The sequence below is a fragment of the Cyprinus carpio genome, chromosome A23, assembly GCF_018340385.1.
Source record: "Cyprinus carpio isolate SPL01 chromosome A23, ASM1834038v1, whole genome shotgun sequence".
NCBI lineage: Eukaryota > Metazoa > Chordata > Actinopteri > Cypriniformes > Cyprinidae > Cyprinus > Cyprinus carpio.
In genome coordinates, this window is record NC_056594.1 from 22,969,036 (window position 1) to 23,041,124 (window position 72,089).

The window sequence follows — 72,089 nt, forward strand, 5'->3', positions numbered from 1 at the left end:
TAGGAGAAGGATCTGCTGCCCGCAGTTGACTTTGATATTCTAGGTATTATCAAATTGCCAGAGTTTTGAGAATGCAGCGGACGTGGAGGACTATAATGTAACAAGAGCTCGTTCAAATACTGAGGTGTTAAACCATTCAGGGCTTTATAAGTAATAAGCAAGATTTTAAAATCTATATGATGTTTGATAGGGAGCCAGTGCAGTGTTGACAGGACAGGGCTAATATGGTCATACTTCCTGGTTCTAGTAAGAACTCTAGCTGCTGCATTTTGGACTAACTGGAGTTTGTTTACTAAGCGTGAAGAACAACCACCCAAAAGATCATTACAATAGTCTAACCTTGAGGTCATAAACGCATGGATTAACATTTCTGCATTTGACATTGAGAGCATAGGCCGTAATTTAGATATATTTTTGAGATGGAAAAATGCAGTTTTACAAATGCTAGAAACATGGCTTTCTAAGGAAAGGTTGCTATCAAATAGCACACCTAGGTTCCTAACTGATGACGAAGAATTGACAGAGCAGCCATCAAATCTTAGACAGCGTTCTAGGTCATTACATGCAGAGCTTTTAGGTCCTATAATTAACACCTCTGTTTTTTCAGAATTTAGCAGTAAGAAATTACTCTTCATCCAGTTTTTTTATATCAACTATGCATTCCGTTAGGTTTTTTTTAAATTGGTATGTTTCGCCGGGCCGCGAAGAAATATAGAGCTGAGTATCATCAGCATAACAGTTAAAGCTAACACCGTGTTTCCTGATGATATTTCCCAAGGGTAACATGTAAAGCGTAAAAGGAACGGCCCTAGTACTGAGCCTTGAGGTACTCCATACTGCACTTGTGAACGATATGATACCTCTTCATTCACTGCTACGAATTGATGGCGGTCATATAAGTACGATTTAAACCATGCTAATGCACTTCCATTAATGCCAACAAAGTGTTCTAGCCTATGCAAAAGAATAGTGTGGTCAATGGTGTCGAACACAGCACTAAGATCCAATAGCACTAATAGAGAGATACAACCACGATCAGATGATAAGAGCAGGTCATTTGTAACTCTAAGGAGAGCAGTCTCAGTACTATGATGCGGTCTAAATCCTGACTGGAAATCCTCACAGATGCCATTTTTGTCTAAGAAGGAATATAATTGTGAGGATACTACCTTTTCTAGTATCTTGGACAGAAAAGGGAGATTCGAGATCGTTCTATAATTAACTAGTCCTTTGGGGTCAAGTTGTGGTTTTTTGATGAGAGGCTTAATAACAGCCAGTTTGAAGGTTTTGGGGACATATCCTAATAACAATGAGGAATTAATAATAGTCAGAAGAGGATCTAAGTCTTCTGGAAGCACCTCTTTTAGGAGCTTAGATGGAATAGGGTCTAACATACATGTTGTTGGTTTAGATGATTTAACAACTTTATACAATTCTTCCTCTCCTATAGTAGAGAATAAGTGGAACTGTTCCTCAGGGGATCTATAGTGCACTGTCTGATGTGATACTGTAGCTGATGGCTGCATGGTTACAATTATATCTCTAATAGTATCGACTTTAGAAGTAAAGTAGTTCATAAAGTCATTACTGCTGTCATGTTGGGAAATGTCAAGACTTGTTGATGCTTTATTTTTCGTTAATTTAGCCACTGTATTGAATAAATACCTGGGGTTATGTTTGTTTTCTTCTAAAAGAGACGAAAAGTAATCAGATTTAGCAGTTTTTTATGCTTTTCTGTAAGATAGGTTACTTTCCCTCCAAGCAATACGAAATACCTCTGGTTTTGTTTTCCTCCAGCTGCGCTCCATTTTTCGGGGTGCTCTCTTTAGGGTGCGAGTGTGCTCATTATACCACGGTGTCAGACTGTTTTTCCTTAACCTTCCTTAAGCGTAAAGGAGCAACTGTATTTAAAATGCTAGAAAAGAGAGAGTCCATAGTTTCTGTTACATCATCAAGTTGTTCTGAGTTTTTGGATATGCTAAGGAATTGGGATACATCAGGAAGATTACTTACAAAGCAGTCTTTTGTAGTAGAAGTGAAGGTTCTACCATACTTGTAACAAGAAGTAGAATTTACAGTTTTAGCTATATGAAGTTTGCACAAAACTAAATAATGATCTGAGATATCATCGCTTGGCTGCATAATTTCAACACCATCAACATCAATTCCATGTGACAGTATTAAGTCTAGAGTATGATTTCGACAATGAGAAGGTCCTGAGACGTGTTGTCTAACCCCAATAGAGTTCAGAATGTCTATAAATGCTGATCCCAATGCATCTTTTTCATTATCAACATGGATATTAAAATCACCAACAATTAAAACTTTGACTGCAGCCAGCACTAACTCAGATGTAAAATCAGCAAACTCTTTAATAAAGTATGTATGGTGCCCTGGTGGCCTGTATACAGTAGCAAGTACAAACATCACAGGGGATTTATCATTAACATTTGTTTCTCTGGATAATGTTATATTAAGCACCAATACTTCAAACGAGTTATACTTGAAGCCTGCCCTCTGAGAAATCCTGAAAACATTGTTATAAATTGAAGCAACACCTCCCCCTTTACCCTTTGGACATGGCTCATGTTTATAACAGTAATCTTGGGGTGTAGACTCATTTAAAATAATGTAATCATCAGGATTTAGCCAGGTTTCTGTTAAACAGAGTGCATCTAGATTATGATCAGTGATCATATTATTTACAAAGAGTGCTTTCGTAGAAAGTGACCTGATATTAAATAAGTCAAGCTTTATCATTTGTTTATCTATATTACATCTGTTTTTATTTGTTGAACCTCAATTAAATTGTTGCTCTTAAATTGGTTTGGACGTTTTTTGTATTTTCTAGCCCGGGGAACAGACACAGTCTCTATAGTGTGATATCTAGGTGAAAGAGTATCTATGTGCTGAGAATTAACTGACTTTTGTGACTGGAGGCGGCTAGCAGACCGTCGGTTTAGCCAGTCTGTCTGCTTCCGGACCTGGGCCCCAGTTAGTCAAGTAGAAACTCTAAGACTATGTGTCATATTTCTAGAGAGAAGAGCGGCACCACCCCAGGAGGGATGAAGACCATCTCTTTTCAACAGGTCAGGTCTGCCCCAAAAGCTTGTCCAATTGTCTATGAAACCTATGTTATTCTGCGGGCACCACTTAGACCATTGGTTCCCAACCTGGGGTCCGCGCCCCCCTTAGGGGGGCGTCAGAGTTCACAGGGGGGGCGCGGGGGCGGATATGCTTTGAGGTGAATAAAGATGCATAAAATGTTCCACTAATAATTTTATATAGAATTATTTTTTCAAAGTTTTTAAAAAAATCATATGCTTACAATGCCAAGATAAGGCAGTCAAAAATTATCTCTTATATAAAATAATTATTAAAATTTTGCGCGCATACCGTCACTTGCTCAATGTGCTTGTTGTCATAGTAACGGCAAAAACAAAAGGAAAATGCCAGAAAAACGTAAATGCGGTGATTCTTCATCAGAGGTGAAGAAAAAGTTAAGACACTATGACAAAACCTACATAAATTTTGGTTTTATTGAAGGCCAAGACAAGTCTCGGCCAGAATGTGTCTTTTGTGGTGAAAAACTGGCAAACAACAGCATGAAACCAAGCAAGATGAAAAGACACCAGGAAACAAAGCATCCAGAGACAATCGGCAAAGATAAGGAATTCTTAGAGAGAAAAAAAGAAATGGCTCTGTCAAAAAGATGGACAGATATCAGAAAAGTATTCGAAAGAGCAGGTAGTGATTTACAGAAGGCTACTAAAGTCTCCTTTGAGTGTTCGCTGTTGATTGCCAAGGCAAAAAAGCCGCATAATATTGGAGAGGAGTTAATCAAACCCGCCTGCATTAAAACAGTGGAGGGACTATGTGGCCCGCAAGCAGCTGAAAAGGTTAAATCTGTCCCACTATCTAACAACACTGTTAAAGACAGAATTGATAAAATGGCAGAAAACTGCAAAAAACAGTTGCACGAAAAGCTTAGAGAAGTCCAATTTGCTATACAGCTGGATGAAACGACCACAGTAGCGGGAGAGTCTGTGCTTATCGTATATGTACAGTATGTGGACGGAGATGAGTTGTTGAAACGGGACATACTTATGTCTGCCAATTTACCCACAACAACTACAGGTCAGGATATTTTTATGGCTGTTGATTCATACCTCACATCGTACAATCTGCCCTACACAAATATCGTCTCTTGCTGCACGGATGGAGCTGCCGCGATGATGGGTAGTATGAAATAAGGGATTTAACAGCCGTTTGATGGAAAAGGCTCCAGACTGTGTAATTTTCCACTGTATGATACATCGCCAGGCACTCGCCAGTAAAAAACTGTCCAGAGACCTTGGTGACACACTGGCAACAGTTGTAAAAGTCGTAAACTTCATTAAAGCTCGCCCTACCAACCAGAGATTATTTGCTCAACTGTGTGAGGATGAAGCGCACCAAACTCTACTGCTACACACGGAGGTGCGCTGGCTTTCGCGTGGCAAAGTGCTTTCACGCTTTCTAGAACTGCAGGATAAAATCCTGGAATTTCTGCGAAATCAAAACACACTGTTGGAGCAGCTGACTGATGGGTTCTGGATCAAAACCGCATACTTTGCTGACATATTCACTCTTTATAATGAGACCAACAAGAGACTGCAGGGGTCTGAGTCAAACATCTTGGAGTGCAAAGAAGCAATCGATGCTTTTATGCGCAAGCTGGAGTACAGGGCTGGAAAAATGTCACAGGGGCATTTACAACACTTTCCACTGCTGCTTCAACATTCTGGGGGTACCGTGAGTGCATCTTTGCGCGCCGAGTTTTGCCGTCATATGACTGCGCTACAGGAGGAATTAAAGTCCCGCTTTGCGGATGTTGACGCATTATCCAAGGAGTCGTGGGTTATGGATCCCTTCACATCCAGGCTTGAAGATGTGGAATACCTTGGCTGTGAAGATGAGCTCGCTGAACTACAAACTGATTCACTGTCAAAAAAGTACTTCCAGGAGAATGGATTCAAAAGGCTTTGGATAGCCAGGGGACCTGTTGTCGCACCTAAACTCGCAAACTATGCCATTACCTTTCAGTACCACCTACCTCTATGAGACAGCCTTCAGTGCCCTTGTGGCTATAAAAACAAAGTCACGCAACAGACTGGAAGTCCACAGCGAGACTGGCACACAGAACACAAGTCTGTCCTGATGAGTGAAAGGATTTAACACAAGCCACTGGAATCATCTGACTAAGACATTTATAAATGTTTATTAACTTCAAAACAAATGAATTACTCTTCTTAAAAATAGTGCTTTAGCATACCTGCATGTTTGTGCTTATGAACACAGACAAGCTAACAAATTTGCCAATAAATCATATACTGATCATTTACTAATGGTTTGTTCGTCATTTGTTCATGATTAACAATTGTTTATTTGAGATAATTATACAAAACAATTTGGACAGAAATACTTCAATGATTTATAAGTGATAAATAATGTATCAACTAATAACTTATAAACCATCTACTAATGATCAGTTTGATTTATTTCATGATTAAATTTTTTTTTAGATAACTTACAACACATTTGTAAATCGTTAGTATACCACTCATTAATCATTTATGAACATATAATCATGTTTTGTAAATGATTCGTTCATCATTAACTAATAATTTATAAGTGACTTATTTGTGAATTGTTAGTATATTACTAATTTATTAACTTATTACTTATTAATCATTTATGAATGTATAGTCATGTTTTGTAAATGATTAGTTCATCATTAACTAATAATTTATAAATGACTTATAACAGAACGTTATTATAAAGTGTTACCGTTATTTTTAGTGATCTCCGACTGGCGAAGTCGAACATCATTAGAGGAGGGGTGAATAACATTTTTTTTGTATTTGTGTTTTGAATTAGCCAGCACTTTTAAATTTGCTTAGATGTCAGGCGCTCTGGCTCCCGGTAAACATTGGACTATGGTGGCTGGTGTCTCTATTTTCACGTTCTGTACAATAGAATCACCAATAACTAGAGCACTTTCATCAGGTTTCTCAGTGGGTGCATCACTAAATGGGGAGAACCTGTTTAATATTTTGATCGGAACAGAAGAGTGGTGTTTAGACCCACGACTATGCCGCCTCACAGTCACCCAGTTGCCCTGCTGCAAAGGCCCTGTTACCGGAACCAAACAATGTACAGGACTCCCTAAGCTAGACACATCCAAAGCCGTATCTACAGCCCTCACAATTTTACTGTTCTCAATTAAAGTTTGGATGCGTGTCTCTAATTCTGAAATCTTCTCTGTCAGCCAAACTATTTCCCTGCATTTATCACATGTGAATCCCTCGTCACCGACAGAGATAGATAAACTATACATGTGGCAAGCAGTGCAAAATAACAATAGCAGGAGAAGCCATTACTCACCGTGCTTGATGAAAGATTCTTACCACAGTTGTTTGATGAACTTGTGAAAAACCGTAGAGAGAGAGTAGCGAGAGAGAGGAGAGGAGGAAAGAAAACAGTGATAGGCACGAATGGAAGCGCTAATGATAAGCTAACGAGTGCTAATGCGATGCAGGTGCACTGCACTCGCGGATTTAAAATAAAAGTGAACGATCAAATTAATCAGATTAGATTGATAGATAATATCAGAAATATGGTGGGAATTAAGTTTTATTTTATCACTTTAAACAACAGAGAGTGATAGTAATATAGAGATTCTACAGAAAAACTAAGCTACACGGATCTACGATCACAAAACAGCAGCAAGGCAAGCAGGAAGCAGGAATAACACTGTCCTGCAATTTGGTCTGCCACTCCTCTCCATAACAACTCCCTCTTTTCGAGATTTTTGTAGTCACTGTCGCGTTTATCATAAAGCCCTTTGTGTTCAGACAACAAATGAGACCAGCAGCTCTACATTCATCTTGCCTCAATGTATCTTCTTGGTCTACTTACTTCCTCTTTGTGGTTAGGTATTAAGTGATACTCATCAAGACCATTTTGTGCTTGAGCACCACCAAGTAGTGTTTTATTGTAACTTCAGCAGCACAAGACATGTGAACAAAAGCGCCAATCTCATTAGTCAGCCAGTTTTTAACGTGGCGCGTCAAACCAAAAAAATGAGCCTGAGGCATTTTTTATAAAATGACAATTTTACGCCTTGCGTTTTGCGCATCGGTGTGCACACTTACATTTTCGCCCTTTGTTTAGTCATGAGGCGTTAAACGTCCGCGATAATCGCATGCGATATCCGTCCCAGTGTGAACAGACCTTTAGGATACAGAGAAACACACATAATGATGCATGTAGGGCAAATAACGCCAATACCTTTATTAATCCACACTGAAAAAAGAGCGTTAAGGTTAAGTGAATCAAATCAGTTAAGTCTAAACACAACTTCATGACCTGATTCAAAAGTAAATTTAAGGATTGTTCTAGGGGAAAATCGAGGTGGAGCTTGGGATCGTACCATACAATGATGTCAGCATCACTGATATATCATCAAAAACATAACACAAGTGTGTGTGTTTTTAAATAGTGCCTGTTGTATGTAAATGTATGTTTGTAAATATTTTCTTTTCTTTCTTTCATTTTTTTTATATGGACCTTTGGGTCTGAAATAAAGAAAATAATAATAAAACAACATCATCCAACCTCTGATAAAAATACATTATCCAGCATAGAGAATGTGAAGATATGTCATGCCGCGTTGCTTGCTGGGGCGCTACCGCCATTCTGGGAGGATCCCCCTCTGCTACAAATGCTGAAATTAATACGGATACCCGTTTATCTTTTGTTTTGTTTTTGCCTTTAAGTTAAATATTCACATTCTTTATTAAATCGTTTGCAGGGTAGAGAAGCCATTTTATCATTGTGCGTGATAATTAGATTTCACTTAGGTTTTGTAGAATTTAATTTACATAAATCCGATATTTTCTATTAAACTAATCTGACTAATCTGACCACTGGTTTTAAATGTAAAAAATCGCGAGTGTAGCACGCGTAGTTTCCATTCGCGTTTCTATTCGCGTCTACTACCGTTTTCTTTTTTCTCTCGCACTTTTTTTGAGGAGTTCATCAAACAACAGTGGTAAGTCAGAATCATTCTTCAATCACAGTGAGTAATGAATCACAGTGAGTAATGCCACATGTATAGTTTATCTATCTCTGTCGGTGATGAGGGATTCACATGTGATAAATGCAGGGAAATAGTTAGGCTGACAGAGAAGGTTTCAGAATTAGAGACACGCATCCAAACTTTAAGTGAGGACAGTAAGAATGTGAGGGCTGTAGATACGGCTTTTGATGCGACTAGCTCGGGGTACATTCTTCGGTTCCGGTTACAATGGCGATTGGGTGACTGTGAGGCGACATAGGGTCAAAACACTGCTCTTCCATTCCGATCAAAACATTAAACAGGTTCTCCCCACTCAGTGATGCACCCACTGAGAAACCTGATCAAAGTGCTCTAGTTATTGGCGATTCGATTGTACAGAACGTGAAATAGAGACACCAGCCACCATAATCCAGTGTTTATTGGGAGCCAGGGTGCCTGATATCTTGGCAAATTTAAAGGGGTCATATGACGTTGCTAAAGTGAACATTATTTAGTGTATTTGGTGTAATGCAATGTATTTACGCAGTTTAAGGTTAAAAAAACATTATTTTGTGTATTTGGTGTAATGTAATGTGTTTATGCAGTTTAAGGTTCAAAAACACATTTTTTACATTATTGTTGCTCCTCTATGCCCCGCCTTTCTGAAACGCGTCTATTTTTACAAAGCTCATTGGGTAACACTTTATAACATTCTGTTATTATATTTTATTATGGTTATTATGGTTTATTCATCATTTGTTCATGATTAACAATTGTTTATTGAGATAATTATACAAAATAATTTTGACATAAATATTTCAATGATTTATAAGTGATAAATAATGCATCAACTAATAACTAATAACCATCTACTAACGATCAGTTTGATTTATTTCATGATTTAAACTTTTTTTAAGATAACTTACAACACATTTGTAAATCGTTAGCATACGACTCATTAATCATTTATGAACATATAGTCATGTTTTGTAAATGATTTGTTCATCATTAACCAATAACTTATAAGTGACTTATAACTGAACGGGAAACGGAGCTGCTTGTGTGCGAGCAAATAGGTAACCTAATTCTGATACATGTGATGACTATATTAACAAAATTACATCAATTCAAACAAACAAACAAACAGGGAAGGGGGAGCAACAGACATATTATCAATAATTACCAATCCGAAAGAGAGAAAAAAAACATTATACTGTAATTCCTTTATATATTCCAAAATGTCAGAAGTAAAACATTGCCATGCATCAATGGTACTAGGTTTAGCCTTGTTAATTGGTGCTGTTGTACATTCACAGGTTACTATCTTAAAGGAGGCTATGAATCCAAAATGTTTTTGCACACATGTGCACAGTAAACCAGTTTTGTATTATTGTCTTCTTTGCAGCTGTAAAACCAGCAAACAGCATTCTCTTCTTTAATGAACTTGTACCGGAGTTAGAATCGTCATTGAGAAGATATAAACCTGGATTAAACGTGTAATCAATTTGTAGTAAAAAGGACAAAACAGAATTCACATGAGTCCATAGGTTGAAAACGATTGGACATTCCCAAAACATGTGGAGAAAAGTACCTGATGATACAGTGTTACAGATATGGCAGTTAAACAGAAGGTCGATTGCAGTTTCATTTTAAACCTTATGTAAGGAGTTATGTATGGATAACTTTGAAATGTATAGGACGATCAGCCAAGTTTTTAAACATTAAGATTAGATTAGATCACACCCTCTCCCAGCTGACGAATAAGTCAAAATCTGTTAATTCACGATTCCATATGTTTAATTACAGAGCCCCTAAAGGGTCATTGTGGTGGAAAAAAATCAGAGTGAGTGAAAAAAATTTGGGGTGGGAGGAAAAAATATATATATTTTTTTTTGGCGTTCTCTCGCAAAACTTTTGCGTTCCCTCGAGAAAATTTGCGTTCTCTCGCAAAACTTTTGCGTTCTCTCGCAAAGATATTTGCGTTCCCTCGCAAAACTTTTGCGTTCTCTCGCAAAATTATTTGCGTTCCCTCGCAAAATATTTGCGTTCTCTCGCAAAATTATTTGCGTTCCCTCGAGAAACTTTGCGTTCTCTCGCAAAATTATTTGCGTTCCCTCGCAAAATTATTTGCGTTCTCTCGCAAAATTATTTGCGTTCCCTCGCAAAACTTTTGCGTTCTCTCGCAAAACCAGCTGAGGTCGGACAAACACTTCCTGTTTACTTTATAGCTTGTAGTGGTTTATACAGCTCCATAAGTTCACAATGGAGCGGTTCATAGAGTTTTGTTTTGAACTTGGAGAAATAGTCAGTGCATGCTTATTACGGCACGGTTTTGGGACATACTAAAACGGCTTAATGTAAAACACTGTGTGAGAGCCGTGGGAATGGAGCGAGGGGTGAGTGCCGAAATTTGCACCCTGCCCATTATCACCGGTAACGGTATGGTCCCGCAAAGGAGTAACTGAAGGAGGGGTTAGGACAGTGTTGGGATTAGGCAATAGGTAGGACTTCAACGAGGGATCAGAATTTGGCAGGGGTGTTTTGGCACAACACTGTTTGGAGCACCTGCGCCATTCACCGGTAACGAGTCCCACGAGTAGGGCCCGCACTGGAGTGGGCCGGGGCTCACGATACGGCACAGACATAATACAGATTATTTAAATTGATTGTGTAACATTATATCTGTATTGGTGATTCTTTATTTTAATAATGAACAGGCCGCACTTGCAATGAATATATGCGCTGAGTAGTGCGATCAAATCGCTAAAACAAAATACTCCGTCACTTAGGCTACAGTAGGGCATAATGCGATTTTGAATTCAGTTTGAAGATTCAATAATATAAAAGATTATTAGAAATGTTATAAAGCGAACACTGTTACGTTCTCATTTCGCTCTGGAACCTATACGAGAATGCAATTTTCCCTTAATATCCAGAATATTGCATATGTGAAATTTATTTTATAAAGGCCTAACAGTTCAACAAAAAAGGCAATATTAAGTGTACATTTTAAATTTTAAAAGAAGCCTACATTTTAAACACAATATTGTCCATATTGTATTTTACAACAAAATAATAGTTCCAAATGAGCCCCGGCCCACTCCAGTGCGGCACATTTTTGTTCATTATGATTTTTTCTTCAAATGCATTGCGAATATGGAAACATTTGGATTTGTGATGAAAGAGAGCTGTACGTGAGCCCAGTTTTGCTTTACATTAGGTTTTGGCTTGTTTCTAGCTATTCTGGGCTTGTCTGCTTTCCTGTGCATAATAGGCTATATTCTATTAATAAACTGTTTACCATATTTTGGTTTTAGCCTATATAGCCTACTGTCTTTGTCCAGCTTCCCTTAAGGATCCTTTCTATATCCTGACAGTTTTAAATGGGGGAGAAACGTTGTATTATGGCTATTTGCTTTACTGATAGCTATTAATAAGGTTATTAATATTACAGTTTTTATTAGCATTAATAGTATTTATTAGGCCTTACCGAATTGGGCCTCCAATGTCACTGTTATAGTAGCTACATCCACATTAAGTGTTTTAGAATGTCCCAAAAACCATGTCTTAAACTATAGGCAAAGCTGACTGTAGCCTATTTGAACTTGAGTCCAAGTTTAAAATAAAACTCTTTCTTTCTGTGAGGGATAGCCTACGCTTAAAGTGCAGTTTACCAGGTTACATTCATATTCTGGGCTATTCTGCTTGTCTGTCTACTTTAATAATATGGTGTGTAATCCGTGTACTGAATTTAGTCATCCAGTGTGTAACAAACGTTATAGTCATGGGAAGAATGAGGTGGGAACCGGCGAACATTCAAACAAAACTTTAATAATAAAATATACCTAAAAGGCCGCGACAGCCCCTACTCGTGGATGACTATCACACACAAACAGAACCAAAACACAAAATAAAGTCCGAGCCTGGTCCTCTATCGTCCAACACTGTCATCAGTCCCTCCTTCAGTTCTCCTTCGCGGGGGACTCGTTACCGGTGAATGGCGCAGGTGCTCCACCGGCCTCGCTCCGTTCTCACGGCTCTCACACAGTGTTTTACATTAAGCGTTTTAGTATGTCCCAAAACCGTGCCGTAATAAGCATGCACTGACTATTTCTCCAAGTTCAAAACAAAACTCTATGAACCGCTCCATTGTAAACTTATGGAGCTGTATATACCACTAAAAGCTGTAAAGTAAACAGGAAGTGTTTGTCCGACCTCAGCTGGTTTTGCGAGAGAACGCAAAAGTTTTGCGAGGGAACTCAAATAATTTTGCGAGAGAACACAAATGTTTTGCGAGGGAACGCAAATAATTTTGCGAGAGAACGCAAAAGTTTTGCGAGGGAACGCAAATATCTTTGCGAGAGAACGCAAAAGTTTTGCGAGGGAACGCAAAAGTTTTGCGAGGGAACGCAAAAGTTTTGCAAGGGAACGCAAAAGTTTTGCAAGAGAACGCAAAAAAATAAAAAATATATTTTTTCCTCCCACCCCAAATTTTTTCACTCACTCTGATTTTTTTCCACCACAATGACCCTTTAGGGGCTCCGTAGTTTAATAGAAAGAGACTTTGCAGTGTGATCATTACATTTACTATATATTAAAGAAGCAGATGGCTAACCAGAGGATGGTGGGGTGTGGTGCGACACAGGATGAGAGGAAATGGGGGATGCCCAGGGAACTCCATAGGCCTTGAGAGCAGAATGTAACTGAAAAAAGATTAAATATGATGATGCTGGTAAACAAAACTTAGTTCTTAATTCTTGAAGCGAGCAGAGTCCTTGATTATCATATAAGTCACCGCAAGTGTTTATGCCCAATGTAGACCAGGAGGGCTGTACAAATGGCCAATTTCCACGTAAAAAATTAAAGGATATGCCAGAAGGGTGTGTTACAAAATTTAGAAAGATCCTCCCATCAGACGTTCCACACTTTTCCAGATACCAAATTTATGTTTATCATTTTTATTTCCTGTGCCAGCAAATATCTTGGCGCTTTTGTGGTTTAACCCTTTCAGCTTCAATTACTCTCCATGAAGCTTTAGATTGAGGATCGACCCCAGTTTGAAGAGCCTTAAGTTGGAATGACCAATAATATTATTCAAAATTTGGTACAGCCAATCCTCCTGAAAGTATAGGACGCTGCAATGTGACAAGTTTAATCCTGGGTCATTTACCATTACAGATAAACTGGGAAAGTATGGAATTGATCTCCTTAAAGTAACCTGGGGGGTGGAGGGTGGGGGGGGATGAAACCGAAGTAACAAAATCATTTTGACGGTGGAGATCTCGTCTTAGAGAGACTTTAAGATTATTCCATCTTTGAATATCACTCTTGATCTTGACTAACATTTTATTGAAATTGTTTCTGGCAATTTTATGAATTGCAGGACTGCCCACATACAGTTCCACTCTAGCCTGTCAAAGGCTTTTTCTGCGTCAAGTGCTCGGAAGAGAGTCTACAAAATCAAGTACATGAAACAGTCGATGCATATTATTGGACGCCTGACGTACCTTAATAAAACCGGTTTGGTCCTCTTTGATTAAGCTATGAATTACATTCTCCATGCGAGAGGCAAAAGTTTTAGCATAAACTTTTAGATTGCATGGGATGAGTATGATGACTATCCATTATGACATCTAGGCATTGTGTAGCATTGTGTAGCCTACACAATAATATTCTTTTACATCGTAATCCTTTAATTTTTAATATTTGGCATGTTTGTGTGCAGCTGTGAGTGTACGTGCACTATGGACCCGCCTATACTAACGCGCTATTTAAATAACAAAAAAACTACTGTGCCATTGACTTTAGACTTTAGACCAGGTTTGAGTTGGTCTATGGCACAGTCTATTTTTAGTTCCTCAAAATAGCAATGTGCCAGCATGCCCCTGAGCACACAAATGGGTGCAAATGCATTTGCTATTTAAAGAGCAGGTCATATGGTATTTTAAAGTGTCCCAATATTGTATTGGAGTCCCCTACATCAGGTTTAAATGCATCTAAGGTCAGAAAACATTGTAATTTATTATTATTTATTATTATTTGCCAATGATTAGGAAATTATTCGTTCCCAGAAAGTTCGGAGCAAGCCCCTCCCTTCCTCAAGCCTACTCTGCTCTGATTGGTCAGCTGGCCAAACCTGTTGTGATTGGCACAGAGAGGAGTCATTGAGCCAGTTAGCCAGCGCTACCATTGACAAAGCACCTTTACATAAAACAATAATATAGTCAATCTGTTCTTATAATAACATAAAATACAAAAACAATTATGCAAGCGAATCGTGCCCACAGCTAAAGTTTAGCTGCTAAACTGTGAACACTAGGTGGATACGTTAACCGAGTGCTAACGTGACTACCTGATGAAACAATACAGTTTGTAAACCAAAATATGTCTACTGTAATGTTTGAAGAACGACAGACAAAAGACGCTTGGTCTTCACTTTTAATCAGAACGCAGAACAGTTGTATCCCAGGAGCACCAGCCGAAATCACTCATCTCTCCCGCATTAACCCTGTAACTGCCAGTGCAGCACAATAAACAGCAGTTTCACAATTATTATAAAGTCTGTGTGCTACACTACATTCTTTATTGTGAATTTTTAGAACTACTTCAGTAAGACAGTAATATCGTGCTTTACCTGGAAACCTAAAGCTGCACTAGGTATACATCACATATTGGCACAAAAAAAAAAAATATTTTGAGCACTCAATTGAAAATGTACACCTAACGTATCAATCGTACTACTTACAGGTCGTGGTTCAGAGAGCTTGTTAGTCCAAATTAAGAAGATTAGAAGCCAACGAAGAAAAAAGCCCAGATTAGAGAAGCAGTTCTTGATAAAATGACAAGCACACAAAAAAAAGGCTCGAATTGTATTTCTGTGGTATCCTTGAACACCGCGTCTTCTCAACATGATGTAAACGCACTAATAGCAAAAGTGTTTGTGGGCAGATCAGACTCTGTTCGTATTTCGCGGGCAGGCGGGGGATTATGCAAATGTGTTACCCAGTGACGTACACCGGTAACAGGCAAAAGAGTCGAAAATATAACGACTCGTTACGGCGATTCAGAACCGACTCTCTCTTTTTTAGAGACAATATCTTTATTTATCATGCACTTTTTTGATTAACAACTTTGCAGATTGTTTTCATTTAAGGATAGCTACGTTATAAACTGCAAAAGAGAGATTTTTCAAAAACCCATATGACCTGCTCTTTAAACAACGTGGTGCAGGATGGGAAAATGAGAACTGCGTCGGGCTGAAACTAGAAAAAACACTTGACAAAAATGACAAAAAACAAGCGCTACTCTGCACTGCTCAAGACTCGCATTTGAATCGTCATTGGCAAATTCTTTAAATATGAAAACATACTTACAGGCTGTGAGTCAGAAGCACCAGACTGTCCTTGCAAAGTTGGAATTGCCCCACTTTATAGAAACAGCATTTGTGCACAGCCTTCCCAGGATCAAGAAACACTCATGCGCTGCACATATTTGAATATTTGTGTTGAACTGTTCTGGATCAGTGTTGTAAATGCAACTTAACCTCTGATTTCTAGTTGTGTTCTCTGTTGAATGGCCAAGCAAAATAGTTTCACTTTCACAATGAAACACACAGCATCTCCGCAACATGGCGGCAGCAGCATCAATACTACAGCGCGAATCAAAGTTACGCCTTCTTTCTTTGTGTGAAAATTTGGCAGTGTTAAGCAAATCTTCCCACACAGTGATGTAGACATGTGGGGGCATATTTGAACAAGGTGTTTTAGAAGGGCGTGGACTAGTCTTAACCTTTATAAAGAATATCTCTTTGGGTTTGGGACTTTAGTCTTTGCAACTTTAGGGATCTTATCTATGCACAAACAGCTTGTAACATTCCAAAGAGAAAGAAAAACTTGAAATTGCACCATATGACCCCTTTAAAAGTGCTGGCTAATGCTAAATGTAAATTCAGTAAGATGATGTTCGACTTCGCCAGTCGGAGATCACTAAAAATAACATTAAAGAGGTGTGTGAACTTGCAAGTACGATGTCAGACACTGTAATATGCTCTGGTCCCCTCCCTGCTTACCGTGGCAATGAGATACATATCAGACTATCGTCACTCAATGGCTGGATATCTAAGTAGTGCCCGCAGAATAACATAGGTTTTATAGATAATTGGACGAGTTTTTGGGGCAGACCTGATCTGTTGAAAAGAGATGGTCTTCATCCCTCCTGGGGTGGTCCCGCTCTTCTCTCTAGAAATATGGCACATAGTCTTAGAGTTTGCACTTGACTAACTGGGACCCAGGTCAGGAAGCAGACAGACTGGCTAAACCGACCGTCTGCTAGCCGCCTCACGCCACAGAAATCAGTTAATTCTTAGCACATAGAGACTTTTTCACCTAGATATTATACTACAGAGACTGTGTCTGTTCCCCGAACTAGAAAATACAAAAAACCTCCAAACCAATGTAAGAGTAACAATTTAATTGATGTTCAACAAATATAAAATAGATGTAATACAGACAAACAAATGATAAAGCTTGGCTTATTGAATATCAGGTTCCTTTCTACGAAAGCACATTTTGTAAATCATATGATCACTGATCATAACCTGGATGTGCTATGTTTGACAGAAACCTGGCTAAAACATGATGATTACATTATTTTAAATGAGTCTACCCCCAAAATTACTTTTATAAACGTGAGCTACGTCCAAAAGGTAAAGGGGGAGGTGTTGTTACAATTTATAACAATAATTTTAGTATTTCTCAGAGGCCGGACTTCAAGTATAACTAGTTCGAAGCAATGGTGCTTCATATAACATTATCCAGAGAAACAAGTGTTAATGATAAATCCCCTGTGATGTTTGTACTGGCTACTGTATACAGGCCACTAGGGCACCATACAGACTTTATTAAAGAATTTGTTGATTTCTATCCAAGTTAGTGCTGGCTGCAGATAAAGTTTTAATTGTTGGTGATTTTAATATCCATATTGATAATAAAAAAAGATGCATTGGGATCAGCATTCAGATACAGATACAACTCTATTGGGGTTAGACAGCATGTCTCAGGACCTACTCATTGTCGAAATCATACTCTAGATTTAATACTAACACATGGAATTGATGTTGATGGTGTTGTAATTATGCAGCCAAGCGATGATATCCCGGCTCATTATCTAGTCTTGTGCAAACTTCATATGACTAAAACTATAAATTCTAATCCTTGTTACAAGTATGGTAGGACCATTACTTCTACCACAAAAGACTGCTTTGTAAGTAATCTTCCTGATTTATCTCAATTCCTCAGGAAATGATAATTGTATGACTTCCTGTTTGTTGCTGTCGTGTGCCTCTAGTCTGAGCTCCGTCACGTTATTTCTCTATCGTCTATTTTTTATTGTTGAAATCTATTTTATACACCATCATTTTCGTTTCTATAACGTGTTGAATATAATCATCTATCGTATTCCGACAACAAAAACAATCAGAGGCGCCTTGTTATCAGTAGTTTTTTTTTGGAATTCCCGAGTCCGCTAGTAGCTTATAGCCCATTAGCATCACCAGCGGTGGTTGTCACTAAACCCGCGGTGCATCGCTAAACTCTATTCACACACATTACAATTGCTTTACCTCACTGTTACTTGCTTTAATGGCGGATGTTTGTCTACCTTTGATTGCAGGTGACGACACGTTCGAGCTGCATTCGGTGCAGCTCGAGCTGGAGGCCGAGGAGAAGCAGATTCGGGTCCTGGAGCAGAGACAGGCCCAGCTGAGAGAGCAGAGAGCTGCACTGGAAACCTCCCGGGCTGACGCTCACAAGTCCAGGGTAAGTTTGCAGTGTGATAACTAAACAGTCCCACGACCCTCCAACCCCGTGTGTTTCTCTGCACAGGCCTGGTGCACCCAGGACGCGATACTGCCCAGATGTCCTTCAACGCCGAGCGCCGGGACACCACGGACCCTGGGTGCATCCGCAGCGGAGGACGCGAGCCAGGCCCCGGGCGAACGACTTCTCCCCCTCCGGTCTTCGAGATATCCACAACGGAACGCTTTCTCCTCCCCTCCGCTAGACGGAACGCGACGACGCTGTGATCGTCGGAGACTCCCATCGTCCGACACGTCAGTGCTACGTTAGCCGAAGGTAAAGTGCACACTCAATGTTTCCCTGGTGCTCGTGTTTCTCGATGTTTTGCGCGAAGATACCTTCGATCCTGAAGGCCGAACGAGAGACCCAGAGCGGTTAACGACACACCACGCAGCGGCAGACAGAGACTCTGAAGAGGGAGCTTCAGGAGCATGATCGAGTACCGGTTCGCAGCATGACGCCCGCAGGCAATGATCATCGTGTCAGGAAAACTGCCCACGTATCGACGAGGACACGAAAGGTTCAGTAGACTTTTGCTCTAAATGAATGGTTATGTCATTGGGGTAAAGAACAGAAAACTGCTCTTTGTTAATAAATTGGACTCTTTGCTGGGAGCGAACCTAGGCTTTTTTCGCCGCTGATGGCCTGCACCCCGCAGAGGGTCGGAGAGGAACGTGCTCTCGGACAACCATCTCCAGGACTATACGCTCCATTTGATAAGTAAGCCAATGCTCAATTAACTGCTATAATGGCTTCCTTGTGTTCTACCCGCTTAAATGTTAGAAGATAACTGCGCTGTCCAAATCTATTAAGGGGGGTGGGGGACCTGTGTCTGTTCCCCCGAATAGTGAGGTCAAAATGGATAAATTTAATGTAGGATCTAGAAAAAATCTTATGTGATATTAAACCTGAAAAACGTTTAAAAATAAATGAACAAAAACAATTTTTAAAGTTTGGGCTCATAAACATTAGATCACTCACACCCAAAGCAGGTATTGTAAATGAATGATCACAGATAATAGTTTTGATGTACTCTGCTTGACTGAAACCTGGCTAAAACCAAATGATTATATTGGTCTAAATGAGTCTACTCCATCAAACTACTGTTATAAACATGAGCCCCGTCAGACTGGTCGTGGGGGAGGTGTTGCAACAATATATAGTGATATTCTCAGTGTTACCCAGAAAAACAGGATACAGGTTTAAATCATTTGAAATACTTATGCTTAATGTTACACTGTCAGATATGCATTAATGGAATCCCCATTTGACCGAATCAAATGAATGAATAAATGACTCGATGACCTCATCATTAAGACATTTACCCCCGACCTCCCGGCAGTTTTGTTTTTTATTAGAGGTCATTTGATTAACGAATAATTTCAGTTATTTTCATAGTAAGAATAAAAGATGTGGAGAAATAAATTTACTTAAAGTTCTGTTTCACGCCAACGAACAATTACAATTTCTGTCATAATTTACTCTTACAGGGATCCAAAAGAGTATATGTACTAAAGTTTTATCAAACAAAATGGTATTCTTTCTGAACCTACTTTTTGTAATTTCTGTTTGATGCTTTACACAACAATGACATTGAATGATCTTTTGGGAGTAATTTCTCAAAATTTGATGTGTGATTATTTCAGTTAATTAATCACCACATCATGTAATTAATTAGATTAAAAAAATTAAATTGCTTACCAGCCCTAATTTAAACTTAACATTTATGCACAATCCATCTATGAATTTTGTGGCTAGTGGATTCATTTGATTTTTAATAGCCAGCATGTCTTTTCATTTGATTGAATTTATTGATTAAATAAGAACTTGACATAAAAGGACACAGATATGACAATAACTTTTATAATACTAACAAGACAACATCTCTGGCTTTTTTTTTCTTTTCCTTTTTTTTTTTTTACTTTTTTGCTCAGCGTTATTTCAGGGTTTTGATCTCTCAACTGAGAGAACACATCCTGTTTATTATATTATAATGAATATTTAATATTACATTTAAACTCTGACTATAGCCTAGACATGTTGCATATTAATTGTACGATTTATGAACCTCAAAACATATGTTTGTGTATCTTGTGTTACTCCATAATGATCTATTTGATGGCATTTGTAGTGTACAGTAGGTATAGGGCCCAAAACATAACCTCAAGCCTAGGTGCCCCCACCCCCCTAAGTCATGCCCTGCACATGGGCATAAATACAATCATAAAGTCAAAACTTTATTGGCATAATTTTCAGGCTTATTTACAAAATATATGGCAGGCTAGCAAATACTAACATAATTATACAAAATGTTAACTAGGTAACGCAATACACAAATTGAAAGGGGAATTTTTTTTTTTTTTAATAAAAATATAGCCCTAATAAGTTAATGTAATAATAATAAAAATAATATTCAAATATTAAATTAAATGTTTAATGTTAATAAAGTAAATAAAATATCTATTTTTAATAATCCCAGATTTCTATGGTCATGCAGGTTTGTTTACGCATTAAACTCATGACCACGAGAAAAATATGTCGTTGCATCTAGATTTCATGTAGAGGAAACGACATCCGTCATGTCGACAAAATGATCTCGTGGCCACGACATAATATCACATTCCCAAGAGTTAATATGTCATTCCCTCAAATTAATATCTCGTGGCCACGACATATTATAACGATCCCACGAGTTATGTCGTGGCCACGACAAAACTAAGTGAACCGACCATGTCTCCTTAGGGGCACCGTACCCTCCTACATAATCTGTTTTCCTTTTTCTCCTTGTAGCTGGAAATCCATGCACAGACAATTTGCAGGCTATCATTTTTTTAAATAATTCCAGCTCGAGAACTCTGGTTTGACGCACGCGGACTCTCGCGTTATTTCCTTATCACTTCTCACGTGTGTTGTGAAATGTAGTTTAGAGCCCAGAGTTGTCGGCGATTCTTCCTATTGTAAAGTCATGCAATGTGAAACCCCCTGTCGCCGACCCATCGTGCAATGTGAACACAGCAGCAACTGAATGCTACCCCAGATAGTCAGACAGTGTGAAAACAATGGTGATCTGACTAGTTTGAATGCCTGGTCTAATGCCGAGTTCACAATGCACGATTTTCAAACTCGTCGGATCACCGATGTTTTCACACTAGGCAAGGCAAGGCAAGGCAAGGCAAGACAAGTTTATTTATAAAGCACATTTCGTACACAATGGTAATTCAAAGTGCTTTACATAAAAGAAAGTAAAATGATCATGAAGAAAAATAACAAAAATAATACAAGCAATTTTAAAACTGCAATCAGTTCGGACATCGTAAAGTACTCATTCAATAAATGCACAGCTAAACAGATTAGTTTTGAGTCTAGATTTAAATGTGACTAATGTTTTAGCACATCTGATCTCTTCTGGAAGCTGATTCCAACTGCGGGCGGCATAGTAACTAAAGGTGGACTCCCCTTGTTTTGTGGGAACCCTTGGTATTTCTAACTGACTCGATCCCAATGATCTGAGTGGTCTGTTAGGTTTATATTCAGTGAGCATATCTGCAATATATTTTGGTCCTAGGTCATTGAGTGATTTATAAATGAGTAAAAGTACTTTAAAATCAAACCTTAATGTAACTGGAAGCCAGTGTAAGGACCTGAGGACTGGTGTGATATGCTCAGATTTTCTTGTTCTAGTCAGAATCCAGGCAGCAGCATTCTGGATGAGCTGCAGCTGTCTAATGGTCTTTTTGCGAAGGCCAGTGAGGAGACCATTACAATAGTCCACCCTGCTGGTGATAAAGGCATGAACAAGTTTCTCCAAGTCTTGACTGGAAACAAAACATCTAATTTTTGCAATGTTTTTTAGATGATAGTATGCTTATTTAGTTACTGCTTTGACATGACTACTGAAACTAAGGTCTGTCTCCAGAATCACACCAAGATTTCTGACTTGATTTTTAGTTGTTTGTCTCTTAGAGTCAAGGTATGCATTCACCTTGAAAACTTCATGTTTGTTTCCAAATGCAATAACTTCAGTTTTTTCCTTGTAATGAGCTGCATAATGAGCCATTCAGTCAGCTGTGTCACTGAGAGGGATGAGTTACAAGAAAGAATGTGAGGACAAAATAAATGTATATCATTTTATGTTTGTAGTTTATTTAGAATATATTTAATTATCCCACAACATAATTTAATATTCACTTGTGAGTGCAGTTAAACAGGTTATTAGGAACAATCAAAGCTGACTTTCAAGCTGATTTTTTTGCATCATTACTCCAGTCACACAATCCTTCAGAAATCCTTTTAACAATCTTATTTTCTACAAAAAAAAAAAAAAAAAAAAAAAACATTTATTGTTATTATTATCATTATTATTATTATTATTATTAATGTTGAAAAGAGCTGAGAATATTTTTTTCAGGTTTTTTAGGGTGGATAAATTGAAAGAACAGCATTGTTTCTTATATTTGTTACAGTTACATTTATTGTTACATTTATATTATTTACATCAAGCTTTTGAATGGTATAGTAGTGTATATTGTTATTGAAACTTCATAATATTTCACTTGATTATACATTTAGTCAGGAATTATAGTTTGGAAAAAGTATTTGGAAAAAGTCTAACTAGTAAAATGTTTACACGTTATGTGAAAACTGTTGCAAGTATATAAATAAATAAAAAGAGACTTACTCATGTTTATGATCTCTGCTGAATAAAGTGCTTCATTCTTTTTTTCTGAGGAAATCCAAATCTCAAATCCTCAACCACATCACATCTTTTTGGGGTGAATTATGTCTTATTCCTCTCATCGCGAAGCAAACAGTAAAATGAAAAAAACTTGAAGAACAATCTCGCTGCGTTGTCTTCTGTTGTGTGGGCGTATTCAAGCCGCGCGCTTCAGTGAAACATTTGAATCTCAATAGCGTGTTCAGCGCGGGGGCGTGGTCGCATTAGAAGATAATGAAGGGAGACGTGAAAAACGGACATCGCGTTGTTTTCATATGGATTACTTTATCACAGAATATTGTTTTTGCAGCACTTGTTTAGTTTAAAAGAAGACATGTCAGGCTTTCTATAGATATCTCTCTCATGTCTCTGTGTTGAGTATTCACGGAGTTACAGTTCATTTTAATGACGCGTTTGTAACTGAAGATCAGCGCAGACAAAGGCTGCAGACAGCACTCCTTGTTTGTTTTCTTTATTTTATAAGTGCACAAAGTTTTGTTGTTATTATGTCTGTTTACAAAAAAAGTAGACCCTTTACAGATTCGATTGATGTATTGCTCTTATCTGTACGATCAAAACTGAAAGTGTAATTTAAGTTCTTTTCGGGGTTATCAGGAGAAAATACCCCAAAACGCGTATACGCGTTAATCGACTTCAGAGGGTTAACTGTCATTTTGCATTATTGACACACTGTTTTCCTAATTAATGTTGTTCAGTTGCTTTGACACAATCTGTTTTGTTTAAAGCACTATATAAATAAAGGTGACTTGACTTGACTTTTGAATCTCTCCATCTGATGGACTGCTTGTACTTGCATTTCTTTGTACTAATTGAAAAAAAAGAAGAAAAAAAAAAAAGACCAGTCGCAATACAGTGGTGTCAAACTCAATTCCTTGAGGGCCGCAGCTCTGCACAACCAGCTCCAACTCACACCTGCTTGAAAGTTTCTAGTAATCCTGAAGATTTGTTTGTTAAAATGATATTATATGTTAGATTATCAAATGTTTACTCACCAGGGTAGCAAGTTATTCTGGTCTTCTGGCAATTAGCAGCACAAAAAGCCTGTCAGGTTTTGCCATTAGATGTCAAAGCTAGTGCACATCTTTAAACTCATATAGCAAAAATAATGTTAAAGTAACCTTAACCACTTTAAGCTTGTTTCATTTTATGAACTAAATCATTAATTTTCAAATGTAGTTAAAAAAAGAAAGTTGGATAAAAGAAAAAAAAATATTAATAGGAATTTAAAATGAAAAAAAAAAAAATACACTAACAAATAACATGTTTAAGTGTCACTGCTACATACTATTAACCACATTGTAAACGGAGACCCACCCCCAGCACTCAACCTAAACTGGTCTGGGTATGCATATCTCAGCCAAAATCAGACCAGTCCTTAAAGTCCTTAATTGGGCAGATTGTGGCTAATTGTGCCATGTCTCCGCACATCCATAGCCTAGCCAAATTTGGCAACCATTACTGGGCCAGAGCTGTTTAGCTTATGGGGCTGTCATGTGAATGAACTAAATGAGCAAAATGACTCGAAAAAAGATTAGTTCATTTTGCTGAACGAGACTCAAAGGTCCGAGTTGGTAAAATGATCCGAACTTAAGCTGTTTCCATTACACTTCAAACTGCGCAAATTGCAAATACACCCAATGGAAACATGTAAATTTAGTAAAAAAAAAAAAAAAACATCACAAAAAAATGTATGTTTGCATGAGGTGGTTTTTCAGGCTATTTGAGAAAGGAATATTTCACAAAACTTCAATGGACAAAGTTTGGTCGCATTTACAGGTCACATGGCGCATGTAAAAGTCACATGATCATTCTTTAAAGGGGTCATTATATGCTTTTTCACTTTTTGAATTTTAGTCAGTGTGTAGTGTGTATGTTGGGGCATAAAAAAATCTACAAACTTAAACAAATCTCAAAGTCCACTCCAAAGGGAGTTACTTCGTTGATAGGCTTGTTTGGACTACTGCATTGTTTTCCAGGGTTTTGTGATGTCACAAAACGATCCATTAGAATATGATTAGAATAATTCCTGCCTATGTAAATTCGAACGGTTGGAGGGTGGGGAGTGGTGAAGTTGTGGTTTAGAATGCTTGGTTGAGTGCATCAGACAAGTCAATGACGAAGAAGTGCTGCTGCAGAGTTAGTGCATCAAAGAAAAGGAAGAAGAAGAAGATCTGCTGTAGCATCGAGTTTTCGCCATGTCTGTGATCTCTCGCGATCTTGGCAAGAAGTCACGATTTATTTCCACAACATGATGCATGATGGGATACACTAAGCCTTGAATACCGCTCTATTTTGTCATTAATCACTTACCCCCATGTCGTTCCAAACCTGTAAAAGCTTCATTAGTCTTTGGAACACAATTTAAGATTTTTTGGATAAAAAACCGGTAGGCTTGAGACTGTCCCATAGACTGCCAAGTAACACTGTCAAGGTCCAGGAAAGTATGAAAAGCATTGTCAGAATAGTCCATCTGCCATCAGTGATTCAACCATAATGTTATAAAGTGTTGAGAATACTTTTTGTACACACACACACAAAAAAAATAACGACTTTATTCAACAATTCCTCTCCTCTGTGTCTCTCCAAATCAGCGTAGCACCATTTTGGCAATTCTGAGCAATACGCAGGCAGCGTATGTTATTCTGTATAAACATCAAAATCAAAATGTTCATGATGGAATATTAAGGAGCTGCCGCACTTCAGCAAAATATGAATGGAACATCATGCTTCAGGAAGGTCTGTCCACTGCGGATAGCAGCAACAGCAGTGAGGCCGCAGTGGAAGAAGTCCTGAAGAAGAACTAAGAAATGATGAAAGAAAAACAAAGTATGAAAGAAAAGTAGGAGAGTGATGGCAAACATTATAACTTCAGAGACTCTATAGATGGTTAAGATGTCTATACATTTTATTTATATCTCTCATATCTCTCAATGGCGCCGCACAAGGCTGCTTCAGTGCTTGGCTTTCCAATGTTTGTACTGTTGTTGTTGTTTTTTTTCCTTTTTTTTGTTTATCAAACATGATCAGTTTCACCAGGGATGAACTGTTGAAAATTTGGCAGAACACACCACAAAATCTTTTAGTGGATTTAAATTATTCGGACGTTTATTCGGACTGCTGCTCTGTGTTTCACGGAAACCTGGCTGAATGACGCCATTCCAGACAGCGCACTGCATCTGCCCCGCTTTCAGCTGTTTAGAGCAGATCGCGACGCAGAATCAACAGGGAAATCACGCAGCGATGGGACATGTTTTTACATCAACGAAAGGTGGTGTACAGATGTAACAGCTTTAAAAAAGATGTGCTGTTCAGATCTAGAAACACTCTTCATTAACTGCAAGCCGTTCTTTCGCCGCTGGAGTTTCACTCGTTCATTCTTGTGAGTGTTTACATCCCTCCGCAAGTGCACATGAGCCTTGCTTTACAGAAACTCGCTGATCAGATCACAGAGACAGAACAACAACACCCGGATTCTGCTTTAATCATTCTTGGGGACTTAAATAAAGCCAATCTCTCCTGTGAACTGCCAAAATACAGATAGCATGTTGCATGTCCCACCAGAGACAGTAACATACTAGATCACTGTTACACCACAATAAAGAATGCATAACCCTCCACCAGCACTGGTGCCCCTCAGGGATGTGTTCTCTCCCCACTGCTCTTCTCCCTCTACACCAACGACTGCACCTCTAAAGACCCCTCTGTCAAGCTCCTGAAGTTTGCAGACGACACTACAGTCATCGTTCTCATCCAGGATGGTGACAAGTCTGCTTACAGACAAGAGGTTGAGCAGCTGGCTGTCTGTTGCAGTTTTAACAACCTGGAGCTGAACACGCTAAAAAAGTGGAGATGATAGTGGACCTCAGGGAGAAACCCCCCTGCACTCCCCCCACTCACCATCATAGACAGCACTGTGGCTGCAGTGGAGTCATTCAGATTCCTGGGAACCACCATTTCTCAGGACCTGAAGTCCGACAATCACATTGACTCCATCGTTAAAAAGGCCTAACAAAGGTTGTACTTCCTTCACCAGCTGAGGAAGTTTAACCTGCCACAGGAGCTGCTGAAACAGTTCTACTCAGCCGTCATTGAGTCTGTCCTGTGTACTTCAATAACTGTCTGGTTTGGTTCAGCTACAAAATCAGACATCAGAAAATTACAGAGAATGGTTTGGACTGCCGAGAGGATTATTGGTGTTCCCCTGCCCACCCTTCAAGAACTGTATACATCCAGAATGAGGAAAAGGGCTCAGAAAAGCACTCTGAATCCCTCACGTCCAAGTTACCCCCTTTTTGAACTTTTGCTTTCTGGCCGGCGCTTCAGAGCCGCAAATACCAGGACAGTCAGGCACAAGAACAGTTTCTTCCCCCAGGCAATCTACCTCATGAACAGTTAGATGTTCCCCACTTATGCAATAAAAAATGTGCAATATCCTTATATTTATTTGTTACCCCTCCATCCTAGTACATCCCTACATCTCACTCTATTTTATTCCATTATCATCTATAGCACAAGTGTTCATACAGTTTATTTATTTTACGATTTATTTTGCAATATTTGTCTTTTTTTTTCTGTGTGTTGTTGTTGCAAAGGTTTGAGTGATTTATTGCAACAATGTAAAATGTAATGTTTGCAACGAATAGTACTTTACCAGATTGAATTACAGTTCATGTGATCAATCAGCTGAAATTTCTCAGCCAAATAAAGAATTTTTATTTTTTTGCTCTGGTGCGGAGCTGTCAATTAAAAATGTAAAAGCAGGTTTTTATGCAGTATTGTCATGAGTACAGGTAAAGCAGGACAGTGTTTTGTCACTGGTGTTGTTTTTTATAATATACAAAACCTGTGTTATGTATATTATAAAAAAACAGAGAAGCATCCAGAGCAACAAAACCCTTCCAAATACTCTAGTAGAACTTATGGCAGAGAGGAGGTTTTAAAAAAAAATTACACACATCATACACAGCAGATAAACACTGAAAATAAATAACAGATTTGGTGGCCAGACGTGTGTACACTGTATGTACACTGCACTAAAGAAGCCAGAAATTGAAAGATAGAAACTTTAAGTACTTAATTCCACACAACAGTTAAGAGATTTGAGTCTCTTGAGAAGTGTTTCAGAATGACAGCAGATCATAACATGAAAAGTCTACTAGTTTCTGGGATGTAGCGAAGTAAAAAAGAGAGGAGAAAATGCCCCAACCTTTACAAATACATGTTTTTCTTTTCCAAGACAAATCCAGTGACCATCAGCACTGTCCTGTGTGGTTCCTGCTGTCTTGGATTTTTCTGTATTGATGGACTTGGTCTGCAGCATGTCAGATTAATAACGGGTAAGACTGACTAGAGCATTATAATAGTTGTCTGTAATACATAATACAGATTATTTTGGAGATTATAAAATGCCTTACAGTAGACAGCCATATCAGAGCAACCCTATTTTTCAAAAGTACAGTGCTGAAAGTTCACTGAGCACTTCTTGAGAGTTTTGCATCTCCGGCATTTTGGTTTCCACCCAACATCTTCATCAACTGTGCCACACCACCCAATATTGCATTGATTTCACTGACTGAACTAAATTATTAAGGTGTGATAAACAAAATGGAATGGGAGATGAACTATGTGTTACAATGTAATTGTGGTTGTTATAATGTTTTTCAGTGTTATTTCAAGGCTGACCACACTGAGTCTGGCATTTATTCCCATTCAAAATGGCACATGAACTTGAATAACTTGACTTTTCTTAATTTTCTCTTGAAGTTTGAGTGGCCAAGATAATTGTCAGGAAAAAATTAACTAAAATTATTTCACACAAAGACATTTTAAGTAAATCCATTTGGACATGGATTGATTTAGAATTGGATTAAAGGATGGATGGAATGAGATATGGATGGATGGATGGACGGTCGGACTGAATGAATGAATACTGAATGAATGAATATTGTCCTTTTCGTTGTTTTCTGTCAAGTTTGAACAGAATTGCTAGACACACTATAGTTTGTTATATCAATTTGCTAAAGCCTTTGTAGAGCCAATATTCTTTTAATAATGTGTTGAATTGTAGAGTTATGGATGTATTTGGGTCATTTTTATTTAATTGGTCATATTAAAGGCTTTTTCTACTTATTTTCTCATACGCCTTCTGGGTGGAGGATAAGGTTCAGGTTGGGGATGGTGAACAATTTTATTGTCTCAGAAAAAAAAAAAAAAAAAAAAAAAAAAAAAAAAAAATAATGATATACTGTACTTGACAATGGCTTTTATAATATAGTTGATAAATCCAAAGGCATCTCTTGACATCTCTTCCTTCATCACTGCAGGGGCCACTGTTTTTATTCACAGGGCCTGAAGCAACATTTTATCTTCTGTCAGGGAAAAGGAAAAAGGTAAAGAATAAAACATGACAATTAAACAGAATTTTTTCATAAATTGTCTTGCATGAGAATTTTCATACTCATTTTCTCTGTTTTCCAATTTTATGAGTCATTCTATTTAATAACTGACTAACAGTCATACATCAAAAAGTCATCCTTTTCTGACAATCATGAGAATAAATGTAAGAGTAATGGACTCTTAACTATACTGCAATTTAATTGAATATAATAATGCACTATTACTGTATGTATCAGAGCTAATTTTGCCTTAACATTTCTTATCTAATCTCTTTGTTGAACAGAGATTAATTCCTTCAAGTGTATGTAATATATATATATATATATATATATATATATATATATATATTATATATATATATATATATATATTTTTTTTTTTTTTTTCTGCACAATTCATTGTGCTGCTCACTGCTCTCTTAATATAACAAGATTAACAAATGGTCATTAAGAAATATATAGACATACTTTGCTTATAGAATGTTTCTGATCTTAATCTCTGAGAGAATGTTAATATATACAGCAATAAGTATAATTCAACATACAAATTAAGAATATATATATATATATATATATATATATATATATATATATATATATATATATATATATATATATATATATATATATTCAAGTTTTATTACTGTTGTAAATATCTTGGCGTATCCAGCATAGACAGTATCACACTGATTTTAATGGGTTCTGTTCTCTGGTATAGATGTTAGTCTAAAATGACTTTGAAGGTTAAGAACAATTCCACTAAGATGTAAACTTGTCCCATTAATTCTCTAAAAGAGACCATTAAAATGAATAAGACTCAAAATCCTTTAATATCTAAAAGATGACAATTATTCACACTTCCTGTATGAGCTGTGGATGGGGTGGAGATGGAGATGTAGTATAAATATCCTGTCTGCTGTAGAGACAAACAACAGAACGAGTGACAAGCTGGTTAAAGCAGGACTAACTGTTCACTTGCAGCACGTCAAGTTTTCGGTTCAGTTTCTCTTGAACAGACAAGGACAAAATCCATGTAAGTAATCATCTCAGACATTGGTTTTAAACTTTATTAAATTATTAATTGCTATTAGAGAGCTGACATCTAGAATTCATAGGCTGTTCTGTGGATCAAGAGTTGGTTAAAAATGATTGTATAGTTTACATAGTAAAAAATTTTGGCCTGATAATTTTGGGAACAGCCTTAAAAATAAACTGGAGATCTGATTTCTAAGAACAAAGATACCTTATTTATGAATTATTAACCATCTACTGACCAATTACAGATCACACTCATGTTTCTCATTTCTTTCTTTTTTTGCCCAGCATGCCTTTTGTATACAACCCATACAAAAACCTCTGCACCGTTGGCCGTTTCCCAGCCATTAGACTGCAGGAAGACGGCTACAGAACAGCAGCATGCTACAGACCGGTTCACACCAACCCTTGCGTTAACTCATGCACTATCCCTTATCCTTACCCATATGTTAACGCTTGCATTGACTCATGCACTATCCCTTATGCGTACCCACACGTTAACCCTTGCACTACTCCATGTGCTACTCCATATGCTACTCCATATGCTACTCAATATGCAACTCAGTATGCTACTCCATATGCTACTCAGTATGCAACTCAGTATGCAACTCAGTATGCAACTCAGTATGCTACTCCATATGCTACTCCATATGCTACTCTACATGGTACTCCATATGCTTCTCCATATGCTACTCCTTGTGCTACTTCATACGTTAATCCTTGCAGTTTTGACACTCATTACCATGATTATGAGAAAAGGGAAGTCGTCGTCAAGAAATATGCGGATGACTGCACAAGCACGCAAGTCTGTGGAGTAGAGAGTAAGAGTCTTCGCGTTTTCTTTATCTTTGTCCTGCAGTGTATGATGGGAAATGTGTTATTCTCACTCATAATAGCTCAATTAATTATTTGTTTGATAACTTATTACCTGTTTTCTGCTTTTCTGTCTTCTCAGATGCTGTTCTCCGGGTGAGTAAAGTCGACCTTCTCAAATGCAGGACTGGACTGAATCGTCAGGAGCATCACACACATCGTTTCCTTGATGATCATCTCATCGTCCGGAGAGGACAGTGTTTCAACATGTGGGTTGATCTGTGCCGTCCTTTCAATCCCAGTTGTGACAAGCTTCACCTGGAGCTCAAACTAGGTTAGTTTCGATATGGCTCATGACAATAGAGGATATACTGTATCTACATATGTAGAGGAGGAACATGTGAGGAGCTGAACCAGCATTTCTACCATCACTGAAATCTCTTGTTTAACAGGTCATATCCCATCCATCCGGGACGGCACTTATGTGATCGTTCCAATTGTGGAAGAATTCAAGAGAGACTGCTGGGGGGCAAAGATCATTGAACGAAGCCAAAACCGAATCCAACTGTGTGTGCACTCTGTTCCGACTGCTTGCGTTGGACGATACCAACTCAGTGTCGTGACACACTGTCAAGGAGGCAGATTCACTTTACCTTATGCTCCTGAAAATGACATTTACATGCTGTTCAACCCCTGGTGTAAAGGTATGTATTTGATTATACTTTAACATAAACATGAACCTGAATATATATTTAAAGTCCAATGTTTTCATTATCAGATGACTGTGTGTACCTGAGTGATGAGGCGGAGAGAGCTGAGTATGTGCTGAATGACATGGGCAGAATCTACTATGGAACTAAGCAGCAGATTGGCTGCAAAACATGGAACTTTGGTCAAGTAAGAGCCAAACTCTCACTAATATATTACAAAAGTGTCTACAGTTAACTCGTGTGTATGTTAGAGAGATGCTGTGAATCCACTGACTTCAGTGGGAGTTGTGCGTCACAAAGAAAATGTTAGAAATGACAAAATTGTTATTTTTCTAGTAAGTGTTCTTATAAGCAGGTGCGCATGTGCGACCAAAATAAAAAATGTGCTGCGTAATTAAGTTCAGACCTATATACAATATAATAGTATTATCACACTTAATTTTTTGTTTATTGTTTTATTAAAAAATAAATAAATAAATAAATAAATAAAGTTCAGTATTATCACTATTATTAGTTTCATTTTTTTTATAGGTTTTATTTAATGGGTCACACTATGTGCATTGTAAGGACCAAACCAAATCTCAAGGTGCTCTTATGAGAACCAGGCTGAAAAACTTATGTTCACCCCTGCCTATAAGTAACAAAGGTGCAAATTAAATATGGTGGAACCTATTGGGGTAGCTGCTGGAAATTTTTTTCACATCCCATTTCTAATCCCATCTGAGATATAATTCTACAGAATTTTTATGCACAATACAACATGACAGATTTTTCACAGTCTATAATTTCTTTACTCTTCTGTCTGATTCTTAGTATGAGAAGGGAATCTTGTCTGCGTGTATGTTTGTGTTGGAGAAGAGCTGTACACCTTGCTCAGGTTGGGGAAGCCCCATCAACATTTCCAGAGTGGTTTCTGACATGGTGATTCTTCATTTCCTTCTTATAAACACCCTGATTTCATTTGGAAAGCCTACCACAATGGTCAGACTCTTTTTAATGCAGTATTTCTATAATATTTTCAGTTGTCTCCCTTAACAGGTTATTGCTAACAAAAACTATGGTGTGCTGGTGGGTAACTGGTCACACTACTATGGAGATGGAATTGCTCCTACATCCTGGTGCAGCAGCAGTGCCATCCTGAAACAGTACTACAAATGTGGAGGAATATCAGTCAGATATGGACAGAGCTTGGCCTTCGCTGGAGTCACCAACACATGTAAGAGTTCCTACAGTAGGGTGACCAAACGTGCCATTTTCCAGGAGACCTCCTGGTCAGGATTTCCATATTGCCTAAAATATCCAGGTTTTGGCTTTGGTTTCCTGTTTTCATACTTAATGAAGGTAATGATCGTTTGATCAATAACATGCAGACATTGTACATAATCGACCAATCATGGTGTGTGAGAAGGTGGGATCTGCAGAGAACAGTCAAAGCGATGCAAATACGTGCACATATTAGTGTTCGACTTGAAGTAGCACTGAGCATACCGATTGGTGTAAGACATCAAAGTACCGTTAGAGCAATTCAAAAGCGCAAGAAGCCGTCTGCTCTCTCTGTAATTTGTCATACAACAATTGGTCTGTGCAGCGCAAACAAAGCCAAAACGTGGATATTATAGGCAATATAGAAATCCTGGCCAGGACATGTCCTGGGAAAATGGCACGTTTGGTCACCCTATCCTACAGAGTGGACAAGAAGAAAAAGTTTTGAGAAAGTGATTGTAGATGTAATTAACTTATATTCTTCTTCTCTTTCTTGTAGTGTTGAGGTGTTTGGGTATTCCTGCTCGTCCAGTTTCAAACTTCTGTTCTGCTCATGACACTGATGTTTATTTGACAACTGATGTCTACTTGGATGAGGAATTTCAGCTGATCGATCACATGAACCGTGATCCAATCTGGTAAGTATCATTACCATTTATAATGTCACCAAGAGTTCCTCTGAATTTCCATGAAGTGTTTCTAGTTCTTTCTTCTTCTCTTCCATGTAGGAACTACCATGTGTGGAATGAGGCCTGGATGAGTCGGTCAGATCTACCATCTGGTTTCGGAGGTTGGCAGGTGATTGATTCCACTCCTCAGCTGACCGGCCAGGGCTTCTTTCGCTGCGGCCCCACATCTGTTGCTGCGATCCGCAGCGGGCAGGTCTTCCTGAAGCATGATGTGCCCTTCCTTTTCGCTGAAGTGCGTTATCTCCTTTAAATTACCATTGCATACAATTTACATACAGAAATTATAATGACATATGATTCATGATTCCTGTTGTGGCTCTAGGTGAACAATGATAAGGTTTACTGGCAGAGGAGATGTGATGGGACCTTTGGTGTTGTCCATATTGAGAAAGATGTAGTAGGTCACTGCATCAGTACCAAGGCTATCGGCTCAGATCAACGTGTAGACATCACACACCTCTACAAACACCCATTTGGTAAAACCCACATGCATTTTTCTTAAAACATCTGCTTTAGCTCTCAACACTTTGAACCATGGTGCTTATGGAAATTATGAAGTTTGGTGTCTCTCCTGCAATTCAGCCATATGGGCATATTATTCTATCTTTTATTGATCAGGTTCTTCTGAGAAGAGCACTGCTTTGGAAATGGCCCTTCGTCATGGCTTGAGAAGATGCACATACCCACTGCCCTGTGCTGAGGATGTTGTCTGTGAAGTCAGCCTGAAAGAGGATGGCCTATGTGTGGGCAAGGACGCCGTGGTTTACATCAATCTAAAAAACAAATGCAGCTCACCTCGTAGCGTCACCCTCTACAGCCAGGCTGCAGCCACATACTACACCGGAGTCAGGAAGACCTTCCTGAAGAGAGACCAGAGATGCATCGAGCTCAAGGCCTCTGAATGTGAGAAATCATAAAGATTTAAATGATAAAGCTGAATGTGAGAAATGATAAAGAGTTGCAATAGCGACCACCCAGTTGGCATAATGCAGCTTATGGGTAAAGAGACTTGTAATGAAAACAGGAGTATTCATTCAGTGTTTGTCATTTTTTCCATAATAGGCAGACCTCTGGAATGGTCCCTGAGTTATGACGAGTATAAGGAACACCTGGTGGATCACACCTCACTGATGCTCAACCTCTTTGGACACGTGGCTCAGACGAAGCAGGTTCTGGCCACCCAGTACAACTTCAGACTGCGCACACCAGATCTTGTTATCGCTGTGAGTTTAAAGTCAGAGCTTAACTGTTTAATCTTTCGATTGGTTGAAATTATTTAGTGCTAAATTGTGCCTGTTATCTGGTTCTTCTCAGCCTGTATCTGATGCTGTCTTGGGTCAAGAAGTGCCAGTCAAAATCACTTTCCAGAATCCACTGCCTTGTGTCCTGAAGAACTCTGTATTCCGCTTCGTGGGACTTGGGCAGCATGCCAGAGTTGTCAACTATGGGTAAAATTAATTTAATTGCTCAATAAAATAATGAAATATTTTTGCATCATTCTATTTAATTTTCAATTAATTATGTAAATGATGATTGCTGAACATAATGGTAAACTCAATATCTGTTGCTAAACAGTTGTGTTATTATTTAATAAAAAAAAAAAAAAAAAAAATAAAAATAAAATATATATAGTAGTATAAAATCATCTTTCTTTCTTTCACAGTGACATTGCAGGGCATTCCACAGTGTGCCTGACAGAGAAGTTTATTCCCATTTGTCACGGCCCACAGAAACTTCTGGCATCATTCGACTGTCCTCAGCTCACTCAGGTGCATGGATTCTCCAACATTGTTGTCAAACAGCACTGTTAAACCAATCAAATAACCGAAACAGAAGAAACGTCATGGCTCCATTGAATAGAAAGTGCTCACACTGAATTGTTTTGCAGTGTTAGATAACAGCTGTTAGTTTCTCTTAACTTACAAGTTGTAAACCTTAAACTTCTCAAAATTCATTTAATCATGATGTAGGACAATTGCACTAATGCTTTATGCAAGACAATGTTGTCTTTTCATTTTTCAGATTTTTTAGTAGTCTTTTAGAAATTGACATTTATGAGTTTGAAAGCTTATAAATGTAATTCTGAATAGTCATTAACCAGTTTTTCCTCATTTGAAAACTCAAGTAATTGTATCATGGCGTTGGTTACTCTGTCCTGTGTAGCTTCAGCTTCAAATAATAAAAAAAAATTAAATAAAAAATCCAGCATACTAAACTGTTTCTGTTTGTGTTATTGAGAGAGATCTATTAAAATGAGGCTTTATTCCTCTTGTCATTTAAAATTAGTAATACGTTCTTGTCTTATATACTTTCCATAACATAGAATTTTATATACACATTTATCCAAACTTTTGCAGACTGCTTGTTTCTAAAACCTCAGAACATTAATATAGACCAGTGGTCGCCAACCTGTCGAACGCGATCTTTATTACTTTATTTTTTATTAATTTTTTTTTTTTTACTAATTTGATTTGTTATTTTGGGGAACTACTGGGACAGTGATAAAGAAAAATACACCATGCCTTAGTCTGTAAACAGGTCATTTTAAAAGAGACCAGAGATGCTAAAGATGAAAAACTTTAGCAGGCACTGTTTACTATTGGCGAAATATAGCAAAAAACCTTAAATACTGAATTTGGGGTGAGGGATTATATGGATGCAATAGCATGTAATACATGGGAGATATGGGGGACGTGTCCTCCCCACTTTTAATAAAACGTAAATTCAAAGAGAAAAGATATTCTATGTATGACCTGGCATTTTATTCATATCCAAAACGGTGAGATTACAGAGTGCTAAATACTCTCATGCAGTTTACATTTCAATCACACTAGAAGCCAGAGGGCGCTCTCGAGCAGAAAGTTCAAAACGAATGCATAGAAGCAATAGCTGTCCCAGTGCCTTGTGATTGGCGAACAGCTTATACTGAGTTCACACTGCACGATTTTAGCCAGATTTTTCACTCGCTGACAGCTTTTGATAAATCGTCGACAAGTGAGGAAGTGTTGAGGACTAAGTGTTGTGACAGTCTAACGCAGTACACATAGCAAGATTTTTTTTTTATCAATTTAATATAAAGAAAACAAGTAGGCCTAATAGAATGTACGAGTGTAGATGGAAAAAAAAATTAAGAAACGATCTTGGTAACGGGGTAAATTTTTTTTTTTTATTAAGCAAATTAACAGAAATATTGTCCTCTAACATATCTAACATGAAAACAAAATCGGGGAAACAACGAACTAACAATTACCATGAGATGGGAAACAAAATCAAACAGAAAGAACTAGCAAAGTAATGGTAACATATAAAATTGTTTCCCAGTGTAACCCTATAAAAACTTTGCGGTTTATATCCCACAACGTTGTGACGAGGCCTTGCTCAACAGCACCGTTAAACATGAGGATAAAGTCAAGATATCTAGCAATTTTAGGTATAATTATACTGAATGAGCCTGGTGTGTAAAAGGCATAGAACAATCATTTGTGTTTGTGTTGTTAGGCGATATTGTTCTTATTGTCGCTATAAAGATTTGTACGTTTACATACAATTAAGAGTAGTTAAAAACTGCTGGTCTCATGTTTACTTAAAGATGAACAGTCAGACATGACAATGTGTACTTACAGTCGTACCTGTTTCCTGAAACAAAACTAAAAGGCTGAGGCCTAAATCACAATGACTGAATAAAACGGACTGAGTCATTGCTTTCGCTTAAAAAACAACTGATTTATTAAAGTCATGTTTAGAGACGAGTACGAAGAGAATAGTGTTTCCACACCATCTTCAACTTGTAATGTGTAACTTTATGCATTCTATTTGAAATAGATGTACATGTAACAGAGAAAATAGTAATATTGAGACCTTGTGTCTCGCGCCCGCTTTGTAGACAGACCAGAAAATGCTCTAAAAGTACAATCTCGGTTTAAACACTCTCTCAACTTTCATTTAATTCTCGTATACTGTGTTTGTTCTCGTTTTTCCAGCGAACACTCACCGCATGTTTGACCAAAATCTGAGAAAAGTCTTCATCTAAAAACAAACGATGAAAAAAGTATAGCGACATCAGGTAGTGGGGCAGGCAATCAAATCGACATTAAAAACTTTCATAATAGTTTAGAAAAAAGAGAGATTCAGTATCAGGTATTTGTTATACCGATACATATTTCTGTTGTGAAAATATATTTCCTGTATAAACGACTATGTCTATAACCTTTTCAAAGTGTGGGTGTATTATAATGTTATGGTTTTTTATTGTGATCGCATTACAAGTCGATGTAAACCCTCTAGCAAATCTGTCAAAAGTGGACAAAACAGAAGAAATGTAGCACTTGCTAGATGATTATAATTATGACCTATGGGAAGTAGTACACGCGGTCCTAGGCTTTAATGTCTAGCGGGAATTTTGAAAGAAATGAGTATGACAAATAAAATGAGAACATTGTCATCAGCTATCTGAACAAGAGCTCTAGATAAAACGGTGCAAGAAAAACGGTAAAACAACATTTACAAAAATATACCCAAATGATCACGAGTGGTTTTTCTGTATTCATATAATAATTTTTTTAGTGTTTTGGGTTCTTCAGTTACATAGGGATTTTGTTTATTATAAAATTCCTTCATATTTTGTGTCTGTTGCCTTTTCAAGAGGGTTTACAACCTCAAACTTTACTGAATATGTAGCTTTTAGAGAAAGGCTAGATATGTTACAGTTGTAATAGTTGTATGTGTAAAACAGCAAAATTTACCTTTCGTGTTGACGGTTCATTGTATGAATATGAAAATGGACAATTGTCCAAAAAATAAATACCGACTTAGTCAAATGCTCTCAAGGAGAAAAATTCTTAATTTTCATTTATTTCTATAAATGCTGAATGCTGGCCGATCTTAGAGAGAAGGCCTCACCTACAGTCGTATAAAGTCCAACAAACAAAATGTGTACAGCGTCATCCGCAATCCTGATCATCTGATTTAGTAAAATGACAGTCACAGTAGATCGAGAGGAGGTTTTTCTGTATATACATTATGACCCTTTTCTTAAATGACGCTAAATACACTTTCCGGGTAACTAGGAAATTACAACTTTGCCCCCATAGAACAGGTTTGGGGTCTGTATAGAGGGAAAGCATGGACAATAAGGTTTATTCTATATCTATGTGAGTACATAATAATAATAATAATAATAATAATAATAATAATAATAATAATAATGATAATGCAAGTTTATGCTTTAAAATCAGAAAGTGTTATAAAAATGTACATTGCAATACTTGATTTTGGGGAAATTATGGACTGCTGACCTTGTGGAATGACATCATTGTGTGTGTGTGTGTGTGTGTGTGTGTGTGTGTGTGTGTGTGTGTGTGTGTGTGTGTGGATCTGTTTGGATTATTTTGGATTATAAAACTATGTAACAACCACATTTGTCAATATGAAACTTTTGTAATATCATGTTTTGGCCTCATATTTACTAGGAATGAATTGAATCTTTGTAAAAATAAGAAAACTAGAGCCATATACATGAAACATAGTCCATCTTAAAACGTAACATATTGTATATAGGTTTTAATGGTGTAGGTATTTTCTACTTCATGACATCAGGAGTGTGGTGTGCACTTTTTAATTTAGCTTGATATGTGCTTTTTAAGTGCAATTAAATGTTCTCAGAGGCCCCTGTGACCCAGAAGTCCCTCATAAAGGATGTGTTCTTTCATTCAAGCAAGGTTTATGACTCAGCAAGTATCCAAAGAATGCATGTCATGGTGACATGGACGTTTTTGGAAAGTCTTTTCACGTGTCTGTAGTTGACAAACATTTTCAATGAATGGGAACTTTACAGGGGTTAGTGCCTACAAAAGTCATACAATTTCTCTTCAGAAAACAGCATACAAAGCGGATACATCACATATTGTAACTTTCTACATATATTTTCAGTGGATAACCAATAATACATATGTATATGATATTTATCTCGCTGATAAAGGACGGTTCAGAAAAGTCTGATATAGAACAATAAGTGAAGAAATAGATCAGGATGTCAGATTCTGAGTACGGAAACCTTACAGGACACTAGGAAAACGCTGAGATATGGTCACTTTTCTTATTTAGCCTTTTAAGCGGTAAAATGATTTGAAATAAAATAAACTAAGTACAAGTTTCCTTTGAAATGATAAAGTAAGATTTGAACAGGTAATGTTAAATAAAAATCATAATTTAGGTTAAATTTGAAAACAAATAAGAAAAACATTTAATTGAAAACATTTAAGATTTCATCTAAACAATCTTTTAATTTTGAAAGATCTTATTTGAACACTTAAGATTGTGCTTTAATAGTAATAATACAGATTTTTTTTTTCTTTTTTTAATGAAGACGTTGACTCTGGAAAAGGGTTAACAGACTACATTTCAGATCTTCTGACCTGTAACTCCACCCTCCTCTGAGTGGGTCTGAAACATTCATTTCACAATGGTGTTTAACCCTGGGACGATCTGTGAGTTTTGTTTATATTTCAAATTAAACTAAATGCATTTTATTTTATTGGAAACATTTCATTCATAGAATGGACATCCACGTAAGCCATATTTATTGTGACATAAAACTATAATAAATGTTTATATTATACAGCATGTTATATATAATTACAATTTTATTTGCTTCTATCTTCTTTAAAAGAAGAGAATAGTTTGTTTTATTAGATCAATAAACTTAAATGTTGAATACTTTTTAAAAATGAATGATTTGCTTTAGTAACATGATAGTGACATGATGTCATATACAAGTATATATTTTATTTATTTCCATATTCTTTAACCCCCAGGAGTCTGTGTGGGTTTTGGGGCACTGGAGATGTTTTGACATGCCCTGACATTTGTGTTTTTTCAGTATCTTAAAACTTATTAATGGCTAAAGTCTGAATATACTGAATTCAGCACGAACTGGGCTACAAAAATATGTAAACAGCATGAATGTACATATTTGTGTTTTTGAGAAAGCAGCGTTTATGCGTGGTTAGTGAAAAACTAAAATTTAAATGTGTTTAAAATGTGTTTTATTAGTTTAATAAACATAAATAAATGTTGAACACATGATTAAAATGTATAATAAATTATTTGCTTTGCTTTAGTAACATGTTTGTTACTACGATGTGTTTTATAAGTTCAATAAACTTAAATGGTGAAAACTTGAATGGTGAATGGTGAATACTTTTTCTTTAGTAGCATGCTGTCATATATAATTATATATTTTATTTATTTATTTTCATATTATTTAAAATAGAGATAAGTCTCTTTTTAACTTGATATATTTTTATGTGTATGTGTGCTTGTTTATGATTGTTTATGATTTATCAGAATACAAATTTGTATAGTGGCATGGATATTACACTGATATATATGTATTGTGTGGTGGTATGTGTACAGTAAAAATGAATAATTATACAGGTTTTGAAAAAGAAAATGTAGAAAATGTGTTGCGACAATTAATATGAATGTAATTGAATTGTGCCTATGGCAAGTCTGAATTAAAACATGTCAATGATGTCAATGAAAACATGTAGCCCATATCGTTCAACCTGTCTGATCCTGGTAAAATGTACAACTTTTATATTTTTAGTGATGATTAAAACTAGTGTAAAAGTTTTGGTTTGTTTTATATCATGTGAGATCGCATAATTTATTTATTTTCATTTAAAAGAAGAAAATAAGGCTTGGGGATGATTGAATGTGTACACGTGCGTGTGAGAGAGACAGATAGGTCACAAGAGAGGGGTGAAAAGAGACATAAATGCAACAGGATACCTGAGCGCGTGGTCCACAGATGTGTCCACAGTGTGTGAGAGGATTTATAGGAGAGACCATAATACTGATGAATAACCGACACAGATTCTGGGAAAATGCCAAATGGTCACGTCGTATGGAATCCTCAGATTTTTGAACACAAAGGTATAGTGTAAAGAGATGCAAATTGACTCTCACAAAAATGACAGGAGTCTATGGGTCTAAGACGCGCACACACAGAGACAGAGAGAGCCCAAGATAGGGGTGAAAGATAGGGGTCTGTTTTAGAGGATTCAATTGTACAATATTAATCTAGTGCTAAAAGGAAACTTTTATTCTGTTTCTTTATTGAAAATTTAATTATTAGGATTTTTATTTAAAACCTTTATTATACATTTTCTTTATTGATTGTTTTATTTCCATTTAATTATTAGGAGTTTTATTTAAAACATTTATTATATCGCTGTGAAACGATTTATACAGTTTCTTTATTGATTGTTTTATCTCCATTTAATTATTAGGATTTTTATTTAAAACCTTTAGGTATATCGCTGTGAAATGATTTATACAGTCAGCAGATTATATTTGAGGGTACGTAGACTCGTATTATGATATGAGCACACATTATCTTGTTCTTGGTTAATTTTTCTTGCACGCTGTCCGTATTTCACTGAGAAACCTTGCCAAGCACAAATTACTGTTGTATGGCTTTCCCGGGGCCAAAGTCAGCCTGACCATCATCTCCTCGTCCCATTCCTTTTCAGGGGTTTCAGGTGAGTATAAGAAGTCCATGTCTATGTATTTTTGACAGCTCTTTTCTGATTTCCACAGAAATTTGAGAGGCCCGTATTTAACTAAGCGAATGCAATCCAAAGCCGTTGCTGATGGGGAAACCCCACACCGTGATGGACCATAAAATCTTTCACCCTAAGTTCACCTGTCACCGGATGGTCATGCACAGACAAGATTTGCCTTTCACCCTGAGAACACGCGTCGCCGGATGGTCACGCACAGACAACATTTGTCTTCCATAACAGATGACATAACCAATAAAAGAAACGGATGTCGCATACCGGAGGTCCGGTGTCTATATTACAAGCAGGTGACCGTAACACTTGTCATAAGGTTAATCCCCACACAGCATCAATACGACATGGCGGCGGCGGCAACAACAATACTACAATGAGAATAAAAGGTACGCCTTCTTTCTTTGCGTGAACATCTGGGCGGTGTTATGCAAATCTTCCCACATACTGACGTAGAGATGAGGGGATGTGTTAGAACGAGCTGTTGCAGGGGGGCGTGGACAAGTGTTAACTTTTATAAAGAATATCTCTTTTGATTTGAGACTTTAGTCTTTGTAACTTCACAGACCTTCTTTATTCACCAAGAGCTTGTAACACTCCAAAGAGAAAGGAAAATTTGAAATCGCATCATATGACCCCTTTAAGCAATATCACACGAGCAGTAGGCTTAGTGCAATATCAAACGAGTGCAAATGTGATGTTCATCTTATACAACAGTTCAGTAAGAAGTTAATATTGTGTTATTTTAGACACAATGTTGTCTGTTTGCTCAATTTTTTCCCAACCGAAATATAAAGACAAAGCAGAACTGTTCATCTCCGATCAACACACAGTGCCATTTCATTTCTAAATCCACGTTTTGAACGAATTGGGTGAACCATTTGGGGCATTGAACCACTGGCCATAGGCATGTTGGATTTGAAGTGGCGCTGCACAGACTGATCGGTGCATGACATCAAAGTACTGCGAGAGCGATTCAAAAGCACGAGGAGCCATGTGGTCTCTAAAGCTCTTGTGGTACTTTGATGTCACACACCGATCGATCTGATGGTGATGACCCACTTCAAGTCAAACAAGCCTAATGATTCAATGAACCATTCTTAAAGAAGCATTTACTTTACTCCTTAATGAATCAGCCATTTGAACGAATCAAATGAATGAATAAATGACTCAATGACTTAATCATTAAGACATTTACCACCACCTACTGGCAGTTTTAGTTTATTATTAGGAGTATCATTTTATTAAAGAAATAATTTCATATTTTCATAGTAATAATAAAAAGATTAAGAAAATAAATTATTAAAGTTATAGTTCACCCAACCAAAAATGACAATTCTGTCATCATTTACTTACATGGTCCAAAAGAGTATATGTAATAAATTTTATCAAACAAAATATTTCTTTCTGAACCTACTTTTTGTAATTTCTGTTTGATGCTTTACACAACAATGACATTGAATGATCTTTTGGGAGTAATTTCTCAAAATTTGATGTGTGATTATTTCAGTTAATTAATCGCCACATCATGTAATTAATTAGATTAAAAAAATTAAATTGTTTACCAGCCCTAATTTAAACTTAACATTTATGCACAATCCATCTATGAATTTTGTGGATAGTGAATTCATTTGATTTTTAATAGCCAGCATGTCTTTTCATTTGATTGAATTTATTGATTAAATAAGAACTTGACATAAAAGGACACAGATATGACAATAACTTTTATAATACTAACAAGACAACATCTCTGGCTTTTTTTTTCTTTTCCTTTTTTTTTTTTTTTTTTTTACTTTTTGCTCAGCGTTATTTCAGGGTTTTGATCTCTCAACTGAGAGAACACATCCTGTTTATTATATTATAATGAATATTTAATATTACATTTAAACTCTGACTATAGCCTAGACATGTTGCATATTAACTGTACTATTTATGAACCTCAAAACATATGTTTGTGTATCTTGTGTTACTCCATAATGATCCATTTTTAGGGCATTTGTAGTGTACAGTAGGTATAGGGCCCAAAACATAACCTCAAGCCTAGGTGCCCCCACCCCCCTAAGTCATGCCCTGCACATGGGCATAAATACAATCATAAAGTCAAAACTTTATTGGCATAATTTTCAGGGGTTTATTTACAAAATATATGGCAGGCTAGCAAATACTAACATAATTATACAAAATGTTAACTAGGTAACGCAATACACAAATTGAAAGGGGAATTTTTTTTTTTATATATATAAAAATATAGCCCTAATAAGTTAATGTAATAATAATAAAAATAATATTCAAATATTAAATTAAATGTTTAATGTTAATAAAGTAAATAAAATATCTATTTTTAATAATCCCAGATTTCTATGGTCATGCAGGTTTGTTTATGCATTAAACTCGTGACCACGAGAAAAATATGTCGTTCCCTCAACATAGCATCTCAAGGCCACGACATCCGTCATGTCGACAAAATGATCTCGTGGCCACGACATAATATCACATTCCCAAGAGTTAATATGTCATTCCCTCAAATTAATATCTCGTGGCCACGACATATTATAACGATCCCACGAGTTATGTCGTGGCCACGACAAAACTAAGTGAACCGACCATGTCTCCTTAGGGGCACCGTACCCTCCTACATAATCTGTTTTCCTTTTTCTCCTTGTAGCTGGAAATCCATGCACAGACAATTTGCAGGCTATCATTTTTTTAAATAATTCCAGCTCGAGAACTCTGGTTTGACGCACGCGGACTCTCGCGTTATTTCCTTATCACTTCTCACGTGTGTTGTGAAATGTAGTTTAGAGCCCAGAGTTGTCGGCGATTCTTCCTATTGTAAAGTCATGCAATGTGAAACCCCCTGTCGCCGACCCATCGTGCAATGTGAAACACAGCAGCAACTGAATGCTACCCCAGATAGTCAGACAGTGTGAAAACAATGGTGATCTGACTAGTTTGAATGCCTGGTCTAATGCCGAGTTCACAATGCACGATTTTCAAACTCGTCGGATCACCGATGTTTTCACACTAGGCAAGGCAAGGCAAGGCAAGGCAAGACAAGTTTATTTATAAAGCACATTTCGTACACAATGGTAATTCAAAATGCTTTACATAAAAGAAAGTAAAATGATCATGAAGAAAAATAACAAAAATAATACAAGCAATTTTAAAACTGCTATCAGTTCGGACATCGTAAAGTACTCATTCAATAAATGCACAGACAGATGACAGATTAGTTTTGAGTCTAGATTTAAATGTGACTAATGTTTTAGCACATCTGATCTCTTCTGGAAGCTGATTCCAACTGCGGGTGGCATAGTAACTAAAGGCGGACTCCCCTTGTTTTGTGTGAACCCTTGATATTTCTAACTGACTCGATCCTAATGATCTGAGTGGTCTGTTAGGTTTATATTCAGTGAGCATATCTGCAATATATTTTGGTCCTAGGTCATTGAGTGATTTATAAACGAGTAAAAGTACTTTAAAATCAAACCTTAATGTAACTGGAAGCCAGTGTAAGGACCTGAGGACTGGTGTGATATGCTCAGATTTTCTGGTTCTAGTCAGAATCCAGGCAGCAGCATTCTGGATGAGCTGCAGCTGTCTAATGGTCTTTTTGGGAAGGCCAGTGAGGAGACCATTACAATAGTCCACCCTGCTGGTGATAAAGGCATGAACAAGTTTCTCCAAGTCTTGACTGGCAACAAAACATCTAATTTTTGCAATGTTTTTTAGATGATAGTATGCTTATTTAGTTACTGCTTTGACATGACTACTGAAACTAAGGTCTGTCTCCAGAATCACACCAAGATTTCTGACATGATTTTTAGTTGTTTGACCCTAGAGTCAAGGTATGCATTCACCTTGAAAACTTAATCTTTTTTCCAAATGCAATAACTTTAGTTTTTTCCTTGTTTAACTGAAGAAAGTTCTGGCACATCCAACTATTAATTTCATCAATACATTGGCAGAGGGAGTCAACAGGGCTGTAGTCATTTGGAGATAAGGCTAGGTAAATCTGTGTATCATCAGCATATCTGTGATAGGCAATTTGGTTATTTCTCATTATTTGACTTGGTGGGAGCATATACAGGCTAAACAAGAGCGGTGCAAGAATTGAGCCTTGTGGGACTCCGCATGTCATGGACGTCCACTTAGACTTATGCTCTCCTAGACTCACATAATAGCATCTCCCTTCTAAGTATGATCTGAACCATTTGAGTACCATCCCAGAAAGCCTGACCCAGTTTTCCAGTCTCTCTAGTAGTATGTTATGATCGACAGTGTCAAACGCAGCACTGAGATCTAGCAATACCAGCACTGATATTTTGCCACTGCCTCACTATCTGGGGTAGCATTCAGTTGCTGCTGTGTTCACATTGCTCTATGGATCGGCGACAGGGGGTTTCACATTGCATGACTTCACAATAGGAAGAATCACAGACAACTCTGCAAACTACATTTCACAAAACACGTGAGAAGTGATAAGGAAATAACGCGAGAACTTGGCATAAGCTGTCGCCAATAACAAGGCGCTGGGACAGTTATTGCTTCTATGAATTCGTTTTGGACTTTCTGCTCAAAAGCGCCCTCTGGCTTCTAGTATGAATGAAATATAAACTGCATGAGAGTATTTAGCGGTCTGTAATCTCATCATTTTGGATATGAATAAAATGCCAGATCATGCATAGAATATCTTTTCTCTTTGAATTTAAATATAGATTTTTTTTTCACACTGGCCCCTGAAAACCTCTATGTGAACAGACTTGCCTGAAAAAAAGTGTGGGGGACGAATTTATGTTTTATAAAAAGTGGGGAGGACACATCCCCCATATCCCCCATGTATTCTACGCTCATGCATCCATATAACCCCTCACCCCAAATTCAGTATTTAAGTCTTTTTTATATATATATTTCACCAATAGTAAACAGTGCCTGCTAATTTTTTTCATCTTTAGCATCTCTGGCCTCTTTTAAAATTACCTGTTTACAGACTAAGGCATGGTGTATTTTTCTTTATCACCATCCCAGTTACTCCACAAAATAACAAGTAAAATAAGTACAAAAAATACAATACAAAAATGGGAAAAAATTATATTTTTTTGTACTTATTTTTCTGTTATTGCCGGCAGCAAATGGGACAGTAATAAAGATTTTGCGATCGACAGGCTGGCAACCACTGGTCTTTATTAATGGTCTGAGGTTTTAGAAACAAGCAGTCTGCAAAGGTTTTGATAAATGTGTATATAAAATATACATAAATTCTATGTTACGGAAAGTATAAAAGACAAGAATGTATTACTATTTTAAATGACAAGAGGAATAAAGCCTCATTTAATAGATCCCTCTCTATATCACAAACTGACACAGTTTAGTATGCTGGATTTTTTTTATATTTTATTTGAAGCTGAAGCTACACAGGACAGAGTAACCAACACCATGATACAATTACTTGAGTTTTTAAATGAGGAAAAACTGGTTAATGACTATTTAGAATTACATTTATAAGCTTTCATACTCATGAATGGCAATTTCCAAAAGACTACTAAAAAATCAGAAAAGATGAAAAGATGACATTGTCTTGCATAAAGCATTAGTGCAATTGTACTACATCATGATTAAATGCATTGTGAGAAGTTTAAGGTTTACAACTTGTAAGTTAAGAGAAACTAACAGCTGTTATCTAACACTGCAAATCAATTCAATTCAGAGCACTTTCTATTCAATGGAGCCATGACGTTTCTTCTGTTTCGGTTATTTGATTGGTTTAACAGTGCTGTTTGACAACAATGTTGGAGAATCCATGCACCTGAGTGAGCTGAGGACAGTCGAATGATGCCAGAAGTTTCTGTGGGCCGTGACACATGGGAATAAACTTCTCTGTCAGGCACACTGTGGAATGCCCTGCAATGTCACTGTGAAAGAAAGAAAAAAAGAAAGAAAACATAATTGTAAATTTGTTTTTGATTAAGTAACACTTTAGCAACAGATACTGAGTTTACCATTATGTTCAGCAATCATAATTTATATAATTATTTAAAAACTTAAATAGAATAATGCAAAAATAGTTCATTATTTTATTGAGCAAGTAATATAATTTTACCCATAGTTCACAACTCTGGCATGCTGCCCAAGGCCCGCAAAGCGGAATACAGAGTTCTTAAGGACACAAGGCAGTGGATTCTGGAAAGTGATTTTGACTGGCACTTCTTGACCCAAGACAGCATCAGATACAGGCTGAGAAGAACCACATACAAGACACAATTTAGCACTAAATAATTTAACCGATAAAAAGATTAAGCAGTTGAACTGTAATTTTGAACCCACAGCGATAACAAGATCTGGTGTGCGCAGTCTGAAGTTGTACTGGGTGGCCAGAACCTGCTTCGTCTGAGCCACGTGTCCAAAGAGGTTGAGCATCAGTGAGGTGTGATCAACCAGGTGTTCCTTATACTCATCATAACTCAGGGACCATTCCAGAGGTCTGCCTATTATAGAAAAAATGACAAACACTGAATGAATACTCATGCTTCCATTACAAGTCTCTTTACCCAGAAGCTGCATTATACCAACTTTGTGGTCTCATCTATTGCAACTCTTTATAATTTCTCACATTCAACTTTATCATTTAAATCTTTATGATTTCTCACATTCAGAGGCCTTGAGCTCGATGCATGTCTGGTCTCTCTTCAGGAAGGTCTTCCTCACTCCGGTGTAGTACGTGGCTGCAGCCTGTCTGTAGAGGGTGACGCTACGAGGTGAGCTGCATTTGTTTTTTTAGATTGATGTAAACCACGGCGTCCTTGCCCACACATAGGCCATCCTCTTTCAGGCTGACTTCACAGACAACATCCTCAGCACAGGGCAGTGGGTATGTGCATCTTCTCAAGCCATGACGAAGGGCCATTTCCAAAGCAGTGGTCTTCTCAGAAGAACCTGATCATTGAAAATTGAAGGAATTTTTAGAGAGGGATTAATCACAGAGGGACACCAAACTTCATCATTTTCATAAGCACCATGGTTCAAAGTGTTGAGGGCTGAAGCAGAGTTTTAAGTGAAATGCATGTGGTTTTTACCAAATGGGTGTTTGTAGAGGTGTGTGATGTCTACACGTTGATCTGAGCCGATAGCCTTGGTACTGATGCAGTTACCTACTACATCTTTCTCAATATGAACAACACCAAAGGTCCCATCACATCTCCGCTGCCAGTAAACCTTATCATTGTTCACCTAGAGACACAACAGGAATCATGTCATATGTCATTATGATTGCTGTATGTAAATTGTATGCAATGGTAAATTAAAGGAAATAACGCACTTCTGCAAAAAGGAAGGGCACATCATGCTTCAGGAAGACCTGCCCGCTGCGGATCGCAGCAACAGAGGTGGGGCCGCAGCGAAAGAAGCCCTGGCCGGTCAGCTGAGGAGTGGAATCAATCACCTGCCAACCTCCGAAACCAGATGGCAGATCTGACCGAGTCATCCAGGCCTCATTCCACACATGGTAGTTCCTACATGGAAGAGAAGAAGAAAGAAATAGAAACACTTCATGGACATTCAGAGGAACTCTTGGTGACATTATAAATGGTAATGATACTTACCAGATTGGATCATGGTTCATGTGATCGATCAGCTGAAATTCCTCATCCAAGTAGACATCAGTTGTCAAATAAACATCAGTGTCATGAGCAGAACAGAAGTTTGAAACTGGACGAGCAGGAATACCCAAACACCTCAACACTACAAGAAAGAGAAGAATATAAGTTAATTACATCTACAATCACTTTCTCAAAACTTTTTCTTCTTTTTCACTCTATAGGAACTCTTACGTGTGTTGGTGACTCCAGCAAAGGCCAAGCTCTGTCCATATCTGACTGGTATTCCTCCACATTGGTAGTACTGTTTCAGGATGGCACTGCTGCTGCACCAGGATGTAGGAGCGATTCCATCTCCATAGTGGTGTGACCAGTTACCCACCAGCACACCACAGTTTTTGCTGGCAATAACCTGTTATGGAGAGACAACTGAAAATATTATAGAAATACTGCATTAAAAAGAGAACAAATCTGACCATTGTGTTAGGCTTTCCAAATGAAATCAGGGTGTTTATAAGGAAATGAAGACTCACCATGTCAGAAACCACTCTGGAAATGTTAATGGGGCTTCCCCACCCTGAGCAAGGTGTACAGCTCTTCTCCAAAACAAACATACACGCAGACAAGATTCCCTTCTCAAACTAAGAATCACAGATCAGAGAGAAAGAAAATTAGATATTGTGAAACAACCCCTTCATGCTATCCTGTGCACTTGTTCTGTGGAATTATATCTCAGGTATGGGAAGGTTAGGAAAAAACAGAAACCATAGTGGTGCCTCTGTCTCTGACATATCATAAACATGTAGATACTGTTGAACTTTTGTGTTATATTAATGAAAGTTTGGCTCTTACTTGACCAAAGTTCCATGTTTTGCAGCCAATCTGCTGCTTAGTTCCATAGTAGATTCTGCCCATGTCATTCAGCACATACTCAGCTCTCTCCGCCTCATCACTCAGGTACACACAGTCATCTGATAAAGAAAACATTGGACTTTAAATATATATTCAGGTTCATGTTTATGTTAAAGTGTCATGAAACACGTACCTTTACACCAGGGGTTGAACAGCATGTAAATATCATTTTCAGGAACATAGGGTAAAGTGAATCTGCCTCCTTGACAGTGTGTCACGACACTGAGCTGGTATCGTCCAACGCAAGCAGTCGGAACAGAGTGCACACACAGTTGGATTCGGTTTTGGCTTCGTTCGATGATCTTTGCCCCCCAGCAGTCTCTCTTGAATTCTTCCACAATTGGAACAATCACATAAGTGCCGTCCCGGATGGATGGGATATGACCTGTTAAACAAGAGATTGAAACAAGTGCTGGTTCAGCTCCTCACATGTTCCTCCTCTACATATGTAGATACAGTATATCCTCTATTGTCATGGATCATTTAAAAACTAACCTAGTTTGAGCTCCAGGTGAAGCTTGTCACAACTGGGATTGAAAGGACGGCAAAGATCAACCCACATGTTGAAACACTGTCCTCTGCGGACGATGAGATGATCATCAAGGAAACAATGAGTGTGATGCTCACGACGATTCTGTCCAGTCCTGCATTTGAGAAGGTCAACTTTACTCACCCGGAGAACAGCATCTGAGAAGAGATAAAAGCAGAAAACAGGTAATTAGTTATTAAACAAATCATTCATTGAGTTCATTACTCATTCATTATGAGTAAGAATAACACATTTCCCATCATATACTGCAGGACAAAAATAAAGAAAATGCAAAGACTCTTACTCTCTGCTCCACAGACTTGTGTGCTTGTGAAGTCATCCGCATATTTCTTGACGACGACTTCCCTTTTCTCATTATCATGGCATTGAGTGACAAAACTGCAAGGATTGGCGTATGAAGTAGCACAAGGAGTAGCATAAGGAGTAGCATATGGAGTAGCATATGGAGTAGCATGTAGAGTAGCACATGGAGTAGCATATGGAGTAGCATATGGAGTAGCATGTAGAGTAGCAAATGGAGTAGCATATGGAGTAGCATATGAAGTAGCATATGGAGTAGTGCAAGGGTTAACATATGGGTAAGGATAAGGGATAGTGCATGAGTTAACGCAAGGGTTGGTGTGAACCGGTCTGTAGCATGCTGCTTTTCTGTAGCCGTACTCCTGCAGTCTCATGGCTGGGAAACGGCCAACGGTGCAGAGGTTTTTATATGGGTTGTATACAAAAGGCATGCTGGGCATAAAAGAAAGAATTGAGAGACATGAGTGTGATCTGTAATTGGTCAGTAAATGATTAATAATTCATAAATAAGGTCTCTTTGTTCTTAGAAATCAGATCTCCAGTTTATTTTTGAGCTGAAATTACTAGACAGCAAAAACATATCCTAACATGTGAACGTTAGGCTGTTCCCAAAATTATAAGGCCAAAATTTTTAACTATATAAACTATACAATCATACAAATACAATTGTTTTTAACCAACTGTTGATCCACAAAATAGCCTATGAATTCTAGATGTCAGTTTTCTAATAGAAAATAATAATAAGTTTCAAACAATGTCTGAGATGATTACTTACATGGATTTTGTCCTTGTCTGTTCAAGAGAAACTGAACCGAAAACTTTACGTGCTGCAGCAAGTGAACAGTTAGTCCTGCTTTAACCAGCTTGTCGCTCGTTCTGTTGTTTGTCTCTACAGCAGACAGGATATTTATACTACATCTCCATCTCCACCCCATCCACAGCTCATATTTGAAGTGTGAATAATTGTCCTCTTTTTGATATTAAAGGATTTTGAGTCTTATTCATTTTAATGGTCTCTTTTAGTGAATTAACATCTTAGTTTAATTGTTCTGAACCTTTTAAGTCATTTTTCAGACTAATATCTATACCAGAGAATAGAACCTATTAAAACGAGTGTGATACTGTCTATGCTGGATACACCAAGATATTGACAACAGTAATAAATTTATTGTGTTTGATCATTTATATGTTTATTTATATTTATATTTGTATATATATATTTTTTTATTCTTAATGTGTATGTTGAATTATACTTATTGCTGTATATATTAACATTCTTTCAGAGATTGAGATATCAGAAACATTCTATAAGCAAAGTATGTCTATATATTTTTTAATGACCCTGTTTGTTAATCTTGTTATATTAAGAGAGCAGTGAGCAGCACAATGATTTATGCATTTTATTCAAAGCAGAAAATAATTTCTTTTACATACATTTGAAGGAATTAAGCTCTGTTCAACAAAGAGATTAGATAAGACATTTTAAGGCAAAATTAGCTCCGATACATACAGTAATAGTGCTTTATTATATTCAATTAAATTGCAGTATAGGTATAGCAGTATATGGCAGTATAGTCCATTACTCTTACATTTATTCTCATGATTGTCAGAACAAGGATGACTCTTTGATATATGACTGTTAGTCAGTTATTAAATAGAATGACTCATAAAATTGAAAAGCAGAGAAAATGAGTATGAAAATTCTCACGCAAGAGAATTTATGAAAAAATTACTGGTTTAATTTTCATGTTTTAATCTTTAATTACTTTTTTCCTTTTTCCTGACAGAAGATAAAAGATTAGTTCACTTTGCTGAACGGGACTCAAAGGTCCGAGTCAGTAAAATGATCCGAACTTCCCCTCACTAAGCTGTTTCCATTACCCTTCAAACTGCGCAAATTTAAATTGAAAATACACCCAATGGAAACATGTACATTTTGCAAAATCTCCCATATATTGCAAAAAAATTGTACGCTTGCATGAAGTGGTTTTTCAGGCTATTTGAGAAAGCAATATTTCGCAAAACTGTGTAGTGCCCCCATTAGTGAGCTTATGAGGGAAGGCTAACCTGAGTTCTTTTAAGTTCTAATTTTAACTCAAATGTCTATTATTCTAATAAGGGCAAATGATTTATCAGGTTGCTGGTGTTCCTAAAGAAACCCACAGTAGTAAATGGAAATTAAATAATAACTGCAACAACATTTAAACAAATCACTAAGCCTTTTATTGAATATAAAATAAAATAATAAACATAGAATATGAATTGGTAAACAATCAAAAGAAGATTGGCAGTGTAACTCTTATTTAACTATAAAGTGTGACTCTACCACAGTTCACGTTGCAGGCCTGAATCAACGTTTGAGTTTGTTGTAGCCGAAAACACTCTGTGGAGCAAAATGAATGAGCTCACCACATGTGTGTTGCACAACACCAGCGTCCCCACCGATCGCATGCGCTGTCACAGTCCCGATGCAGCTCTCATGATGCACACGAATGTCCCACACTATAGATCCTGTCCGTTTAGTCAACAAACAGCCAGTCCCTCGTCCCGCACAGCACATGCACCAGCTGTCAGCAGCCAGCTCCTAAACTCCAAACTGTCCGTAAACAAACTGAATTGAACGTTTCTTCAAAGCACCATTCAGTGTTGGGATATAATCTGATCGTTTATTAGGATTAGTCACCCTAAACTATCAGATGTTACCCAAGAAATATGTTATTCACATATCACTGTTTATATCACATCATATCAAATCTATTCCTCATGCTGTCTGTCCGCTGTTTGTCTCTTCCATCTTCCATCTTACCTCTCTCCAGCAATCTCCAGTATCTCCAAGTCTCCATCGTGTGCGTGTGTGTGTCCACTACCTCCAGCGTCTTGTGTTCTCCAACCGATCATCACCTCTACCTCCAGCACCATTACCTCACTGTGCACTACCTGCTCCTCTGCTTGTGCCTCAATAAACCGTGTTCTCCTGTAATTACAGCCTCCTGTCCTTGCTTACCGTAACAGAAGACTGGACCAAGACCGATCGGCACAAGCATGAGCCTCACGGACCCATTCCAGGACCTTGTTGACGCTTTGCGTCGCACACTCACTACTCTTCTGGCATCCCCATCACCTGCGAGCACTTCCGCTGACAACACCAACACTTCCTCACCTGCTGTGCACGCCAGTCCCATGGCCAAGCCAGCGCCCTTCTCTGGTTTGGCGGAGGATTGCAGCGGATTCCTGCTCCTGGTCCTGGAGATGCAACCGCACTTATACCCCACTGAACGATCTAAAGTGGCCTTCCTGATATCTCAACTCCAAGGTAAAGCGCTTCAGTGTGCCGATTCTATTTGGACACAAAATAATCCTGTTATCCAGTCTTATTCTAGCTTCATCGACCATTTCCGAGAAGTTTTTGGCAGACCCGCATGGGATTCTTCTATTGGTGAGGAGCTTTATAATTTAAAACAAGGAAAAATGTCAGTCAATGAATATGCTCTTAAGTTCAGGACTCTTGCGGCCACTAGCAGATGGAATGAGCAAGCCTTGCTGACCACCTACCGTCAGGGATTGGAACCTCGAGTGCGGTTGCATCTCGCTGAATACAAGGATCCCATCGGGCTCGAACCCTTCATTCAACTGTCCATCCGCTTCGCCACTCGTATGCAGTCGTGCCTCGAAGAGCACCAGGGCCCGGCATATTCCAACTCTCCACTCTGCCGTCCAGAGACCGTCAGCTCCCCAGAACCAGCTAGTAAGCCCATGCTCGTTGACTCACTGCTGCTCACTGCTGCTGAATGGCAAAGACGGCTGGCCCAGAATCTCTGCCTCTACTGTGCATCATCACAGCAAGATGTATTCATCACAGTGTTGGCCCAATCACCCTCCAAACCGGGCTACTTCATAAGGAGGAGATCCATCTGCTGGTTCTGGAGGAATCCACCGCTGAAATTATCCTAGGGTGCCCGTGGTTGGAGCAGCACAACCCAGTTATCTCGTGAAAGACGGGTGAAGTCCTGAAGTGGGGCGAATCCTGTTTCTAGGGCTGTCTCACTGGATTCCCTGTTCCAGCCAAACTCTCCCCAGAACCTCTACCCGTCTGTACCACATCCATCGAGAGCCCTGTTGAAAAACAATCTTTTAACATTCCACCCTGTTATGCCCCCTTCAGTGACGTGTTCTGCCCCAAATGGGCCTCCAAGCTGCCTCCACACCGGCCATGGGATTGTGCCATCGATCTGCTTCTGGGTGAGCCAGTGCCTAAAGGAAGGATCTATCCCCTTTCCATCCCGGAAGAGAAGGCCATGGAGGACTACATCAAGGAGGCGCTGGCGCAAGATTACATCCGTCCATCTACCTCCCCTGCTGCTTCAAGCTTTTTCCTAGTGGAAAAGAAGGACGAAGGCTTGCAGCCCTGCATTGATTACTGTGCCCTCAACAATATCACAGTCAAATTCCGCTATCCTCTTCCTTCCGTCCCAGCTGCCCTGGAACATCTCCGTGGTGCCACTGTCTTCACCAAGTTGGACCTCCGCAGCGCTTACAACCTCATCCGGATACGTGAGGGGGATGAGTGGAAGACAGCTTTTATCACCCCTACTGGCCACTATGAATACATGGTGATGCCGTATGGACTAGTCAACGCCCCCTCCGTATTCCAGGATTTCATCCATGAGGTGCTCCGGGAGTTCCTCCACAAGTTTGTTCTCGTCTACATTGATGACATCCTCATATACTCCCGGAGCTTAGCGGAACATCGTTGCCACGTTGCGGAGGTCCTGCAATGCCTGAGGGCTTTCCACCTGCACCTCAAAGCCGAGAAATGCTCCTTCCATCAGCCCTCAGTGCAGTTCCTTGGGTATAACATTGACAGCAGTGGCATCCGGATGGACGAGGGGAAGGTGGACGCTGTCAGGAACTGGCCCACTCCTATCACCATCAAAGAACTCCAATGATTCCTCGGCTTTGCTAATTTCTACCGTCGATTCATCCAAAACTACAGCTCCATCACCAACCCACTTACCAGTCTCCTCCGTAATAAGCCCAAGTCTCTGTCCTGGACCCCTGCCACCATGGAAGCTTTCAACTCTCTCAAAGAGGCTTTCACTACTGCTCCACTCCTGGTACATCCTGACCCAAATCGGCCCTTCATTGTCGAAGTCGACGCTTCCACCACCGGAGTAGGAGCGGTCCTGTCCCAGCAGCAAGGGAATCCCATCCGCCTCCATCCATGCGCCTTATTTTCTCGTAAGTTCAACCCGGCGGAGGTCAACTACGACATCGGTAACCGAGAGCTACTGGCCATCAAATTGGCACTGGAGGAGTGGAGGGATGTGGCCCACCACCAACTGCAACGGGCCCTACGTAGGCACAGGATGACAGCCGACCTTCGCCGCTCAGACGCTCTGGCATACCAACCTGGACAGAAGGTCTGGCTGTCAACCTGTGACATCCGCCTGTGCCTACCATGCCGCAAGTTGAGTCCCAGGTTCATTGGCCCATTCACCATCACCGAGCAGATCAATCCGGTCACCTTCAAACTCCACCTGCCACCTGAGTACCGGATCCACCCCACTTTCCATGTCTCACTCCTCAAACCTTACCATCCTTCTGTTTCTCCCTCCACAGAGCCTGGCGTACCCGAAGCCCCCCTACCTCTCCTCCTTGACGATGGAGCTGCCTACAAGGTTCATGACATCCTGGATTCCCGGCGGCGTGGTGGACAACTTGAGTATCTAGTGGACTGGGAAGGATACGGTCCAGAGGAACGCTCATGGGTCCCACGCAACGACATCCTGGATCCGAACCTACTAGACACCTTCCACTCCAATCACCCCGAAAGACCGGCTCCATGAGGAAGAGGACGTCCACCAGGTCGTCGGGGTCCTCGGCCCTCAGGAGTGGGCTGTGGGGAGGGGGGTACTGTAACAGACACGCCAGGTTCCATCACCAACCAATCACAGCGCACTCCCTCACCTGAGTACTAATCACTCCCACCTGCTCCTCATCCACTGGCAATCATCACTCCCCATAAAAACCACACACACGCACACAGTCAGCGTCCGGTCTCATTTGCAACAAGGTCTAACCTGCATGCTTACTCTAAGGACTAACCTATCTCTCTGCTTACCTCTTTCCAGCGATCTCCAGTATCTCCAAGTCTCCATCGTGTGCGTGTGTGTCCACTACCTCCAGCGTCTTGTGTTCTCCACCAACGGATCCAATCATCACCACTACCTCCAGCACCATTACCTCTGCTTGTGCCTCCATAAACCGTGTTCTCCTGTTATTACAGCATCCTGTCCTTGCTTACCGTAACAAAAACAAAGCAAAGAACAAGTGTCTTATCATTTATTATACTACATAAGCATTATACATCACTAGTTGTCCGTGACAAAAAGTGTTGATCTGCCGTGGCACAAGTCCTTGTGGAGATTGAAAGAATGCCATCTTCTCCAGTTCCATGTTGTCTCCTTTTTGTAATTTTAAATAATAATTTAATGATTTGATTTTTATTTGCTGCTGTCACGGCTATAATGCTTCTCTGACTGGCTGTTTCTTCTTCAGCTTTTGCCGTGGTACTGTGGGTTACACCAGCAACATGCCCATGGACACTGCAGACTAGCGGTTTGCATGTGTACTGCACGTCGACGCGGACAACGGGGCAGAAGCATAAATGAAAATTGATGCATAACCTATGGCGTAGGTCTGACGCAGAAGTATAAATCAGCCTTTAGGCACTCGCACAACACAACCAGTGAGCCTACAAAACTTATTTTTTTATAAAGTACACATTTTATATCTCAAATAACAATAACAATGTACATTACTTTTTACAGAACTGGAAAAAATTACAATATGAAAATAAAATCAATCAATAAATAAATAAAAATAACCAAATCACTGATTCAAGTCTGATTTATTATATAACCCGATTTTTCCCCGGGTTACACCCTCCCCCTCCTAAACAGCCCGGATGTCCTCATTCGGATCCGTGTACAAATAAAGGAATCAAATTTTTTGGTTTTCCCAATTTAAACGACCAGGCCTCTATGAATAATAGTTAGTGATTGATCTCTAGATTTACCTGGTTCACCTTAGGTAAGCTTTTTTACTGGTTTTATCAGTCTCTTAGATCGAATATCAGGTTCTAAAGACAATTTACTGACTGGCTCAGTAGTTAATGCTGGGTCTTCATCAGCCACTACTGTTACTTCAGGATCTTCACCCTGACTCTCACAACTGCTTTGAACAAGGCATTCCTCCTGCCCAGAAGCCTCATCTGCAGATAACCTAATTTCAGAGAAATCTTGTTCCTTTGGTGTGACCACCTTATCTTTGTTCATCGCGAATCTAATTTGATCGATCCCTCTGCGAATCTCTTTTCTACAATGAGCTTCATTTCTTTCTGGAATGAAAAAAAATCAGAGTCAGAAGAAGAATCAGAGAAATCTGTCAACTTTTTGACCCTACCCGGCGATAGTGCATGTGACGGATGTCACGCACTCTACACACACTTGTTTTGTATACAAGTGTAATAACAGTAATAGTTGGAAGTTGTACTATTATGTGCCCTCCAGAAGCTTGCGTTCTGCAAGTGAACGGCGCCTTGTGGTGACATCCCAAAAAGGTTCAAAATCACTCTCACAGACTTTTTCCTGGACTGTGCCCAGCTGGTGGAATGACCTCCCAATCTCAATTCGAACAGCCAAGTCTTTACTCATTTTCAAAAAAACATCTAAAGACTCCTTTTTTTACCAGCACTTGACCAACTAATACTTCAACTTACCTTTTCTTGTCTATCCTATTCTTAAAAAAAAAAAAAAAAAAAAAAAAAAAAAACAAAGCTACGGGTTCTGTGCTAGACTAACTGACACTTGTCATGGCACTTGTATACTGTTGTTGTTCTCTCGTTGATCTGATTGCTTCTATTATTCTCATTTGTAAGTCGCTTTGGATAAAAGCGTCTGGTAAATGATTAAATGTAAATGTAATTTATATTTTAAGTCTATGGTAATTTACAAATTACCTCAAATGCCATACACAGCGTTTCCTTTAGATTGACAGGTTTGAGCACAGGGAAATACGGCTTATGCATTCAGCAAATTGATTTTGTGTTGGATTTTGTGTTGGACATTTGAACTCTGTGTCAGTACCTAATGGTTAGAGAATTGGACTTGTAACCAGAAGGTCGCAGGTTTGGGTCTCAGTGCTGGCAGGAGTTGTAGGTGGGTGGGGAATGAATGAACAGCACTCTCTTCCACCCTCAATACCCATGGTTGAAGTGCCCTTGGGCAAGGCACTGAACCCACAGTTGCTCCCCGGGCGCTGGATATAGCAGCCCAATGCTCCGGGTGTGTGTTCACGGTGTGTTCACTTCTCACTGCTGTGTGTGTGCACTTGGATGGGTTAAATGCAGAGCACCAATTCCGAGTATGGGTTACCATTCTTGGCAAATGTCACGGAAAAAAAAAAGTGTCATACCGCATACGGTGTAGCATCACCGATTGATTATAATGAGTTCTATAGTCGTGTAGTAGACATAGTATTTTGTTGTGTCACGCCACGCAGCTTGTGTCCTGTAGACAGGGTGTATTTAACTTTCTTATTTAAGCTACTTTCTTGTTTAACTATTATTTCTTTGATATTTATTTTAGTGTTTTGCAGGCTGTGTATTCAAAAATCTGCCACCGTCACAGCCCTACTTAGGATCTATAATCATTGAATCAGATCCTTTCCAAACTACACACCCTACATCCTGTTCGTCATTCACCTCAGGTTCACAATAGGCTGAGGTGGCATCATCCTTGAGATTCCCAACTTTAATGCCCAACATCTGTGCAAGATTAACACCTCTCTCCTGACATTACTGCACTAAGCGCCTGACATGACAAGCATTCGTCCCCAAAATAATTGGAGATTGGTCTGCTCTGTTGATGCTTGGACATATCAAAGCAAGAACAGTCACAGTTTGGCTACTGCCTGGTTGTATCGGAACATCCGATAAGTTTTCCTGATACCACTGTTCAAAAATAATGTTTACCTAAGAACCACTATCAAGCAATGCTTTGCAGGGGTGTCCATTAACCTCCAATGGAATCAAGCTAGGAGGACCCACTAACCCTTCTGGAATAACAGCAGAATTCTCAGCTTTCACCAGACTCCTCTTCACAGAGCAGTCAACATTGGCGCCATCAGCATCCCCTGTCTGCTGCTGATTCCTACTGATTTTCAAAGAGTGAATCAGTCTTGTAATCACATTGTTCAGGTTTTCTGGGTTTGGACACCTACTGGCAAAATGCCCATTTTCCCAATACACCGATAGTAAAACTGTACCTCTGGGGGTTTCTGAGGTTGTCGTTTCTTGGATGACACTTCAACCTTTGAAACTGTGACATCACCTTCGGTCTCTATGTTACTAACTTTCTGTTGTAACCTTTTCACTTGTTTCATTAAGGCTATCAGTTCTGCATCCAGAGGGTTCTTACAATGTGTGATTGTTACAGGCTTATTTTCAACACAATCCTGTGCTATAGGTGTGGGTTTTCTTATCACAGAGGCAACCATAGTCTTAAGTTCTTTCACCTCAGCCTTTAGACTCTGAATCTCAGCTTGTTTCACATCAACTTCCTGTTTAGTTTGAATGCATTGTACAGAGGGATTTACCTTTTTTTCTTGAAGCCTCATATTCCTCCTCAGACCTTATTTCCTTGAACAATTGGAGGAAAGTAGGTGGTTTCTTTCTTCTCTCTCTTAAGTGAAGATTAACCAGCATAAGGTAAGAAGCGGTAGCTCCTCTCAGCACCTGTTTTAGCCTGGCTCTGTCCATGTAGGTAATGGGAATACCTCCTTGATGCACCACTTTAACTAACAACTGTTCTAGCTGCCTTAGGAACTCAGACAATTTCTCAGTTGGCTGCTGTTGCATCATACGAAATTCAAAATATAAGTCTTCGCCAGACTCTGCAGTCCCAAAAGCATTTTCAAGAGCTTCTAAACACTTTGCAGAACTTATCTCATGTCCAGATGAAACTTGATGCTTTGGCAAAGAGCCTGGCAGTACTGAAACACCGTCTAAGCCAGTGGTCTCCATCCCATGCTCCTGGAGAGCTACTGTCCTACAGATTTCAGCTCCAACCTGTATCTGTTTAGTGAACTCTGATTCTATGCTGCCTGCCCCGATCCTGGCCAGTACTGTTTATGATCTCATCTCACCTTTAAGGCTGGTTGTCCTGTTCATTCTATTGTTTAATAAACTGCAAATGGATCCTCACTCTGCTGACTCATGACAACAGGTATCTGAAGTTACTGTATATAATATAAAATGTATTTTACACAAAACACCTGCGTTCAGGACAGGTATCTGAAGCTACTGTTTATAATATATAAGGTATTTGACACGAAACACCTGCGATCTGGACAGGTATCTGAAGTTATAACAGTAAGAATGTAATCTGACATGAAACACCTGTGATAAGGAGAGGTATCTGAAGTTACTGTATATAAAAGGTATTTGACATGAAACACCTGCAATCAGTACAGATATCTTAAGTTATAACAGTATGAATGTAACCTTACATGAAACACCTGTGATCAAGCAGGTATCTGATGTTATTGTATAAATAAAAAAGGTTTTTAACACGAAAGCCCTGCGATCAGGACAGGTCTCTGAAGTAAATGTTTTTTTCCCCAACAGTGCATGATCGGTGACCTATGCAGATTCTCAAATAGGCCACGCCTGCCTGATGACACAGTTTCGATTACGCTGTTCTGAAACCCCTGGAAAAAAGTGCATCCTGTCTGTATTTATCAAGTAGCCCAGGACACCTTGATTAGCTGGTTCAGGTGTGTTTGACTGGGGTTGGAGCTGAAATCTGTAGGATGGTAGCTGTCCAGGAGCAGGGTTGGAGACCACTGGCTTAGACTGTGTTTCAGTATTGCCAGGCCCCTTGCCAAAGCATCAAGTTTCATCTGCGCCAGTGTGTAGACCGTTAAATAAAGTCATTATTTTTGTTTTCTTCGCTTACAAAAAGTGTTCCCGTCGCTTCATATAACCCAGATTGCATGTCTGAGGGCACATGTAGTATTCTGACGACGACTTTCATTACCTTTTACCGACCTTGACACTGTTATTTAAAAAACTGATTTTAAGCTCTGTTTTAGTGTCCAGGTTTTCATCCAAAATATCTTAAATTGTGTTCAGAAGACGAACGGAGCTTTTACGGGTTTGGAACGACATGGAGGTAAATGATTAATGACAAAATGTTCATTTTGGGATGGAGTATCCCTTTAAGGATGGCGTCAATATTGGCATATCAATTTGAGCCAGATTCAGACCCAGAGAATACTGAACAAGAGGATCGTGCAGAACCTTTGCATGCACGGATATGGAGGGACATGGCAAAAACTCAACAATACAGCAGCTGTTCTTCTTCCTTTTATCTGATGCACTAATTCTGCAGCAGCACTTCTTCTTCGTCTTGTCTGATGCACTCAACCAAGTGTTCTAACCATGACCTTGCCCCTCCCCACCCCCCAACCATTTGAGTTTCCATATGGGGGAATTATTTAAATGATATTCTAATTGGTCGCTTTGTGACATCACAGTAGTCCAAACGAGCCGTTCACTGTACTGTAGTTCTCCCTTTGGAGTGGACTTTGAGATTTGTAACTTTGTAGATCTTTTTTTATGCCCAAACATACACACTACACACTGACTAAAATTCTGTAAATGCGACAAAACTGATTCCATTGAAGGTTTGCAAAATATTCCTTTCTCAAATAGCCTGAAATTTTACTTTTTTTTTTTTTTTTTTTTCAATATATGGGAGTTTTTGCTAAATTTACATGTTTCCATTGGCTGTATTTTCAATTTTCAATTTAAATTTGCGCAGTTTGTAGGGTAATGGAAACACAGCTTATTAGTAATGGGAAGTTCAGATCATTTTACTGACTCAGACCTTTGAGTCTCGTTCAGCAAAATGAACAAATCTTTTATCTTCTGTCAGGGAAAAGGAAAAAAGTAATTAAAGAATAAAACATGAAAATTAAAATGGTAATTTTTTTCATAAATTCTCTTGCATGAGATTTTTCATACTCATTTTCTCTGCTTTCCAATTTTATCAGTCATTCTATTTAATAACTGACTAACAGTCATATATCAAAGAGTCATCCTTGTTCTGACAATCATGAGAATAAATGTAAGAGTAATGGACTCTTGACTATACTGCACTGTAATTGAATATAATAATGCACTATTACTGTATGTATCAGAGCTCATTTTGCCTTAAAATCTCTTATCTAATCTGTTTGTTGAACAGAGTTTAATTCCTTCAAATGTATGTAAAATAAATTATTTCTGCTTTGCATAAAATGCATAAATCATTGTGCTGCTCACTGCTCTCTTAATATAACAAGATTAACAAACAGCGTCATTAAGAAATAGATATACTTTGCTTACAGAATGTTTCTGATATCTCAATCTCTGAGAGAATGTTAATATATACAACAAGTATAATTCAACATACACATTAAGAATATATATGTGTTATAGAACACATATATTATACATATATAGAATATAGAACACATATATTATACCCATATAGAATATAGAACACATATATTATATATATATTATATAATATATGTGTTCTATTTTCCGGTATAGATGTTAGTCTGAAAAATTACTTTAAAGGTTCAGAACAATTAAACTAAGATGTTAATTTGTCCCATTAATACTCTAAAAGAGACCATTAAAATCAATAAGGCTCAAAATCCTTTAATCTTTAAAAGAGGAAAATTATTCACACTTCAACTATGAGCTATGGATGGGGTGGAGATGGAGATGTAGTATAAATATCCTGTCTGCTGTAGAGACAAACAACAGAACGAGCGACAAGCTTGTTTCAGTTCAAGCAGAACTTACTGTTCACTTGCTGCAGCACGTCAAGTTTTCGGTTCAGTTTCTCTTGAACAGACAAGGACAAAATCCATGTAAGTAATCATCTCAGACATTGTTTGAAACTTATTATTTTCTATTAGAAAGCTGACATCTAGAATTCATAGGCTATTTTGTGGATCAAGAGTTGTATTTGTATGATTATATAGTTTATATAGTTAAAAGTTTTGGCCTGATAATTTTGGGAACAGCCTAATGTTGACATGTTAGGATATGTTTTTGCTGTCTAGTAATTGCAGCTTAAAAATAAACTGGAGATCTGATTTCTAAGAACAAAGAGATCTTATTTATGAATTATTAACCATCTACTGACCAATTACAGATCACACTCATGTCTCTCATTTCTTTCTTTTTTGCCCAGCATGCCTTTTGTATACAACCCATACAAAAACCTCTGCACCGTTGGCCGTTTCCCAGCCATTAGACTGCAGGAGGACGGCTACAGAAAAGCAGCATGCTACACACCGGTTCTCACCAACCCTTGCGTTAACCCATGCACTATCCTTTATTGTTCACCAATCTTTGAATATTGAATTATTCCATATACTACTCCATGTGCTACTCCCTGGACTACTCCATACGCTACTCCATGTGCTACTCCATATGCTACTCCATATGCTACTCCATATGGTACTTCATATGCTACTCCATATTCTACTCTACATGCTACCCCATATGCTAATCCATATGCTACTCTACATGCTACTCCATATGCTACTCCATATTCTACTCTACATGCTACCCCATATGCTACTCCATATGCTACTCTACATTCTACTCCATATGCTACTCCTTGTGCTACTTCATACGCTAATCCTTGCAGTTTTGTCACTCAATGCCATGATAATGAGAAAAGGGAAGTCGTCGTCAAGAAATATGCGGATGACTGCACAAGCACGCAAGTCTGTGGAGTAGAGAGTAAGAGTCTTCTATTTTCTTTATTTTTGTCCTGCAGTATATGATGGGAAATGTGCTATTCTTACTCATGATAACTCAATGAATGATTTGTTTGATAAATAATTACCTGTTTTCTGCTTTTATCTTTTCTCAGATGCTGTTCTCCGGGTGAGTAAAGTTGACCTTCTCAAATGCAGGACTGGACTGAATCGTCGGGAGCATCACACACATTGTTTCCTTGATGATCATCTCATCGTCCGCAGAGGACAGTGTTTCAACATGTGGGTTGATCTGTGCCGTCCTTTCAATCCCAGTTGTGACAAGCTTCACCTGGAGCTCAAACTAGGTTAGTATTTAAATGATCCATGACATATACTGTATATACTGTATCTACATATGAAATCAGCATTTCTACCATCACTGAAATCTCTTGTTTAACAGGTCATATCCCATCCATCCGGGATGGCACTTATGTGATCGTTCCAATTGTGGAAGAATTCAAGAAAGACTGCTGGGGGGCAAAGATCATCGAACGAAGCCAAAACCGAATCCAGCTATGTGTGCACTCTGTTCCGACTGCTTGCGTTGGACGATACCAGCTCAGTGTCGTGACACACTGTCAAGGAGGCAGATTCACTTTACCTTATGTTCCTGAAAATGACATTTACATGCTGTTCAACCCCTGGTGTAAAGGTACGTGTTTCATTACACTTTAACATAAACATGAACCTGAATATATATTTAAAGTCCAATGTTTTCTTTATCAGATGACTGTGTGTACCTGAGTGATGAGGCGGAGAGAGCTGAGTATGTGCTGAATGACATGGGCAGAATCTACTATGGAACTAAGCAGCAGATTGGCTGCAAAACATGGAACTTTGGTCAAGTAAGAGCCAAACTTTCATTAATATAACACAAAAGTTCAACGGTATCTACATGTTTATGATATGTTAGAGACAAAGGCACTGCTATGGTTTCTGTTTTTTCCTAACCTTCCCATACCTGACATATAATACCACAGAACAAGTGCACAGGATAGCATGAAGGGGTTGTTTCACAATATCTGATTTTCTTCCTCTCTGATCTGTGATTTTTAGTTTGAGAAGGGAATCTTGTCTGCGTGTATGTTTGTGTTGGAGAAGAGCTGTACACCTTGCTCAGGGTGGGGAAGCCCCATTAACATTTCCAGAGTGGTTTCTGACATGGTGAGTTTTCATTTCCTTCTTATAAACACCCTGATTTCATTTGGAAAGCCTAACACAATGGTAAGATTTGTTCTCTTTTTAATGCAGCATTTCTATAATATTTTTAGTTGTCTCTCCTTAACAGGTTATTGCTAACAAAAACTATGGTGTGCTAGTGGGTAACTGGTCACACTACTATGGAGATGGGATTGCTCCTACATCCTGGTGCAGCAGCAGTGCCATCCTGAAACAGTACTACCAATGTGGAGGAATACCAGTCAGATATGGACAGAGCTTGGCCTTTGCTGGAGTCACCAACACATGTAAGAGTTCCTAACGACAAAGAAAAACTTTTGAGAAAGGGATTGTAGATGTAATTAACTTATATTTTTCTTTTCTTTCTTGTAGTGTTGAGGTGTTTGGGTATTCCTGCTCGTCCAGTTTCAAACTTCTGTTCTGCTCATGACACTGATGTTTATTTGACAACTGATGTCTACTTGGATGAGGAATTTCAGCTGATCGATCACATGAACCGTGATCCAATCTGGTAAGTATGATTACCATTTATAATGTCACCAAGAGTTCCTCTGAATTTCCATGAAGTGTTTCTAGTTCTTTCTTCTTCTCTTCCATGTAGGAACTACCATGTGTGGAATGAGGCCTGGATGACTCGGTCAGATCTGCCATCTGGTTTCGGAGGTTGGCAGGTGGTTGATTCCACTCCTCAACTGACTGGCCAGGGCTTCTTCCGCTGCGGCCCCACCTCTGTTGCTGCGATCCGCAGCGGGCAGGTCTTCCTGAAGCATGATGTGCCCTTCCTTTTCGCAGAAGTGCGTTATTTCCATTAATTTACCATTGCATACAATTTACATAGAGCGATTATAATGACATATGACTTATGATTCCTGTTGTGTCTCTAGGTGAACAATGATAAGGTTTACTGGCAGCGGAGATGTGATGGGACCTTTGGTGTTGTTCATATTGAGAAAGATGTAGTAGGTCACTGCATCAGTACCAAGGCTATCGGCTCAGATCAACGTGTAGACATCACACACCTCTACAAACACCCATTTGGTAAAAACCACATGCATTTCTCTTAAAACATCTGCTTCAGTCCTCAACACTTTGAACCATGGTGCTTATAGAAATTATGAAGTTTAGTGTCTCTCCTGAGATTCATCCCTCTCTAAATTTTCCTTCAAATTTCAATGATCAGGTTCTTCTGAGAAGACCACTGCTTTGGAAATGGCCCTTCGTCATGGCTTGAGAAGATGCACATACCCACTGCCCTGTGCTGAGGATGTTGTCTGTGAAGTCAGCCTGAAAGAGGATGGCCTATGTGTGGGCAAGGACGCCGTGGTTTACATCAATCTAAAAAACAAATGCAGCTCACCTCGTAGCGTCACCCTCTACAGACAGGCTGCAGCCACGTACTACACCGGAGTTAGGAAGACCTTCCTGAAGAGAGACCAGACATGCATCGAGCTCAAGGCCTCTGAATGTGAGAAATCATAAAGATTTAAAAGATAAAGCTGAATGTGAGAAATGATAAAGAGTTTCAATACATGATACCACCCAGTTGGCATTATGCAGCTTATGGGTAAAGAGACTTGTAATGAAAGCATGAATATTCATTCAGTGTTGGTCATTTTTTCTATAATAGGCAGACCTCTGGAATGGACCCTGAGTTATGATGAGTATAAGGAACACCTGGTGGATCACACGTCAATGATGCTCAACCTCTTTGGACACGTGGCTCAGACGAAGCAGGTTCTGGCCACCCAGTACAACTTCAGACTGCGCACACCAGATCTTGTTATCGCTGTGAGTTTAAAGTTAGAGTTTAACTGTTTAATCTTTTGATTGGTTGGAATTATTTAATGTTAAATTGTGTCTGATATGTGATTCTTCTCAGCCTGTATCTGATGCTGTCTTGGGTCAAGAAGTGCCAGTCAAAATCACTTTCCATAATCCGCTGCCTTGTGTTCTGAAGAACTCTGTATTCCGCTTCGTGGGACTTGGGCAGCATGCCAGAGTTGTCAACTATGGGTAAAATTAATTTAATTGCTCAATAAAATAATGAAATATTTTTGCATCATTCCATTTAATTTTCAATTAATTATATAAATGATGATTGCTGAACATAATGGTAAACTCAATATCTGTTGCTAAACAGTTTGTGTAATTTAATCAAAAATAAATTTACAATTATATTTTCTTTCTTTTTTTCTTTCTTTCACAGTGACATTGCAGGGCATGCCACAGTGTGTCTGACAGAGAAGTTTATTCCGATGTGTCACGGCCCACAGAAACTTCTGGCCTCGTTCGACTGTCCTCAGCTCACTCAGGTGCATGGATTCTCCAACATTGTTGTCAAACAGCATTGTTAAACCAATCAACTGAAACAGAAGAAACGTCATGGCTCCATTGAATAGAAACCGTTCACACTGAATTGATTTGCAAAGTTTGATAACAGCTGTTAGTTTTTCTTAACTTTCAAGTTGTTAACCTTAAACTTCTCACAATGCATTTAATCATGATGTAGGACAATTGCACTAATGCTTTATGCAAGAAAATGTTGTCTTTCCATCTTTTCTGATTTTTAGTTGTCTTTTGGAAATTACCATTTATGAGTTCAAAGCTTATAAATGTAATTCTGAGTAGTCATTAACCAGTTTTTCCTCATTTGAAAACTCAAGTAATTGTATTATGGTGTTGGTTACTCTGTCCTGTGTAGCTTCAGCTTCAATAGAATAAAAAAAATCCAGCATAATAAACTGTGTCAGTTTGTGATATTGAGAGGGATCTATTAAATTGACGCTTTATTCCTCTTGTCATTTTAAATTAGTAATACATTCTTGTCTTATATACTTTCCATAATATAGAAGTTTATATACACGTTTATCCAAATGTTTGCAGACTGCTTGTTTCTGAGGCCTCAGAACATTAATATAGACCAGTGGTCACCAATGTCGATCGCAAAATCTTCATCACTGTCCCATTTGCTGGCGGCAATAACAGAAAAATAAGTACAAAAACATATTACATTTTTTCCGTTTTTGTACTGTTTTTTTTTTTATTATTATTATTTTACTTCTTATTTTGGGGAGCTACTGGGACAGTGATAAAGAAAAATACACCATGCCTTAGTATGTAAACAGGTCATTTTAAAAGAGGCCAGAGATGCTAAAGATGAAGAACTTTAGCAGGCACTGTTTACTATAGGCGAAATATAGGGGAAAAAATCGTCCAAAAATGCTCGGAATCGGAGGCAAATCGGTGCTCGTTGTCACGAGTGACAATCACGCAGTGTAAATTCACAATCGCGTTGTGTGCAATGATTTCTGACTGAAAACTAGCGATGACCAACAGCCAATGAGAGACCAAGATACAGGGCAGAGGGAAGTTTGGGGAGGAGTTATAGACCAGAATATCAGTATTTTAATAGATATATGTAAAAACAAGCACAAACATTTGCTTGACCAGCTGCAACATCAGCATAACAGTTACTGCAAAATTATTATTTACCTCCAACTCTCTTTGCAGAACACACAAACCCTGTTCCCTGCATCTCCCTCCTACGGTGCCCCTAATGAGACATGGTCGGTCCACTTAGTTTTGTCGTGGCCACAACTTAATTTGAGGGAACATCATATTAACTCGTGGGAACGTGATATTATGTCGTGGCCATGAGATCATTTTGTCGAGGTAACGTCCTTATGTCATGGCCCGAGATGCTATGTTGAGGGAACGACATATTTTTCTCTGGCCACGAGTTAAATGTAAACAAACCTGCGTGACGATAGCAACCCGGGATTATCAGAGATGGATTCATTAATATTTCAATTTGAATGTAAAAATTATTATATTATTTACTATAGAAATTATGACATTATTAAATTATTATAATAACCATAGTCCTTGCCTATAGTCAGCATGCAAAGTGATCATGAATAAATGTTACATAAAGTGCATAATAAAATAGGCCTACAAGAAAACCTTTTTATCCATACTACAGTCTTGTCAGTCCATTAACTGATCGTCTTTTTCCCATAATATTTGTATATTATTATTATTATTATTATTATTATTAGCTTATTATTATTTGTTATATTTTTATATTCGTTTATATTAATTTTTCCCCTTAATTTCGATCTCTTCACTTAACATTCTGAATACTTTTGTAAATAATAGCCTACTGTAGATGTTCCACATGCCAATAAAGCATCTGGAGCATATACTGACTGGAATTTTTGCTGGAATGCAGTTTAAATTTAACATATATTTCATTTTATTTTGGGTAATTAATGGACCATAATTATAAATACTATAGTATTTAGTTGAGAAATTAATCATTCACGTAGTTTCACAACACAACACGCTCATTTATCATCACACATGGGCATGGCCGGACCAGGGGCGCAGATAGGATTTTTTAACTGGGGGGGACCAAGCTGTCCAGCAGTCAAATTTTTTCAGTCCAGAAAAATCACCAGTTCAGTCATAGATGATAGTACAGGTGCATATCATAAGATTAGAGTATGATAGAGGTGGTATTTGCTTTTTTGTAATTTAATTCAAAAAAGCTTTTTTTTTTTGCTTTAATTCTGATGATTACGACTTACATCTTAGTAAAATTAAAAATTCACTATCTCAAAAAAATAGAATATTCCATTTGAGCTTGATTAGTTTGATTAATTTTGAGTATAAATACTGAGTATCCTTTGGGTATAGTTTAGAACATTTAACCACAATTATGGGAAAGACTACTGACTTGACAGTTGCCCAGAAGATGATCATTGACACCCTCCACAAGGAGGGTAAGCCACAGAAGGTCATTGCTGAAAGGGCTGGCTGTTCACAGAGTGCTGTATCAAAATATATTCATAGAAAGTTGACTGGAAGGAAAAAGTGCGGTAGGAAAAGTTGCACAAGCAACACAGAGGACCACAGCCTTGGGAAGATTGTCAGGAAAAGCTGATTCAAGAACTTGGGAGAGCTACACGAGGAGTGGACTAAAGCCAGAGTCAGCGCATCAAGAGTCACCACGCTCGGACGTCTTCAGGAAAAGGGCTACAGCTGTCACATTCCTATAACCAAGCAACTCCTGAACCAGAAAAAAACGTCAGAAGCATTTCACCTGGGGTAAGGAGAAAAAGAACTGGACTGTTGAAAGTAAATTTAGCTTTTAAGTCAGTGATGATTTGGGGTGCAGTGACGTCTACTGGTGTTGGTTCAATGTGTTTTATCAAGTCCAAAGTCAATGCAGCCATCTACCAGGAGATTTTGGAGCACTTTATGTTTCCATCTGCTGACAAGCTTTATGGAGATGCTGATTTCATTTTGCAGCAGGACTTTAGCACCTGCCCACAGTGCCAAAACCACTTCCAAGTGGTTTGATGACCATGATATTACCGTGCTTGATTGGCCAGCCAACTCACCTGACCTGAACCTCACAGAAAATCTATGGGGTATTGTGAAGAGGAAGATAAGTAACATCTGAAAAACAATACAGAGGAGCTGAAGGCCTT

At 38.5% G+C, this 72,089-nt stretch overlaps 2 protein-coding genes and 1 pseudogene across 3 annotated transcripts; 2 read left to right on the plus strand and 1 right to left on the minus strand.

Annotated features, from left to right (window-relative positions):
• Positions 1 to 29,923: 29,923 nt before the first annotated feature.
• LOC109057753 (protein-glutamine gamma-glutamyltransferase K-like) lies at positions 29,924 to 35,800 on the plus strand. Of its 2 annotated transcripts, XM_042713645.1 has the most exons (14): positions 29,924 to 30,118; positions 30,409 to 30,941; positions 31,076 to 31,267; positions 31,386 to 31,637; positions 31,712 to 31,830; positions 32,457 to 32,564; positions 32,682 to 32,859; positions 33,406 to 33,544; positions 33,635 to 33,827; positions 33,918 to 34,071; positions 34,214 to 34,498; positions 34,658 to 34,818; positions 34,910 to 35,043; positions 35,259 to 35,800. In XM_042713645.1, the coding sequence occupies exons 2-14, from the start codon at positions 30,410 to 30,412 to the stop codon at positions 35,404 to 35,406; spliced, it is 2,595 nt and encodes an 864-aa protein (XP_042569579.1). In that variant the 5' UTR covers positions 29,924 to 30,118; position 30,409; the 3' UTR covers positions 35,407 to 35,800. The 2 variants fall into 2 exon arrangements, with proteins under 2 accessions (XP_042569579.1, XP_042569580.1); XM_042713646.1 differs by lacking the exon at positions 29,924 to 30,118 and having other exon boundaries at positions 30,310 to 30,941.
• Positions 35,801 to 47,935: 12,135 nt separating this feature from the next.
• LOC109052279 lies at positions 47,936 to 52,415 on the minus strand (annotated as a pseudogene).
• Positions 52,416 to 65,031: 12,616 nt separating this feature from the next.
• LOC109088481 (protein-glutamine gamma-glutamyltransferase K-like) lies at positions 65,032 to 69,321 on the plus strand (the record flags this gene model as incomplete). Its single annotated transcript, XM_042713741.1, has 13 exons — positions 65,032 to 65,395; positions 65,529 to 65,720; positions 65,816 to 66,067; positions 66,142 to 66,260; positions 66,472 to 66,579; positions 66,704 to 66,881; positions 66,967 to 67,105; positions 67,196 to 67,388; positions 67,479 to 67,632; positions 67,775 to 68,059; positions 68,222 to 68,382; positions 68,474 to 68,607; positions 68,801 to 69,321. Coding segments are annotated over 13 exons (2,427 nt in total), but the record flags the coding sequence as incomplete, so codon positions are not given.
• Positions 69,322 to 72,089: the final 2,768 nt, after the last annotated feature.

What these genes read in the sequence shown, in the direction of transcription:
- LOC109057753 (XM_042713645.1), top strand. Translation starts at nt 30,410, where the DNA reads ATGCCTTTTGTATACAACCCATACAAAAACCTCTGCACCGTTGGCCGT. An exon ending in ATGAACCGTGATCCAATCTG is followed by an intron (nt 33,545 to 33,634) that starts GTAAGTATCATT and finishes TCTTCCATGTAG; the next exon opens with GAACTACCATGTGTGGAATG. An exon ending in GCCAGAGTTGTCAACTATGG is followed by an intron (nt 35,044 to 35,258) that starts GTAAAATTAATT and finishes TTTCTTTCACAG; the next exon opens with TGACATTGCAGGGCATTCCA.